This window comes from Pristiophorus japonicus, chromosome 2 (genome assembly GCF_044704955.1).
Source record: "Pristiophorus japonicus isolate sPriJap1 chromosome 2, sPriJap1.hap1, whole genome shotgun sequence".
NCBI classification, from domain to species: domain Eukaryota; kingdom Metazoa; phylum Chordata; class Chondrichthyes; family Pristiophoridae; genus Pristiophorus; species Pristiophorus japonicus.
The window spans coordinates 360,831,199-360,903,287 of record NC_091978.1 but is presented as its reverse complement, the minus strand read 5'-3'; the positions used below and the strand labels follow the sequence as shown (position 1 = coordinate 360,903,287).

Sequence of the window (72,089 nt, the reverse complement as noted above, 5' to 3'; positions counted from 1 at the left end):
ATTAAGAACTAGTTGGTTTATTAGCAAAAGGTTTAACAATCACACTACACATTACCAGTTCATCCACCAGGCTCACAACTACCTGCCTCATCGTGGATTCCACAAACCCAACTGGCTGGGGTTTTATTGAGTCTTGTGCACATCACGTGACTGGTTAAGCCACTCCCAACTCAACAGCTCTACAACTATTTTAAATTGAAACATTAACACAATTGCACCCTTATTAAAGGGGCACTAAAACCAACACATTAAACAAATTAAACTTTGGATGTTAAACAAATCAAATTAAAATTTGGTTGCCGGGGGTTATGATGCAGTCAGTCCCTCCGGTGCCCACCTCTCATGGAAGGCCGCGAGCATACTGGTGGACACCACGTGCTCCATCTCCAGGGACTCCCTGGCTCGGAAGAGAGGCAGGCAGTCGGGCTGAACGACCCCCTCGACCGCCCGCTACCTGGACCGGCTGATGGCACTCTTGGCCGTGCCCAGGAGCAGTCCTACGAGGAGGCCCTCGAACCTGCCCGCTCCCCTCCGCACAAGGTGCCCAAAGATCAGGACTGAAGTGCAACCAGAACTTGAGGAGCAGCCCCTTTAAATAATGGAAGAGGGGCTGCAACCCCGCGCATTCAATAAAAACGTGGAACACGGACTCGTCCAGACCGCAGAAATTGCAGACGCTCTGGGAGTCCGTGAATCGACTTAAAAACCGATTGCATGGAATTGCTCCGTGCAACACCCTCCAGGCCAAGTCCCCAACAGATAAAGGGACGATTCCCACTCAACAGCTCTACAAACTATTTTTGTATCAACAGCTCTACAACTATTTTGAGTTAACAGCTCTACAACTCTGTTGTTGTAACAAAATTAACCAGTTAAATCAAGTGTCCCCTGATCTGGGGGCACTCCAAACACTTTCCAAGTGCCCTTTTTTTTGGGGGGGCACTAAAAAACACAAATTTTACAAGTGCCCCCCTGGTTAAAAGGGAGGGGACACTAAAACCCGGCAATAAAACAAATTAAACTTTAAAACATGTAAAATCAAATTAAAATTTGGTTGCCGGGGGTGATGATGCACTCCAGTCCCTTCGGTGCCCACCTCTCGCGGAAGGCCGCGAGCGTACCGGTGAACACCGCGTGCTCCATCTCCAGGGACACCCTGGCTCGGATGTAAGCGCGGAAGAGAGGCAGGCAGTTGGGCTGAATGACCCCCTCGACCGCCCGCTGCCTGGACCGGCTGATGGCACCCTTGGCCGTGCCCTGGAGCAGCCCGACGAGGAGGCCTTCGGACCTGCCCGCTCCCCTCCGCACAGGGTGCCCAAAGATCAGGAGTGTGGGATTGAAGTGCAACCAGAATTTGAGGAGCAGCCCCTTTAAATAATGGAACAGGGGCTGCAACCTCGCACATTCAATAAAAACATGGAACACGGACTCTTCCAGACCGCAGAAATTGCATGCGGCCTGGGAGCCCGTGAACTGACTTAAAAACCGATTGCTTGGAACTGCTCTGTGCAACACCCTCCAGGCCAAGTCCCCAACAGATAAAGGGAGAATTCCCACTCAACAGCTCTACAACTATTTTTGTATCAACAGCTCTACAACTATTTTTGTATCAACAGCTCTACAACTATTTTGAGTCAACAGCTCTACAACACTTTTTGTTGGAAAACAGTTAAATCAAGTGCCCCCTGATCTGGGGGTCACTTCAAACCTGTGAGCATACTCACAGGTGCATACATTACAATTACTAACTAGCCGAAGGACTTAGTGTTGGTCTTGGTTCAATGGATGGGTAGGATGGTGCAGTGGTTATGCTACTGAACTAGTAACTCAGAGGCCTGGATGAATAATCCAACAGAACATGAGTCGAATCCCACCATGGCAGTTTGAGAATTAGAATTCCGTTTGGAAATAAAAAGCTGGTATCAGTAAAAGTAACCATGAAGCTGTCGAATTAACATTAAAAAAAACCATCTGGTTTTTAATGCGTTTCAGGTAAGGAAACCTGCTGTCCTTACCCAGTCTGGGCCTATATGTGACTCCAGTCCCACACCAGCGTGGTTGAATCTTAACTGCCCTCTGAAGTGACCGAGCCAGCCACTCAGTTGTAACAAACTGCTAGAAGGCCCACCACCCTCTTCCCAGGGCTGCTACAGATGGGCAATAAGTGCCAGCTTTGCCAGCGAAGTCCACATCATGAGAGTGCATGGAAAACAGAACCTCCGGCCTCTGAGTCAGAAGGTCAAAGATTCAAGCCACGCACACTCCCGAGACTTCAGTGCAATACCGAGGGAGCGCTGCACTGTTGGAGGGACCATGCAACAGATGAGCTATCTGGAACCACTACTGTCACCTGAAAGCTCACCGCCGTTGAACCAGTGAGGCCGGCGATCCGATTTCCCGCGGTCCTGCCACCGGTCCCATTGGGCGCGTGCTATGTGCGCAATACCGCGACCGTGCTCCAGTTCGGGCACGATGCAATCTCTGGGCCCCGTGGTCCAGTTTTCACACCTAAGGCCCATTTCCAACTCGCTGTGCCTCATGTGATAATATTATTAAGGCTCGCCTGGTTTTCAATGAATTTCCATCAGCGTCAAAACCAACAGCAGAATTAAAAACATATTCAGTCCCCTCTGCCCCGCCCATGTTCTGTCATAGAATCACTGAGCTCAACTTTCCACAGTGATTTGTGCCGTTTTTTTTGGCGCGCGCCACTATTTAAAAAAAATACAAGTTTCCCCAATCAATGTGCACCAGCATAATTCAGTCAGTTACGATTTTTTTAGGTTTGTTTTTTTTTGAGTCAAAGGGGGCGTGACCTGCCATCCGCACCAATTCTGGTCAGTTAGGCAATTTTGCACACAAGAATTAGTGTGCAAAATTAAAGCACATGGTATTGGGGTTAATGCATTGACGTGGATAGAGAACTGGTAGGCAGACAGGAAGCAGAGAGTCGGACTAAACGGGTCCTTTTCAGAATGGCAGGCAGTGACCAGTGGGGTGCCGCAGGGTTCAGTGCTGGGACCCCAGCTATTTACAATATACATCAATGATTTTAGATGAAGGAATTGAATGTAATATCTCCAAGTTTGCAGATGACACTAAGCTGGGTGGCGGTGTGAGCTGTGAGGAGGACGCTAAGAGACTGCAGGGTGACCTGGACAGGTTAGGTGAGTGGGCAAATGCATGGCAGATGCAGTATAATGTGGATAAATGTGAGGTTATCCACTTTGGTGGAAAAAACAGGAAGACAGAATATAATCTGAATGGCAGCAGATTAGGAAAAGGGGAGGTGCAACGAGACCTGGGTGTCATGGTACATCAGTCATTGAAGTTTGGCATGCAGGTACAGCGGGCGGTGAAGAAGGCAAATGGTATGTTGGCCTTCATAGTGATTTGAGTATAGGGGCAGGGAGATCTTACTGCAGTTGTACAGAGCCTTGGTGAGACCATACCTGGAATATTGTGTTCAGTTTTTGTCCCCTAATCTGAGGAAGGACGTTCTTGCTATTGAGGGAGTACAGGGAAGGTTCACCAGATTGATTCCCGGGATGGCAGGACTGACATATGAGGAGAGAATGGATCAATTGGGCTTGTATCCACTAGAGTTTAGAAGAATGAGAGGGGATCTCATCGAAACATATAAAATTCTGATGGGGTTGGACAGGTTAGAGACAGGAAGAATGTTCCCGTTGCTGGGGAGTTCCAGAACCAGGGGTCACAGTCTAAGAATAAGGGGTAAGACATTTAGGACCGAGATGAGGAGAAACTTCTTCACTCAGAGAGTGGTTAACCTGTGGAATTCTCTACCGCAGAAAGTTGTTGATGCCAGTTCGTTAGATATATTCAAAAGAGAGTTAGATATGGCCCTTACGGCCAAAGAGATCAAGGGGTATGGAGAGAAACCAGGAAAGGGGTACTGAGGTTGAATGATCAGCCATGATCTTATTGAATGGTGGTGCAGGCTCGAAGGGCCGAGTGGCCCACTCCTGCACCTAATTTCAATGTTTCTATGTTTGGCCAGCTGAGAGTTACTCCAGTTCTTCTTAGGCCAGCATTTGTGGTTCTGTAGAAAAACCTTCTGGTGAGTTAAGAAAATGGGTGCAGGTAAGTAAATCAGCACAGCAGATGCAGTTCCAGGGCCCAGGCAACAGCAGCAGGAGAGATGGGAGAGAGTGGGAGAGAGGGAGGTGGAGGGAAGCCTTTCGGGTATAGTTAGGAGCGGGGACCGGGAGGGAGGAGGCCGTTCGGCCAGAGATAGGAGCAGGGATTTTAATAATTTAGTGGAGGTAAGTTGCTGTAATGTGCTTGTGCAGGTTGCTGTGAGCTGGATGTATGTTTCACTTTCCAGCCTCAGCCCGCATTGTGTCCTTGGTTACCGTGGCAACCCGATTTTTTTGACGCAGATCAAGGCTCCACCCCCAAAACTAAAGGACAGAAAACAACGGGGAAACTCGCAGATTTTTTTTCCCCTGCGTGCTCACGATATGTAACAAAATATCAACTATTTATAGAGAATGCACAATTAAAGAAAGACTTGCATTTATAAAGTGCCTTTCATGACCACAGGACGTCTCAAAGCTCTTTGCAGCCATGAAGTATTTTTTGAAGCGTAGCCACAGTTGTAATGTAGGAATTCTCTGGATTCTGGGGAGGTCCCAGCAGATTGGAAAACTGCAAATGTAAGGCCCCTATTTAAAAAAGGAGGCAGACAAAAAGCAGGAAACTACAGACCAGTTGGGAAAATGTTTAAATTATGAAAGAAGCAGTAGCAAGACATTTGGAAAAGCAAAATTCGGTCAGGCAGAGTCAGCATGGATTTGTGAAGGGGAAGTCATGTTTGACAAATTTGCTGGAGTTCTTCAAGGATGTAACGAACAGGGTGGATAAAGGGGAACCAGTGGATGTGGTGTATTTGGACTTCCAGAAGGCATTTGACAAGGTGCCACATAAAAGGTTACTGCACAAGATAAAAGTTCACGGGTGTTGTGTATGGAGAAAGAGTCAGACTGAACACTGTGAGCTCAAAATAAAGTGTGACCTTAGTCTTTTATTGCAGGTCTCCAGAGTGCCGCTCCAACCTGTGAAGCCTCCTTAAATACCTGTGCTCCTAAGGGATTATGGGATCCCTTGAGACTCCAGGGGATGAGCCCTCTGGTGGCTGTACAGAGTAAATACAAGTATACATATATAACAACGGGGTTGGGGATGATATATTAGCATGGACAGAGGATTGGCTAACTAACAGAAAACAGGGAGTCGGGATAAATGGTTCATTCTCAGGTTGGCAATCAGTAACTAGTGGGGTGCCGCAAGGATCAGTGCTGGGACCCCAATTATTTACAATCTATATTAACGACGTGGAAGAAGGGACTGAGTGTAACGAAGCCAAGTTTGCTGATGATACAAAGATGGGAGGAAAAGCAATTTGTGAGGAGGACACACAGAATCTGCAAAAGGACATCGACAGGCTAAGTGAGTGGGCAAAAATTTGGCAAATGGAGTATAATGTTGGAAAATGTGAGGTCATGCACTTTGGCAGAAAAAAATCAAAGAGCAAGTTATTATTTAAATGGAGAAAGATTGCAAAGTGCTGCAGTACAGCGGGACCTGGGTATACTTGTGTATGAAACGCAAAAGGATAGTATGAAGGTACAGCAAGTGATCAGGAAGGTCAATGGAATCTTGGCCTTTATTGCAAAGGGGATGGAGTATAAAAGCAGGGAAGTCTTGCTATAGCTATATAAGGTATTGATGAGGCCACACCTGGGATACTGCGTGCAGTTTTGGTTTCCATATTTTACGAAAGGATATATTTGATTTAGAGGCAGTTCAGAGAAGATTCACTAGGTTGATTCTGGGGCTGAGGGGGTTGACTTATGAGGAAAGGTTGAATAGGTTGGGCCTCAACTCATTGGAATTCAGAAGAATGAGAGGTGAAATTATTGAAACCTATAAGATTATGAGGGGGTTTGAGAGGTGCAGAGAGGATGTTTCCACAGATATGGGAGACTAGAACTAGAGGGCATGATCTTAGAATAAGGGGCCGCCAATTTAAAACTGAGATGAGGAGAAATTTCTTCTCTCAGAAGGTTGTAAATCTGTGGAATTCGCTGCCTCATAGATCTGTGGAAGCTGGGACATTGAATAAATTTAAGACAGAAATAAACAGTTTCTTAAACGATAAGGGGATAAGGTTTTATGGGGAGAGGGCGGGGAAGTGGAGCTGAGTCCATGATCAGATCAGCCATGATCTTATTGAATGGCGGAGCAGACTCGAAGGGCCTTATGGCCTACTCCTGTTCCTATTTCTTATGTTCTTATGCACACCAGGCAGCCAAGTTGCACACAGCAAGCTCCCACAAACAGCAATGAGATAATGACCAGATAATCTGTTTTTTTAGTGATATTGATTGAGGGATAAATATTGGCCAGGACACTGGGGAGAACACCCCTGCTTTTCTTCGAAATAATGCCATGGGATCTTTGACATCCACCTGAGAGAGCTTCGGTTTAATGTCTCATCCGAAAGACAGCACCTCCGACAGTGCAGCACTCCCTTAGAACTGCACTGGAGTGTCAGCCGAGATGTTTGTGCTCACGTCCCTGGAGTGGGACTTGAAGGAATGTTCAGCTTATTTAGAATGTGTAATTAGGCAACCATTTGATTTCAATCAGGGAAGGAGGGGAGAGAAATAAAGCAGTGGCTTGAAAAATTGGTGGTTGTTTTGGATGAGAGATAACGAAAACTTGGTCCGTGTCACATTCTGGACCGGTTTCAATTGCCTGAGGGAGGGAGTCGCAGAGGAATTTTCCAGAGTTTTCTTTTTCCCTTGTTGTCCTTAGGTTATTTTCCTGGATAACTCTCCTGCTTTTCTTCGAAATAGTGCCATGGGATCTTTTATGTCCACCTAAGAGGGCAGACGTGGCCTCGGTTTTAATGTCTCATCCGAAAGACAGTACCTCCGACAGTGCAACACTCCCTCAGCACTGCACTGGAGTGTCAACCATGACGAGACCTTGGACAATGTGGACCACTTTCCATACCTCGGGAGCCTACTGTCAGCAAGGAGAGACATCGATGACGAAGTCCAACACCGCCTTCAGTGTGCCAGTGCAGCCTTCGGTCGTCTGTGGAAAAGAGTGTTTGAAGACCAGGATCTCAAACCCGGCACTAAGATCATGGTCTACAGAGCAGTAGCGATACCTGTCCTCCTATACCTTCAGAGACATGGGACATGTCCAGCACCTCAATGCACTGGATAAGTACAGGTAGAGCATCTGAAAACCGGAAACCTCGGGACCAAGGCCGTTCCGGATTTCGGGTATTTCGGATTTCGTCTTTCCGATGTCCTGAATTCGGAAACGTCTGGGCCGAGGTAAGGGCGGGGAGCGAAAGGAGGGTTGAGGGGACCCAGTGGTGGAGCAGGGATGGGGGGGGCGCAGTTCCGGGTCAGGGGTTGGCGGTTCCAGGTCAGGGGTCGGCGGTTCTGAATCAGGGATCGGCAGTTTCAGGTCAGGGGTCAGCGGTTCCAGGTCAGGGGGCAGTGGCCGGGAATAACCTGCGTTGAAGACCTGCAAAATTATTTTTCAGCGATTTAATAGGTAACGGTTTGGTGAATGTTTTGTGAATTTTTATTTTTTGTTTTTTGGAATTTGTTTTGGTTGGTCTTTTTCCCCCTCCCTCGGCCCAACTCGCAGCGACAATCGGTTTAAAAAAATGTCCGGATTCCGGACAATCCCACCATGAATCGTCAGATTCCGGAAAATTCCGAATTTCGGTACTCCGGTTTTCGGATGCTCAATCGATACCACCGCCTCCGCAAAATCCTGCAAATCCATTGGCAGGATAGACCCACCAGTGTCGGTGTTCTCGCTCAGGCCAACATCCCCAGCATCAAAGCATTGACCACGCTCGATCAGCTCCGATGGGCGGGCCACATTGTCCACATGCCCGATACTAGACTCCCGAAACAAGCACTCTTCTCCGAGTTACGTCACGGCAAGCGGGCCCCATGAGGGCAGAGAAAACGCTTCAAGGACACCCTCAAAGCGTCCTTGAAAAATTGCAACATCGCCACTGACTCTTGGGAATCCTGACCCAAGACCGCTCAAAGTGGAGGAGAAGCCGAACACCTCGAGTCTTTTCGTCGGGAGCACACGGAAGCCAAGCGCAAACAGCGGACGCAAACCCAAGCACCCCACCCACCCATCTCTTCAACCACCATCTGCCCCACCTATGACAGAGACTGTAGGTCCCGCATTGGATTCATTGGTCATCTTTGAACTCATATTAGTGTGGAAGCAAGTCATCCTGGACTGCCGAAGAAGAAGAAGATGTGCTCAAGTGGGACTTGAACCCACAATCGTCTGACTCAGAGACGAGAGTGTTACCCACTGAGCTATAGCTGGACAGGCTGCAAGCACAGCTAAGTGCAGCATACAGGGAACATTGATTGTGGCTGTGGGGTTCGCTCGCTGGATCAGCTGGACTTGTCCTGCCCATCATTTTAATACATTCATATGTAACAAGGTTCGGATAAATGGCTGCAGAGCCATTTGTACACACAGAAAGTGAGTACAAAAGCTGCCATCAGTATATCTGTGCATCTTTATGTAGATGCACTCGGTCACTCACTATTTTAATTCCATCACGTGTGTGCTCCCAACGAAAAGACTCGAGGTGTTCGGTGTCTTCTTGGATGCTTCTCCTCCACTTTGAGCAGTCTTGGGTCAGGATGGCCAAGAGTCAGTGGCGATGTTACAATTTTTCAAGGACGCTTTGAGGGTGTCCTTGAAGCGTTTTCTCTGCCTTCGTGGGGCTCGCTTGCCGTGATGGAGCTCGGAGTAGAGGGCTTGTTTCGGGAGTCTAGTATCGGCTTAATATGTCTCCACTTATCTGTAGAATAACTCCACGAGGCCTAGTGCTGTGCTTGAAATGTTGTGACCTTAGTCTCTTTATTGTAACTGCAGAGTGAGTCAGCAATGTGGTGACCAGCTTTTTATACAGCTCCTGCCTGGGCCTCCCACAGTTGCATCCTCCAGTGATACCAGCATAGTATATACAGAGTATACATATATGACAACATTCCCCCCCAAAGTCTTTGATGCGAGTTAGTTACAGGTTGAGGCGATCCGGAACTCTGCGTTCCCTGGTTGATCGTCTGAGTGTCACTTCTGGCATGGGTGAGTCGGTCGGGCCACTGCTGCCTTGCAGCGCTGTTGGTCTGACTGGACTGTTGGAGATGGTGGGATCATCCTCGTGGTTGGCAGCTAGGTCTGTTGCTGATTGGGTGTGTGTAGGTGGATCGCTGAAGATAAGGTCCTCCCCCAGTAGTTCCTAGTTACCTGTAAATCGCAATTTGGTCTGGTCCAAATGTTTTCTGCACGTTTGTCCGTTAAGCAGTTTGACAACAAACACTCTATTCCCCTCCTTGGCTAAAACAGTGCCAGCGAACCATTTGGGGCCATGACCGTGATTCAGCACAAACACCAGATTGTTTACAGTGATGTCGCGTGATACAGCCGCGCAATTATGGTATATGTTTTGCCGATAACGCCTGGTTTCCACCTGATCGTTGAGGTCAGGGTGGACTAAGGAGAGCCTGGTTTTGAGTGCACGTTTCATTAGTAACTCCGCAGGGGGGACCCCGGTAAGCGAATGGGGTCGTGTCCTGTAATTGATCAGCACCCGGGATAGGCGGGTTTGTAAGGAGCCTTCCGTGACGCGTTTCAAGCTCTGCTTTATGGTTTGGACTGCCCGCTCCGCTTGGCCGTTGGATGCGGGCTTGAACGGGGCAGACCTGACATGCTTGATGCCATTGCGGGTCATGAATTCATTGAATTCTGAGCCGGTGAAACACGGACCATTGTTGCTGACCAGAATGTCGGGCAAGCCATGGGTGGTGAACGTGGGAGGCTTTCAATGGTGGCGGTGGATGTGTTGGATGCCATTATTACACATTCAATCCACTTAGAGAAGGCATCCACTACAACGAAGAACATCTTTCCTAGAAAGGGGCCCGCATAATCTACGTGGATCCTGGACCATGGTTTTGAGGTCCAGGACTACAGACTAACTGGAGCCTCCCTGGGGGCATTGCTCAATTGTGAGCAAGTGTTACACTGGCGCATGCACGACTCCAAGTCCGAGTCAATGCCGGGCCACCCAACATGGGCGATAGTCTGCATCATGACTATGCCTCGGTGGGCACTGTATAGGTCCCGTATGGAGGTTGCCCTGCTTTTTTTTGGCATGACGACGAGGCTGCCCCATAAGAGGCAATCCGATTGGATGGACATTTTGTCTTTACGACGGTGAAATGGCTTTATCTCGTCTTGCATTTCTCTTGGGATTGCTGACCAGCCCCTATTGAGGACACAACTTTTTACAAGAGATAACACGGGGTCCTGGTTGGTCCAGGTTCTGATCTGGCGGGCCGTTATGGGTAACCCTTCGCTTTCAAAGACATCCATGACCAGGCACAGGTCTGCGGGCTGCGCCATTTCCACCCCGGTGGTGGGCAACGATAGCCGGCTGAGGGCATCGGCACAGTTCTCAGTGCCTGGCCTGTGGCAGATCGCATAATCGTAGGCCAACAGTGTTGGTGCCCATCTTTGGATTCGCGATGAAGCATTGATGTTTATGCTTTCCGAAAACAGTGAGATTAGGGGCTTGTGGTCGGTTTCTAACTAGAACCTGAGTCCGAACAAACACTGGTGCATTTTTTTTACCCCATAGAAACAGGCCAAATCTTCCTTCTTGACCATACTGTAGGCTCTTTCGGCATTGAATAGACTTCATATGCAACCGGTTGGAGTTTTCCAATCAGCATGTGCACTCCCAGGGCACTTTTTGGCTGATCTTTCGAATTGAGCATTTCCCACCAAGTGTCTCACAGTTGGTTATCCTTTGCGGGAAATGCTGGTTGAGAAAGTCTCAACCATTGAACCATACAGGTTTTCAGCATGGGAGCAGGTCGTTCGGCTCATCATGCCTGTTCCAGCTCTTTGCTAGAACAACCCAAAACTGATTCCACTACCCCACTCTCTCTCTGTATTTTTCTCTACCTCACATACGAATCCAATTTTCCCTCAAATGGCCTCCGCCTCAACCACTCCCAACAAACCTCTGCATAAAAGATTCTCCGAAACTCTTTCCCTACACTTTTAGGGATTGTTCTAAATTGCTGGCCTCTTGTCCCTCCCCAACAGACTTTCCCTATTCATTCTATCCAAACCCTTGGTCATCTTAAAAACTTCTATTAAATCTCCTCCATTGGAAACAGTCCTGCGGGTGGACCTTCCGGTCCTTTGCGCTCCATTTTTCGCCCCGGTGCGGCAATGGCGACGGTGAGGTGTTCTGGGCGGGCGGACAGCCTCCAGCGCCCTGCGGAGGGTTTCGGGGCCGGTTTTGCGGTGGCGTGGAGCAGTTACCGCCTGGAAGAGCTGCGTCGGTGTGCAACACCGGTTGCGATACCGGCGCGGTTTTTGACTCACGCCCGACTAGTATGCCCTGCACAGCCCGCCCTGCACTGATCGCCTGGGAAATCAGGCGGGGAACCTATACCGAGATAAGTAATACAGTCCTAAGGTAAGTGTGATTGTCTTTTCTTTTAATTGTTTTCTGCGATTTATGTTGTGGTGGCGTGGGCTATGTATTGGGAATGTTTTTGTGAGGTGTTTTTCAGGTTCCGCCCTCCAGGCGTGTCTCGGAGCGCCCCGGCCTGGCTCTTTAGCTCGGGAGTTTCCCATGCTAGCACCCTAAGAGCGTGTACAACACCTCCCTTGGCGCTGCACCCCACACTCAGGGCCCAGCTGGTAATGACTGAGGCGCAAACTATTCCCGGGCGCAAACTTTACCGCCCTGACGCCATTACCACCCCGAAATCATCAAAGCCGAAAATCCAGCCCTAGTATCTCAAGTTTTTCCCATCCCTGGTGTCATCCCAGTGAATCTGTGCCTATGGATTAATGTCCTTTCTATAATGGAGCACCCAGAACTGCATCCAGCACTCTAACCATAGCCGAACCAATGTTTTGTACGAATTTCTCATTATATGTGGCAGTTGTGCCATTCCATTGGTTTCAATGGAAATACAGATGGTGAAGGATGTAAAGCGGGCTGCCAATTCACCATCACCTGTTTTATACTGTCGGACAAAGTCAAGATCTACCCCACAAAGCAAGCAGTGGTGATAGCTTAAATCGTTTTCTGGAAAAAGAAGTGATTGCATCATAAAAAAAGGTGGGAGTAAATCGTTCTGGTTAATAATTAATAAGTATGGGGCTTGCCCAATCTCCTATGCAGGGTCTGAGAGAAGCTCTTCTAAATTGGCTGCAAATATCTGGATTTTTGCCTATGGATGGAGGTGGCGAGATGGAAGGTGTAACGTATGCACCTGTGAGGATGCTCAGAGGTTTGTAGAGCTGTTGCAGCGGGCAGGTCGGAAGGCCTCCTCGTAGGACTGCTCCTGGGCATGGCCAAGGTGGCCATCAACCGGTCCAGGCAGCGGGCGGTCGAGGGGGTCGTTCAGCCCGACTGCCTGCCTCTTTTCCGCCGTTACAGCCGAGCCAGGGTGTCCCTGAGATGGAGCACGCCATGTCCACCGGTACGCTCGTGGCTTTCCGTGAGAGGTGGGCACCGGAGGAACTGGAGTGCATCATCACTCCCGGCAACCAAATTTTAATTTAAACCACCTAACGACTAAAGTTTAATTGGTTTATTTGTCAGTTTAGTGCCCCTTTAATAAGGGGGCACTTGTATTAATGTTCTACTAAAAATAGTTGTAGAGCTGTTGCATTGTGAGTGGCTTAGCCAGTCATGTGATGTTCACAACGCTCAATAAAACCCCAGCTAGTTGGATCTAGGTCATCCACAATGAGGAATGCAGTTGTGAGCCTAGTGGATGAACTGGTAATGTGTAGTGGGGAAAATGCTTGAAACTATCATTAAGGAAGAAATAGCGGGACATCTAGATAGGAATAGTGCAATCAAGCAGACGCAACATGGATTCATGAAGGGGAAATCATGTTTAACTAATTTACTGGAATTCTTTGAGGATATAACGAGCATGGTGGATAGAGGTGTACCGATGGATGTGGTGTATTTAGATTTCCAAAAGGCATTCGATAAGGTGCCACACAAAAGGTTACTGCAGAAGATAAAGGTACGCGGAGTCAGAGGAAATGTATTAGCATGGATCAAGAATTGGCTGGCTAACAGAAAGCAGAGAGTCGGGATAAATGGGTCCTTTTCGGGTTGGAAATCGGTGGTTAGTGGTGTGCCACAGGGATCGGTGCTGGGACCACAACTGTTTACAATATACATAGATGACCTGGAAGAGGGGACAGAATGTAGTGTTACAAAATTTGCAGATGACACAAAGATTAGTGGGAAAGCGGGTTGTGTAGAGGACACAGAGAGGCTGCAAAGAGATTTAGATGGATTAAGCGAATGAGCTAAGGTTTGGCAGATGGAATACAATGTCGGAAAGTGTGAGGTCATCCACCTTGAAAAAAAAACAGTAAAAGGGAATATTATTTGAATGGGGAGAAATTACAACATGCTGCGGTGCAGAGGGACCTGGGGGCCCTTGTGCATGAATCCCAAAAAGTTAGTTTGCATGTGCAGCAGGTGATCAGGAAGGCGAATGGAATGTTGGCCTTTATTGTGAGAGGGATGAGTACAAAAGCAGGGAGGTCCTGCTGCAACTGTATAGGGTATTGGTGAGGCCGCACCTGGAGTACTGCGTGCAGTTTTGGTCACCTTACTTAAGGAAGGATATACTAGCTTTGGAGGGGGTACAGAGACGATTCACTAGGCTGATTCCGGAGATGAGGGGGTTACCTTATGATGATAGATTGAGTAGACTGGGTCTTTACTCGTTGGAGTTCAGAAGGATGAGGGGTGATCTTATCGAAACATTTAAAATAATGAAAGGGATAGACAAGATAGAGGCAGAGAGGTTGTTTCCACTGGTCCGGGAGACTAGATCTAGGGGGCACAGCCTCAAAATACGGGGGAGCCAATTTAAAACCGAGTTGAGAAGGAATTTCTTCTCCCAGAGGGTTGTTAATCTGTGGAATTCTCTGCCCAAGGAAGCAGTTGAGGCTAGCTCATTGAATGCATTCAAATCACAGATAGATAGATTTTTAACCAATAAGGGAATTAAGGGTTATGGGGAGAGGGCGGGTAAGTGGAGCTGAGTCCACGGCCAGATCAGCCATGATCTTGTTGAATGGCGGAGCAGGCTCGAGGGGCTAGATGGCCTACTCCTGTTCCTAATTCTTATGTTCTTATGTTCTTATGTGATTGTTAAAGCTTTGTTAATAAACCAACTAGTTCTTAATAGCAATGTGTTGCTATGAATTCTTAAGCATTGAACCCATGAAGCAAATACATTACAGAAGAGTTGGACCATGGAGCTGAATTCAGCCAAGGATAGGAGTTATTTACACATAAGTAAAGGCAAAGCTTACTCAGTACACCAGGTGGCAATGTTGTCGGACTATGCCTCAGCTAACTATGAGCTGCTTCATCACAGCAGTTTCCGTTGCTGTAGTATTGACTGCAAGAATCTCCATTTGGTTAGAAGTGCAGGATAAATCAAAGGCATGAACATAAGAACATAAGAAATAGGAGCAAGAGTCGGCCATTTGGCCCCTCGAGCCTGCTCCGTCATTCAATAAGATCATGGCTGATCTGATCATGGACTCAGGTCCACATCCCTGCCCGCTCCCCTTAACTCTATATTCCTTTATCGCTCAAAAATCTGTCTATTTCTGCCTTAAATATGTTCAATAACATAAGAACATAAGAACATAAGAAATAGGAGCAGGAGTAGGCCATACGACCCCTCGAGCCTGCTCCACCATTTAATACGATCACGGTTGATCCGATCATGGACTCAGGTCCACTTCCCTGCCCGCTCCCCATAACCCCTTATTCCCTTATCGGTTAAGAGACCCAGCCTCCATAGCTCTCTGGGGCAGAGAATTCCACAGATTTACAACCCTCTGAGAGAAGAAATTCCTCCTCATCTCAGTTTTAAATGGGCAGTCCCTTATTCTGAGACTATGGGCTCGATTTTGCCCAAAGCTTTTTTTTTGGTGTTCTTGAAGAGTGACGCCTGTTTTTTGGGGGCGCAAGTACGCCCAATGTTCGAAGTTTCATTTTGGCGCCGGCTAGCCTGTCCGTTAGTTTTGGGGGTGGAGCCTTGATATGCGCCAAAAAGATCGGGTAACCAGGGACACAATGCGGGCTGAGGCTGCAAAGTGAACCATGCAGCCAGCTTCCAACACATTAAAATACATTGCAGCAACTTAAAAACACATTAAAATACATTGCAGCAACTTACCTCCAATTGTTAAAGTGTTCCCCCCACCTCCCCCGCCCCCCCCAATGCCGGTGCCGATTCCTGCACCGAACCCAGGTTGAAGGGCTTGTCGGTCCCGCTCCCCCGCCCACCCCTAGCCCCGAGTGGCTTGCCGGTTCCGCTCCCCCGCCCGGCCCTGGTCCTGAGTGGCCTCCTGGTCCACTCCCTCACCCCTATCCCAGGCCGAACTATACCCGAAAGGCTCCCCCACCGCCTCTCTCTCTCCTCCCCTCTCTGACCTCTCCTGCTGCTGCTGTCCAAGCATCTGCTGCACTTACCTGCGCCAATTTCCTTACCTACACCGATTTCCTTAACTCACCAGAAGGTTTTTCTGCAGAGGCCACATACGCTGGCCTGAGAAGAACTGGAGTAACTCTCAGCTGGCCAAACTTGCCTAACTGGCCAGAATTGGTGCGGGTGGCAGGTTACGCCCCGGTTGGCTGAAAAAAAAACGTACTTAAAAAAATCGTAACAAACTGAGTTACGCTGGTGCAAATTGATGGGGGAAACTGTTTTTTTTTACATTTAGGCCAAAAACAGCAGTCTGCTCCAAAAAAAGGCGCAAATCACTGGAGAAAATTGAGCCCTATGTCCCCTAGTTTTAGTTTCCCATCAGTGAAAATATCCTCTCTGCATCCACCTTGTCGAGCCCCCTCATTATCTTATGTTTCGATAAGATTACCTCTCATTCTTCTGAACTCCAATGAGTATAGGCCAAAACTACTCAACCTATCTTCATAAGTCAACCCCCTCATCTCCGGAATCAACCTAGTGAACCTTCGCTGAACAGCCTCTAATGCAAATATATCCTTCCTTAAATATGGAGACCAAAACTGTCCTGTACAGCTGTAGCAGGACTTCTCTGCTTTTATACTCTATCCCCCTTGCAATAAAGGCCAACAATTCATTTGCCTTCCTGATTACTTGCTGTACCTGCATACTAACGTTTTGTTTCTCATGCACAAGGACCCCCAGGTCCCTCTGTGCAGCACTTTGCAATTTTTCTCCATTTAAATTATAATTTGCTTTTTTATTTTTTCTGCCAAAGTGGATAACCTCATTTTCTCCCACATTATGCTCCATCTGCCAAATTTTTGCCCACTCACTTAACCTTTGTAGATTTTTTTGTGTCCTCCTCACAATTTGCTTTCCTACCTATCTTTGTATCATCAGCAAACTTGGCTACGTTACACTCAGTCCCTTCATCCAAGTCATTAATATAGATTGTAAATAGTTGAGGACCCAGCACTGATCCCTGCGGCACCCCACTAGTTACTGTTTGCCAACCGGAAAATGACCCATTTATCCCGACTCTCTGTTTTCTGTTAGTTAGCCAATCCTCTATCCATGCTAATATATTACCCCTAACCCCGTGAACTTTTATCTTCTGCAGTAACATTTTATGTGGCACCTTATCGAATGCTTTCTGGAAATCCCAATACACCACATCCACTGGTTCCCCTTTATCCACCCTATTCGTTACATCCTCAAAGAACTCAAATTTGTCAAACATGATTTCCCTTTCATAAAACCATGCTGGCTATGCTTGATTGAATTATGCTTTTCCAAATATCCTGCTACTGCTTCCTTAATAATGGACTCTAGCATTTTCCCCACGACAGATGTTAGGCTAACTGGTCTATAGTTTCCTGCTTTCTGTCTGCCTCCTTTTTTAAATAGGGACATTACATTTATGGTTTTCCAATCCTCTGGGACCTCCCCAGAATCCATAGAATTTTGGTGGATTACAACCAATGCATCCACTATCTCTATAGCCACTTAACATAAGAAATCGGAGCAGGAGTAGGCCATTTGGCCCCTCGAGCCTATTCCGCCATTTAATAAGATCATGGCTGATCTGATCATGGACTCGGCTCCACTTCCCTGCCCGCTCCCCATTACCCTTTACTTCCTTATCGATCAAAAATCTGCCTATCTCCACCTTAAATATATTCAATGACCCAGCCTCCACATCTCTCTGAGGCAGCGAATTCCACAGATTTACAACCCTCTGAGAGAAGAAATTTCTCCTCATCTCAGTTTTAAATGGGCGGCCCCTTATTCTAAGATTATGTCCCCTAGTTTTAGTTTCCTCTATGAGTGGAAATATCCTCTCTGCATCCACCTTGTCGAACCCCTTCATTATTTTATAAGTTTCAGACATTCTTTTACGACATAAGGATGCAAGCCATCAGATCCAGGGGACTTGTCCGCCTTTAATCCCATTATTTTACCGAGTACTACTTCTTGAGTGATAGTGATTGCATTAAGTTCCTCCCTCCCTATAGCCCCTTGCTTATCCATTATTGGAATGTTTTTAGTGTCTTCTATCGTGAAGTCTGATACAAAATATTGAATGTACAGTTGGGTGTGAAAGGGGAGGTGTATTCTGCCGAATTGTGCAATAACCTTCAATGCTATACAAGGGAGGGGTTGACGTTATTGATACAACTTCAATTTGACCTCTGCTGCAATGGCTGAAATTTCCCAATCGCAATAAAGCAGAAATTACACCATCTTGCCGATGGGAAACCCTCGGCCCAAATTTCCTGTCGTGCTCATTTGCCTACGTCAGGATGTAAAAAAATGGCGTAGCATAAGGGCAAACTCAGTGGAATTATCTCGTATTCCAATCTCTAGAATCGAAATGACGGAACACAGGCTGAAATTATTAGTTGGTTTCGTCCGGTCCTAATAAAGCTGATCAAAATTCTACACCTGTGAGATAATTGGATGGGGAGTTGAGCCATTGGTTGCCCCCATTCCCGATTGTCATGGCTCAGTGGGTAGCACTCTCCCCTCTGAGTCACAAGGTCATGTGTTCAAGTCCCACTCCAGAGACTTGAGCACAAAAATCTAGTCTGATACTCCAGTGCAGTACTGAAGGAGTGCGGCACTATCAGCAGTGCCGTCTTTCTGATGAGATGTTAAACTGAGGTCCCGTTTACGCTCTGGGACATGAAAGATCCTCCCAAGGCACTATTTCAACAAAGAGCAGAAGCATTATCCCTGGTGTCCTGCCTAACATTTAACCTTCTACTAACAACAACTTGTATTTATATAGCGCCTTTAACATAGTAAAACATCCCAAGGCGCTTCACAGGAGTATTATGAGATTTTTTACATTTTGACACCGAGCCGCATAAGTAGAAATTAGCACAGGTGATCAAAGAGGTAGGTTTTAAGGAGCGCCTTGAAGAAGGAAAGAGAGATAGAGAGGCAGAGAGGTTTAGGGAGGGAGTTCCGGAGCTTGGGGCCGAGGCAACAGAAGGCACAGCCACCGATGATTGTGCGATTATAATCAGGATGCTCAGGAGGGCAGAATTAGAGGAGCACAGACAGCTCGGGGAGTTGTGGGGCTGGAGGAGATTATAGAGATCGGGAGGGAGGGGTGAGGCCATGGAGGAATCTGAAAACACAAATGAGAATTTTGAAATTGAAGCGTTGCTGAACCAGGAGCCAATGTAGGTCAGCGTGCACAGGGGTGATGGGTGAGCGGGACTTGATGCGAGATAGGACACGGGCAGCCGAGTTTTGGATGACCTCAAGTTTCCGTAGGATAGAATGTAGGAGGTCAGCCAGGAGAGCGTTGGAATAGTTAAGTCTCGAAGTAACAAAGGCATGGATGAGGGCTTCAGCAGTGGACGAGCTGAGGCAAGGGCGGAGACGATGTTATGGAGGTGGAAATAGGTGGTCTAACATCACTAAAACAGATTATCTGGTAATTTTCTCATTGCTGTTTGAGAAAAAAAGACTTACATTTATACAACGCCTTTCACGACCATCGGACGTCTCAAAGCGCTTTACAGACAATGAAGTACTTTTGGAGTGTAGTCACTGTTGTAAACTGGGAAATGCAGCAGTCAATTTGCATACAGCAAGCTCCCACAAACAACAATGTGATAATGACCAAATAATCTGTTTTTGTTATGTTGATTGAGGGATAAATATTAGCCAAGACACCGGGGATAACACCACTGCTCTTCTTCGAAATAGTGCCATGGGACTTTTTATGTCCACCCGAGAAAGCAGACAGGGCCTCGGTTTAACATCTCATCCAAAAGACAGCACCTCTGACATTGCAGCATTCCCCTGCAGCATCGGCCTAGATTTATGTGCTTCAAGTCCCTGGAGTGGGACTTGAACCCACAATCTTCTGACTCAAAGACAAGAGTGCTACGTACTGAGCCACAGCTGACACTGAAAACTTGCTGCGTACAAGTTGGCTGCTGGGCTACCCACATTACAGCAGTGACTACACTTCAAAAGTAGGTCATTGGCTGTAAAGCTCTTTGGGATCTCCTGAGATCGTGAAAGGCGCTATATAAAAGCAATTTCTCTCTTGCTTCCTCTATCGGCCTTAACAAATACGTCACTTCTGCTGGAACACCGGTGACTGTTTAGAGAAAGACTCTGTGACAACAATATGCAGAACTATCTCAGATTATTGATGCAGTTGAAGTTGAAACTCTATTTTTTGTCGCACATTGTTTGCCTGGTGCTTTAATAGCAGACAGTGCCTGTGATATTTATTGTGATAGTGTTCACAATGCGCATTCCCTGAGTAATTCTCGCTGTGCCACCATTTCATCTTCCTGCTGTCAGTCACGGTGCCACCAGTTCCATTCTTCAAGGCTCTATCTTTCATTCATTTCAGTGGGGGATTGATTCATCGGGTTTCAAATGCAAACCCTGGAGGCTTCAGCATGCTTTCACTTTGCTTCTTGTTCAGAGATCGTGCAGCGACATCGACCCTTGCAAAAGTATATCCAAGTATAATTTTAGAAGGTTTCTCCTTTCTATTCAAAAATAAATAAATAAGAAGGCCTGGTCGAAAGGATGTTCACAATTCACCCTCAGCCAGTCGCTGCGGGACTGGTCTGAATTACTCTTGCTGTGATTCTAGTGTTATGTTTCTTCTCCAATAAGCATTTACTCTTCTAAGTCCCGCTTACCCATCATCCCTGTGCTCGCTTCCGGTTAAGCAACGTCTCGATTTCAAATTCTCATCCTTATTTTCAAATCCCTCCATGGCCTCGCCCCTCCCTCATCATCATAGGCAGTCCCTCTAAATCGAGAAAGACTTGCTTCCGCTCTAAAAGTGAGTTCTCAGGTGGCTGTACAGTCCAATACGGGAATTACAATCTCTGTCACAGGTGGGGCAGACAGTGGTTGAAGGAAAGGGTGGGTGGGGAGTCTGGTTTGCCACATGTTCCTTCCGCTGCCTGCGATTGTTTTCTGCATGCTCTCGGCGACGAGACTTGAGATGCTCAGCGCCCTCCCGGATGCTCTTCCTCCACTTTGGGCGGTCTTGGACTCCCAGGTGTCGGTGGGGATGTTGCACTTTATCAAGGAGGCTTTGAGGGTGTCCTTGAAGCATTTCCTCTGCCCACCTGGGGCTCGCTTGCCGTGTAAGAGTTCCAAATAGAGCACTTGCTTAGGGAGTCTTGTGTCGGGCATGCGGACAATGTGGCCCGCCTAGCGGAGCTGGTCGAGTGTGGTCAGTGCTTCGATGCTGGGTATGTTGACCAGAGCAAGAACACCTGATGTTGTTGCGTCTATCATCCCAGTGGACAAGTCAGAGCCCACTGGAAGGAACACTTCGCTCCTTCCTATCTCTATAATCGCCTCCAGTTCTGCTATTCCCCGAGATATCTGCGCTCCTCTAATTCTGCCCTCTTGAGCATCCCTGATTATAATCGCTCACCATTGGTGGCTGTGCCTTCTGTTGCCTAGGCCCCAAGCTCTGGAACTCTCTGCCTAAACCTCTCCGCCTCTCTACCTCTCTTTCTTCCTTCAAGACGCTCCTTAAAACCTGCCTCTTTGACCAAGCTTTTGGTCACCTGAACTAATTTCTACTTTTGTGGCTCGGTGTCAAAATATTTTTATCTCACAATACTCCTGTAGAGCGCCTTGGGATGTTTCAGTGCATGAAAGACACTATATAAATATACGTTGTTGTTGTTGTAAGCTGTTCAGTGTCTCTTGGTGCATGCTTGTAGAGGTTTCATTGCCTTCATACCAGCTAGTACTGAGGTATTGTTTGCTTGGGAGATCTGAGGGGATCTACCTGTTAGCCTAAGTGAATTTTCTTTGTTCTTATGGCCAAGTATGGTGATCTTCAATAAGATATGGGTCTAGGAATATGGCCACTCATCACCTCTTTATTGGGCACTAAATTGCCTCAAATATGGTGGGCAAGTACCACACGTTTGTTACAAACCGGATGTGCGCCGCCCGCCATATTGGTAAAGGCCAAAATAGCGCACATTGCGCCTCTACCTGAAACATATGCAAAATAAGGCGCCTAATGCCTGTTAAAGGCTCCCTCTGGCCCGAGGCAGCTGACACCGGAAAACCAGGTCAATGTATGGCCCAGCAGGCAGTCCTTAAAGGCCACCACCAACAAGTAAGTTTTTAAATATAACTTAGCTGAATGTGGAGTCGAGAGGGACAGGAGTTATCCTCCTCAGCCCTCTGCCACCTCCCCACCACACAAAGCACTGATCCCACCCCCGATCACCTAACTCTCAACAGATAATCATCATCATCGGTGGTCCCTCGAACGACTTGCTTCAACAAGAGTTCACAGATGTTTCGATGAAGGACCCGATGTTCCAGTCCTGAACTCCAGTTGATGGGGTGGAAGATGCCTGTGCGTGGATTTTTTTAACGTGTGGTGACTGTTGCACATCAGCCACCACACGGGCTTGACAGAACTAGGCCTTTATCCGGTGGCAAGGGTTAACCAGGATGACTGGAGACCTGCTCTGCAGCACGGACCTAGTGCGCACACATATCGCAGTGTGGGCTGGGCCCGTGGTGCCCCTGGGCCCTCGGCTCTCCTGGGTCCTGTACCCTCATTCGCCGCACCTCCGCCACGATCTCACGCTGCTCCTCCGCCACAAACATTCGCCGCACCTCCGCCACGATCTCTCGCCGCTCCTCCGCCACAAAACACTCACCAGATAAACGCCCCGATTGACATCACACCTCCCCTGCCCCTGCCCAACACCGATATCACACTAACCCCAACCGATCGAACCCCCTCCCCAATGGCCACCCCATGATTGATGCCCCCAAATCGGCACCCCTCCAATCGAGCAACTTCCCCTCCCACCAACCCCCTCCCCGAACCGTTGCCAATAGCCACCAAACCAACCCACCGGCCAGGAAAACTGAACCTGCAGCTCCCGAAGGACTAGTGATTCCAATGGAAAGACGAGTTCAGGTACTCAGTACATTATGTAACAGCGTGATCAAAAGGGTATTTAAAGAGAAAAGAGGATAACAAATCGTTGCATGCAGGCAGACAATAAATTATTTGTTTTAACAAGGAACCAAAGCCCAGAGAAAGAAATGTGAGCATGATGTCATTGAAGAGAAAATATGACCAAGTGCTTTGGGGCAGAGAGGGAATATCCATGGTTTAAAGCGTTGACTTATTGGAAAGGCTTAGGTTACCACAAGAAAACGACAGTGAAAGCTATTGTTCAACTGGGGAGTTACTCAAAAGAACACGCTGCGTTAGGCGAGGTTCATGAACAGAAAGTTAATTTGATTATACAGGCACGGTAGAATGTAATTACACCTGTCACTCATGGAATGAAAGTTACTGCGCTGAACGATCGACCTCATTGAGTGGCTGACACCGACTAAAACAATCAAGACTAGTTACTTTTAGCAGACTGGTATAATTTAAAAGAAAGTGATTATCATACTGATGGCCCGAAGGAGATTATACACCAGGGGGTTGTAAACTAAAATAGATTGTGCTTTCTGTCTCAGCCAATGATCTTTCCAGCTGAGTAACCAAGAGAAAATCCCAGCCTTAAACAACAACTTGCACTGATACAGGGCCTTTGATGTGGAAACATGTCTCAAGACGCCTTACAGAGGCGCAAGGCAAAAAAATGAATGCCGAGCCAACAACAACAACAACTTGTATTTATATAGCGACTTTAACGTGGTGAAACGTCCCAAGGCGCTTCACAGGAGTGATAGAAGACAAAAACAATTTTGACACCGAGCCAGATAAGTAGAAATTAGCGCAGGTGACCAAAAGCTTGGTCAAAGAGGTAGGTTTTAAGGCGTGTCTTAAAGGAAGAAAGAGAGAAAGAGAGGCGGAGAGGTTTAGGCAGGGAGTTCCAGAGCTTGGGGCCCAGGCAACAGAAGGCACGGCCGTCAATGGTTGAGCGATTATTATCGGGAATGCTCAAGAGGGCAGAATTTGAGGAGCGCAGACATCTCGGGGGGTTGTGGGGCTGGAGGAGATTACAGAGATAGGGAGGGGTGAGGCCATGGAGGGATTTTCAAACAAGGATGAGAATTTTGAAATCGAGGCGTTGCTTAACCGGGAGCCATTGTAGGTTGGCGAGCAAAGCGGGTGATGGGTGAGCGAGACTCGGTGCGAGTTAGGACACGGAGACAATACAACAGGTTGACCAAGGTTAGTCAGAGAGGTGAGTTTAAAGGGTGGTCTTAAAGGAGGAGAGGGAGGTAAGAGAGGCAGGGACGTTTAAGGAGGGCATTCCACAATGTGAGGACTAGGCAGCAGAAGACACGGCCACCAGTGGTGGTGGGGTGAGGGGAGGGTTGATGCACAAGAGACCAGAGAAAGATGAACAGAGAGTTCGGTAGGGGTTGTAGGGCTGGAAATTGTCCACACACAAGAAACAAGTCCATGGAGCGATTTAAGAACAAGGGTGAGAATTGTTATTTGGAGAGGCCTGGGGGTTCAGGAACCAGTGTAGGTCAGCGGGCAGACAATGTGGGCAGGCCACATTGTCCGCATGCCCGGCACAAGACTCCCAAAGCAAGCGCTCTACTCGGAACTCCTACACGGCAAGCGAGCCTCAGGTGGGCAGAGGAAACATTTCAGGGACACCCTCAAAGCTTCCTTGATAAAGTGCAACATCCCCACCAGCATCTGGGAGTCCCTGGCCAAAGACCGCCCAGAGTGGAGGAAGAGCATCCGGGAGGGCGCTGAGCACCTCGAGTCTCGTCGCCGTGAGCATGCGGAAAACAAGCGCAGGCAGCGGAAGGAGCGTGCGGCAAACCAGACTCCCCACCCACCCTTTCCTTCAACCACTGTCTGTCCCACCTGCGACAGAGACTGTATTTCCTGTATTGGACTGTTCGGTCACCTGAGAACTCACTTTTAGAGCGGAAGCAAGTCTTCCTCATTTTCAAGGGACTGCCTACGATGATGTGGTCAGCAAGGACACAGGGAATGGACCAACGGGACTTGTGTGAGGTTTGGGGCACAAGCAGCAGATGTTTTGGATAGGTTTATAGAGGGTTGAGGATGAGAGGCCGGCGAGGGGAGCTTTGGAACAGCCGATTCTGGGCGTGATCCAGCCAGATTGTGGGCGGAGTCCAGCAGCAGCCAACTACAGAGCCTCTGAGCTGCCAGCAAAGGCTAAACACTGTTTCAATTACCTCCTACCCATGGTGTGTGCCCTCGATTGCTTTGTGATCCATTGGCCAGGTTTTCATCTGGTGTCCCTGGTGCGCAGTGTCGCTATGGCTTCAACGACAGGATGTAAGTATCATTGATATTTTTTAACCCCTTACAATATGCCGACGCAAATATGGATGGTCAAGCCCGGCCTGAAATAGGCACCATTTCCTACCCCCAGTTCTCAATGGAGGCAGGGCAGGGGGAGGAATTGGGCTCCTGTGCACCTGCCGTTAATGCCTCCGGGGGGCGCTAACAGGGAGCAAATGAGTACAGCGTCCCCAGCGAAATTGGGCAGGGGTTTTGCGGAGGCACTAAGAGGTCGCGCCCCGCTCCTGCCCGTAGTATCCCGCTCGACTGCGCCCCGTTTCCGCCCCGGATGAAAAATTCAGCCGCGCCCACTGACTGACTGCCTGGTGGTGACAGCGGCAGCTTCAGCTGTTGAGCTGCAGTCGGGAGTCGGCTGGAGGAGAGCTACTTAAAGGTGCCGTCTTTTACAAACAATTCTTTGTTGGCCATTGCTCTTTTCAGCTTACTAACACATAAGAACATAAGAAATAGGAGCAGGAGTAGGCCATACGGCCCCTCGAGCCTGCTCCGCCATTTAATAAGATCACGGCTGATCTGATCATGGATTCAGCTCCACTTCCCCGCCCGCTCCCCATAACCCCTTGTCCCCTTATCGGTTAAGAAACTGTTTATTTCTGTCTTAAATTTATTCAATGTCCCAGCTTCCACAGCTCTCTGGGGCAGTGAATTCCACAGATTTACAACCCTCTGAGAGAAAACATTTCTCCTCATCTCCATAGGCAGAGTGGCAGTTTTGACAGATTTGAGCAACTTTCACTTCAAGGACTGTTGTGCCTCTTACCCATTCCGTTGCTTCATTGCAGGCACATTTGAAACGACAACATTTATATCGTTTCATGAGGGCTGTTTTGGCACTCGACCTCCTGCTCCGACATTACCGTCAGAAGCTACTTCGACGGAGACAAATACAAAGAGAAAGGCAGAGAGAAATATAGGGAGAAAGGCAACAAAGTGTGGTCAGAGGGAGAAGGCACAACAGGGCTGGGAACAGGCGACCTTACCCTCCCAGGGTATTCCGGCGGCAGTTCTCCTGCATCAATTTCACTGAATAGCAGTATGTTCGAAGGCTGCGCTTCAGCCAGGATGTGGTTGCAGAGCTCTGCCACCTCTTGCAACCAGACCTTGAGCCTTGGACCAGGGTGAGGACATCTCTCTCAGTAGCGGTCAAGGTCACCATCACACTCAATTTCTACATCAATGGATCCTTCCAATGCGCAACAGGAGGCCGCTCCAACATCTCCCAGTTTGCCATCCATTGCTGTAACCGCGGGGTCACAGGTGCTCTCAACAGAAGGAGAAGGGACGACATTTCCTTCTCCATGACCAGAGAGAAGCAGCATGAGCACATGTGGCATTGTCAGGATAGCGGGCTTCCCCACGGTGTAGGGCACCGTTGACTGCACCCACATCGTTTTGCGGGCAGTGCGTAACAATCCTGAGGTCTTCCGTAAGCGCAAAGGCTTCCACTCACTGAATGTGCGGTTGGTGTGCGACCACACATGCCGCACCCTCAACGTCAATGGCCCGCTGTCCTAGCAGCAGCCACGATGCCTTCATCCTGTACCAGACTCTCTTCCAGCCGCCGCATCCAGCTCACGGCTGGCTGCTGGGAGGCAAGGGTTATCCGCTCTCCACCTGGCTCATGACTCCCTTCCGCAACCCCACCCCTCTTGCCCAATGAGAGCCGCGCCGCATTGAGCAGACCATCGGAGTGCTCAAGCAATGGTTCCGCCGCCTTGACCGCTCGGGAGGAGTCCTCCAGCACTCGCCTGAGCGGATGTCCCTATTCGTCGTCGCCTGTTGCATGCTGCGCAACCTGGCCATCATGAGGGCACAGCCATTGCCACAAGGCATAGCCGCACGAACTGAGGAGGAGGAGGGTGAGGAGGAGCAGAAGGAGGAGCAGGAGGAGCAGGAGGAGGACGAGGAGGACGAGGAGGAGGAGGAGGAGCAGCAACACCAACGATGGAGGAGACATCCACTCAATCGTGATTCTGCAAGGGAGGTCCATGACTATCTCATCAGACTTCAGTTGCAGTGAATTCCATCCCAGTTCCTTTGGATGGCCCCATCACCACATCAATTTACCAAAGCCCCAAAACTGAAATGAGAGATAACAGCAAATATGAAACATTCCAATAAAAATGTATAATGTATTTAAGAATCACCCTTGTGCATTTCCTTATATCCCCTCTTTGCTATAATTACTCTAGTGTGTCCCCTGTGGGTGCAGCATGGCTGGTGGAAGTCTGTCAAGGCCAGAGACTACAGAGGGACTTGCAGGATGCCCTCGACCAGCTCTGGGCCTGGAAGGCCCGACTGTAGATTGCACCACCTCAGGCTGGGCGGGGCCAGTCTGGGCTGGCTGGGTGACGGCCAGCGACAAGTGCAATGGCAGAGTGGCAGTGCTTGGATCAGGAATGTTGTCATCGTGAGAGAGGACAGCAGGTTCCTGCTCCACTGACCCACTGCCACGCCCCTGGGGCAGCACCTCAGCATCCCCAGCAATCCTGCTGCAGGACATCCCCGGTGGGCAGTGGTGGGCCCAGCGGCAATGGCAGCAGTCAGAGCACACGTGGCATCCAGCTGAGACTGCGGGAGAGCAGTCTGAGACTGGATGCCAGCAGCCATTGACTGCATGACAGCAGTCAGACCATGCGTGGCATCAAGCTGAGGCTGCATGAGAGCAGTCTGAGCTTCCATGCCGCCAACCATTGTCTGCATTACAGCACCAAACATTGCGTTGCTTCCGCCTGTGCTGTAATGGAAGCTGCCACATCACCCATGACACGCGTCATGAGGTCTGCATCCGCATGGTCTCTCCGGGAGTCCACCATCATCTGCAGACTGGCAATGATGGGACCCATGCTGTGCGCAGAGCTCTGTGCAATGCTGGAGGCTGACTCTTCCACGCTCCTTACCACTGCCAAGAGGCTCTCGGGCACCTTGCCATTGCACCCATCATGTCGGAGTGCATGGCCATCATCTTTTGTGTGAATGTCTCCCCATCGAGGTCCTCATCTGTGTCCTGTGCAGCAGAACTCGTGCGCGAATTCGCCCTCCGGGGAGATGGCTCCCGAGGATACCTTTCCCCTTGGCTTTGCTGCAGCTCTCTGGGCCCCAGTGCATCACCCAGTGCAGACCCCTCTACTAACCTACTGCCAGTATCTGAGCTGATGCCTGTGGGTGAGAAATACAGTGACGCGGTGCTTGGCTCCTCCTCCTGTTCCTCCTGACTGTGCTGGGGTGGGGGGGCGCGGGGTGCGGGGGGGCTCAGGTACAGGCTGCACATCTGCTGGCTGGTTATCTGAAAGCATCAATGGCACAAGACTCGCGTTATTGTGAGGGCCGGGGGGAGGGGAGGAATGGAACAAGGAAGGCAGGCAGTATCATGAGCTGGAAAGTAAAGCCTTCTGGTTTGACGGGGAAGTGGGATGAGAAAAGGAGAGGGGATAAAGATTCAGCCGTTGCCCCCAGCGTGGCCGATGTCTCTGCCAGCCATGGCGCCCACCACCCGTGGGCCAATGAGCAGCACTCACTCAAAGTCAATGAGCTCACGCAGATGAGGTTCGTCCCAATCCAGTCCATTGCTGCTCCCTCCTGTTATGTGCCACCTTGGCCTGAAAATGAAAGGAACTTGCGTAAGAGTCCAACTATGTATATGAGAGATATACCTTCCACTGTTGAATAGCTGTGAATATGGGCAAGGCGTGAGATAAAGACGTGAGTGTGAGCAGCTGCAGATGCTTGGTGGTTGAATGGTGGGGAAGTGGTTGTTTGCACAGACAGAGGTTCAGAGGCTGGTATGTCGGAGGTGTGGAAGCATTTACTCACCTTCACAGCCCGACTGAGGTCATTGAATCTCTTACGGCACTGTGTCAGGGTTCTGTCTACCACAGTGCTGGCCAACACCTCCCCAGCCACTTCTCGCCACATGGCCCTAAATCATCCATCATCATAGGCAGCCCCTTGAATCGAGGATGACTTGCTTCCACGTCAAAGAAGTTCACAGGTGTTTCAATGACGGACCTAAAATTCCAGGTCCGAACTATATCTTGAAGGGTGGAAGATGCCTGCGTGTGGATTTTTTTTTTAACACGGGGTGGCTGTTGCACACCAGCCATCACACGGGCTTGACAGAGCTAGGTCTTGGTCCAGTAGCAAGGATTAACCAAGACGACTGGAGACCAGCTCTGCTGCATGGACCTAATGCACACACATATCGCAGTGTGGGCTGGGCCCGTGCTGTCCCTGGGTCCTCGCCTCTTCTGGGCCCCGAATACTGTGGCAATAACCTCTTTCCAGATGGAGAGAACAGCAATTCCCTCCTTCTCTCCAGAGCCCCCACCAATATCTCCAGCGCCACATTATTAAAGCATGTGGCCCTCTCCCTTGAAGCAGGATTCACCACCAGCCATTGCCATTAGCACCCCCTTCAGTCTTCGGGCGAAAACGCCCAATTTTCCACAGTTTTGCAAGCCATTTCGCCGGGCGCTAACTTTTCAAAAAGTTCAAAGTTAGCACCCCAAATTCGCCCCAGGGTCTTGGCACAATAACAACAATCTTAATTCTGAGTCAAAAGGTCATGGTTACAAGCCCCACTCCAGAGAATGAGTGCTGCACTCTCAGAGGTGCCGTCTTTCACGAGACACTAAACCGCTCGGTTGGTTGTAAAATCTCTCGCGGCACGTTTCAAAGAGAAGCGGAGTTCTCCCCAGTGTCCCGGACAACATTTAACCCTCAACAATACCTGACAGAGATAACCTGATCATTTATCTCAATCCCGTTTGTGGGAGCTTGATGTGCACAAATTGGCTACTGTGTCTCCTACATTACAACAGTGACTACACTTCAAAAAGTACTTCACTGGCTGTAGAGGGCTTTGGGAGGTCCTGAGGTTGTGAAAGGTGCTGTATGTCTTTCCGTCTCAGTGTCTCGGGTCACCTCATTAAAAAAATGGCCTCACACCTCAAGGAATCAAAGGATGGCTGGTCCTTATTGTTATGTCTTTAATACTCTTATGATTGACTCCACCGGGTCTAGTATTGTACTTGAGCTGTTGTGACCTTGGTCCCATTTATTGTAACTCCAGAGTGAGGCACAAGCATGGTGGGCAGCCTTTTATACTGGGCCCTGCACACCTATCAGGTGACCCTCAGGTCTCCCACCGCAGTGCCCTCTGGTGGCACACCTTATGTGACTATACAGTTAGTATACATGGTCCACATACATGACGCACATCACAGCATAATTTAAGGCCTTTGGGGAGAAAAATGAAAACAAGAAATTCTTCCCGTATATCTTCCCGTGTTTATTACATTTTTAACAGAAAAAGATTGAAATGTAAAAAATACAATGTGTAATTATTATTAACAATGGAATAATTCTTTTGAAATAATGGAAAGAAACAAGTTTGCCGTGGTGCGTGTGCACTGAGAATATCCTCAACTTAAATATCTGCGGTGCCAATAAACCACGATTCAGACATCAGGACATCGGTAAATGTCGAGCAGAACAGGTAAAACCCAAGAGAATGGCAAGTATGGCGCTCAAGGCCATTTTGTGTATGATACAATGAGAACGTTCAAGGGATTTGGCCCTGATTTTAACTGCCCCTGCCTGGCAGAAGCCGGGCAGTGGGTGGAGGGGAACGGGGGGTGGGGGAGGGAGGGGCAGTTAAAATTAGGCCAGTCACTTACCCCACTCTGATCTCGCTGCCTTCGTGATCTCAACCGTCCCTTTTGGGCAAGTGTGCAGGACCCTCGCTGGAAGGAAGTGGGGTCCGTCTTTAAATCTGCAGATTCAGTCTGATGGTGGCATCAGGAGCCGATCTGTAATTTTAGTCGATTGCCCGAGTAGGGGTGGGGGATGTGGTGGATGGAGGCAGTGAGGGCTTCCCTGTCAGGCCAAGCCAACTGGGAGGTGTCCCCTGGGCCAGAAGAGGCCCAGCAGGTAAGTGTGAAAAATTTACCCTTCCTCCAACCCTCACAAGGAGGCCTTGAGCCTCCTTTGCCCTTCACCATGTTACGGTCCCCTGCCATCAAACTCTCGCTCCCGCCAGTCTGGTGCTGGCTCTAGCTGGGACTCCGGGAATATTGATATAAATTCGGCCTGGCCTTTAAGATCCATGTTACCAGACTCCCCGGGTGAGCAGCTCGTTTCAGGGCTCATGTTCAACATACCCACGCACCCACCTCCCATTAAATAATTGGGGCCCTTTAGTAAACCACAGCCGTTCCATCTTTGAACCATGGACTCAAGTTCACTTCTTCTTCAATTTTCCAATTGCACAGAAACGTTTTCTGAGGCAGAAGAGAGACCAAGTCTGTCGAGACTTTACTTTTGAGTCTTTCCAAGGGATGAGAATTAACTATTCCAATGCTCTCCCGGCCGGCCTCCCATCTTCCACCCTCCTTAAACTTCAGCTCATCCAAAATTCTGCTGCTCGTGTCCTAACTCGCACCAAGTCCCGTTCGCTCATCACACTTGTGCTCACTGACCTACGTTGGCCCCAGTCAGGCAACGCCTCGATTTTAAAATTCTCATCCTTGTTTTCAAATCCCTCAATGGCCTCAGCCCCTCCCTATCTCTGAAACCTCCCCCAATCCCGCAACCCCCAACCCCGCCATCTCACCCACCCCAAGATTTCTGCACTCCTCCAATTCTGGCCTCTTGTGATTGCGAATGAATAAAGTAAACTATTTTGTCCCAGCAAATGGGCACTTCGCTACCAGACCACTTGGAGCGATCCACTTCCAATCTACGGCTTCAAAAAGTGGGAACAATGTTAATTTTATTGGTGTGCTGTAATTGATAGGGATTCTGATGCTTTTCCATACATCAGAGGTTATAAGCTACTGGTGAAAGCAGCTGATATCGGAAGTACTAAAGACATGGAGCGAAAAGCCTATGCCTTATTGTTCGGTGACCAACTGCCCCAGAATGTTACGGCAGCTAAAGATCTATTTGAAGCCCTAGCAGAAAATGGCTCTCATAAAGCCCAAACTGTGAGCTGCTTGAAAATGGACTTAACATGGGAGTAATGTGATAAAACCTAGTTGGGCATTTGTTTCAGCCTGCTATCAAACTGAATTATTTTTTGTAGGAGATACCATTATCCTTATTATCTTGGTAAAGGCTTTGTCAAATATTACTTATCAAAATGATTTTGAGTTGAATAACAGATGTTGCTGCATACAGTATAGCTCCATAAAATTACAATGTGGATAACCTTTGTCAATTTTTAAAAAAAGATTACAAATATACTTGAAAATTTAAGGTTGGGATTTAATTTGATCGTGCCTATATACTGACGTGGAAATATATCACCATTCCTTCATTTTCACTGGGTCAAAATCCTGGAATTCCCTGCACCTTCACATAGAAACATAGAAAATAGGAGCAGGCCATTCAGCCCTTCTAGCCTGCACCGCCATTCAATGAGTTCATGGCTGAACATGAAACTTTAGTACCCCCTTCCTGCTTTCTCGCCATACCCCTTGATCCCCCGAGTAGTAAGGACTTCATCTAACTCCCTTTTGAATATATTTAGTGAATTGGCCTCAACTACTTTCTGTGGTAGAGAATTCTACAGATTCACCACTCTCTGGGTGAAGAAGTTTCTCCTCATCTCGGTCCTAAATGGCTTACCCCTTATCCTTAGACTGTGACCCCTGGTTCTGGACTTCCCCAACATTGGGAACATTCTTCCTGCATCCAACCTGTCCAAACCCGTCAGAATTTTAAACGTTTCTATGAGGTCCCCTCTCACTCTTCTGAACTCCAGTGAATACAAGCCCAGTTGATCCAGTCTTTCTTGATAGGTCAGTCCCACCATCCCGGGAATCAGTCTGGTGAATCTTCGCTGCACTCCCTCAATAGCAAGAATGTCCTTCCTCAAGTTAGGAGACCAAAACTGTACACAATACTCCAGGTGTGGCCTCACCAAGGCCCTGTACAACTGTAGCAACACCTCCCTGCCCCGTACTCAAATCCCCTCGCTATGAAGGCCAACATGCCATTTGCTTTCTTAACCGCCTGCTGTACCTGCATGCCAACCTTCAATGACTGATGTACCATGACACCCAGGTCTCGTTGCACCTTCCCTTTTCCTAATCTGTCACCATTCAGATAATAGTCTGTCCCTCTGTTTTTACCACCAAAGTGGATAACCTCACATTTATCCACATTATACTTCATCTGCCATGCATTTTCCCACTCACCTAACCTATCCAAGTCACTCTGCAGCCTCATAGCATCCTCCTCGCAGTTCACACTGCCACCCAACTTAGTGTCATCCGCAAATTTGGAGATACTACATTTAATCCCTTCGTCTAAATCATTAATGTACAGTGTAAACAGCTGGGGCCCCAGCACAGAACCTTGCGGTACCCCACTAGTCACTGCCTGCCATTCTGAAAAGTACCCATTTACTCCTACTCTTTGCTTCCTGTCTGACAACCAGTTCTCAATCCACGTCAGCACACTACCCCCAATCCCATGTGCTTTAACTTTGCACATTAATCTCTTGTGTGGGACCTTGTCGAAAGCCTTTTGAAAGTCCAAATACACCACATCAACTGGTTCTCCTTTGTCCACTTTACTGGAAACATCCTCAAAAAATTCCAGAAGATTTGTCAAGCATGATTTCCCTTTCACAAATCCATGCTGACTTGGACCTATCATGTCACCATTTTCCAAATGCACTGCTATAACATCCTTAATAATTGATTCCATCATTTTACCCACTACTGAGGTCAGGCTGACCGGTCTATCATTCCCTGCTTTCTCTCTCCCTCCTTTTTTAAAAAGTGGGGTTACATTGGCTACCCTCCACTCGATAGGAACTGATCCAGAGTCAATGGAATGTTGGAAAATGAATGTCAATGCATCCGCTATTTCCAAGGCCACCTCCTTAAGTACTCTGGGATGCAGTCCATCAGGCCCTGGGGATTTATCGGCCTTCAATCCCATCAATTTCCCCAACACAATTTCCCGACTAATAAAGATTTCCCTCAGTTCCTCCTCCTTACTAGACCCTCTGACCCCTTTTATATCCGGAAGTTGTTTGTGTCCTCCTTAGTGAATACTGAACCAAAGTACTTGTTCAATTGGTCTGTCATTTCTTTGTTCCCCATTATGACTTCCCCTGATTCTGACTGCAGGGGACCTACGTTTGTCTTTACTAACCTTTTTCTCTTTACATACCTATAGAAACTTTTGCAATCCGCCTTAATGTTCCCTGCAAGCTTCTTCTCGTACTCCATTTTCCCTGCCCTAATCAAACCCTTTGTCCTCCTCTGCTGAGTTCTAAATTTCTCCCAGTCCCCAGGTTCGCTGCTATTTCTGGCCAATTTGTATGCCACTTCCTTGGCTTTAATACTATCCCTGATTTCCCTAGATAGCCACGGTTGAGCCACCTTCCCTTTTTTATTTTTACGCCAGACAGGAATGTACAATTGTTGTAATTCATCCATGCGGTCTCTCAATGTCTGCCATTGCCCATCCACAGTCAACCCCTTAAGTATCATTCGCCAATCTATCCTAGCCAATTCACGCCTCATACCTTCAAAGTTACCCTTCTTTAAGTTCTGGACCATGGTCTCTGAATTAACTGTTTCATTCTCCATCCTAATGCAGAATTCCACCATATTATGGTCACTCTTTCCCAAGGGGCCTCGCTCAATGAGATTGCTAATTAATCCTCTCTCATTACACAACACCCAGTCTAAGATGGCCTCCCCCCTAGTTGGTTCCTCGACATATTGGTCTAGAAAACCATCCCTTATGCACTCCAGGAAATCCTCCTCCACCGTATTGCTTCCAGTTTGTCTAGCCCAATCTATGTGCATATTAAAGTCACCCATTATAACTGCTGTACCTTTATTGCATGCACCCCTAATTTCCTGTTTGATGCCCTCCCCAACATCACTACTATTGTTTGGAGGTCTGTACATAACTCCCACTAACGTTTTTTGCCCTTTGGTGTTCTGCAGCTCTACCCATATAGATTCCACATCATCCAAGCTAATGTCTTTCCTAACTATTGCATTAATCTCCTCTTTAACCAGAAATGCTACCCCACCTCCTTTTCCTTTTATTCTATCCTTCCTGAATGTTGAATAACCCTGGATGTTGAGTTCCCAGCCCTGATCATCCTGGAGCCACGTCTCGGTAATCCCAATCACATCATATTTGTTAACATCTATTTGCACAGTTAATTCATCCACCTTATTGCTGATACTCCTTGCATTAAGACACAAAGCCTTCAGGCTTGTTTTTTTAACACCCTTTGTCCTTTTAGAATTTTGCTGTACAGTGGCCCTTTTTGTTCTTTGCCTTGGGTTTCTCTGCCCTCCACTTTTCCTCATCTCCTTTCTGTCTTTTGCTTTTGCCTCCTTTTTGTCTCCCTCTGTCTCCCTGCATTGGTTCCCATCCCCCTGCCATATTAGTTTAACTCCTCCCCAACAGCACTAGCAAACACTCCCCCTAGGACATTGGTTCTGGTCCTGCCCAGTTACAGACCGTCCGGTTTGTACTGGTCCCACCTCCCCCAGAACCGGTTCCAATGCCCCAGGAATTTGAATCCCTCCCTGCTGCACCACTGCTCAAGCCACGTATTAATCTGCGCTATCCTGCGATTCCTACTCTGACTAGCACGTGGCACTGGTAGCAATCCCGAGATTACTACTTTTGAGGTCCTACTTTTTAATTTAGCTCCTAGCTCCTTAAATTCGTTTCGTAGGACCTCATCCCTTTTTTTACCTATATCGTTGGTACCAATGTGCACCACGACAACTGGCTGTTCTCCCTCCCATTTCAGAATGTCCTGCACCCGCTCCGAGACATCCTTGACCCTTGCACCAGGGAGGCAACATACCATCCTGGAGTTTCGGTTGCGGCCGCAGAAACGCCTATCTATTCCCCTCACCATTGAATCCCCTATCACTATCGCGCTCCCACTCTTTTTCCTGCCCTCCTGTGCAGCAGAGCCAGCCACGGTGCCATGAACTTGGCTGCTGCTGCCCTCCCCTGATGAGTCATCCCCCCCAATAGTACTCAAAGCGGTGTATCTGTTTTGCAGGGGGATGACCACAGGGGACCCCTGCACTACCTTTCTTGCACTGCTCTTCCTGCTGGTCTTCCATTCCCTATCTGGCTGTGGACCCTTCTCCTGCGGTAAGACCAACTCACTACACGTGATACTCACGTCATTCTCAGCATTGTGGATGCTCCAGAGTGAATCCACCCTCAGCTCCAATTCCGCAACGCGGACTATCAGGAGCTCGAGGCGGATACACTTCCCACACACGTAGTCCCCAGGGACACCAGAAGTGTCCCCGAGTTCCCACATGGTACAGAAGGAGCATATCACGTGACCGACCTCTCCTGCCATGCCTTAACCCTTAGATACCCTTAAATTGGTAATAACAATGTTACTGTTCACTTACTGATATAAAAAAGAAAAAGAAAAGCTACTCACCAATCACCAGCCAATCACTTACCCCATTGGCTGTGACGTCACTTTTTGATTCCTTTCTACTTCTATTTTGCTTTCTCTACCGCTGTAGCTGCACAAGCCCCGCCTTTTAAAGGCCGCTCCGACACTGCTCCCACCTCTCACCAACTGCCGCTGACTCTCGAGCTCCCGCTGGGCCTTTTATAGGCCGCTCCGACACTGCTCCCACCTCTCGCCAACTGCCGCTGATTCTCGAGCTCCCACTGGGCCTTTTAAAGGCCGCTCCGACACTGCTCCCACCTCTCGCCAACTGCCACTGACTCTCGAGCTCCCGCTGGGCCTTTTATAGGCCGCTCCGACACTGCTCCCACCTCTCGCCAACTGCCGCTGACTCTCGAGCTCCCGCTGGGCCTTTTTTGGGTCTGCAGTGGTTCAAGAAAGTGGCTCACCACCACCTTCTCGAGGGCAATTAGGGATGGGCAATAAATGCTGGCCTTGACAGCAACGCCCATGTCCCATGAATGAATTTAAAAAATATATAACTTTTTCAATATTTAATGTGGTGCATCAAAGGATTTGTAATATATTCCTTCCTTATTTGAAAGCATCAGTATGCATTCCCAGTGATAACTTGTCCCAGTTATAATCTGACAGTGGTACTCTGCAACCAACTGCAAGGTGGTATGCAAAAATAAGCGCATATTGAATTCCCTTTCAATGTTATTTTTTTCCTTCTCCCTATGGGGAAATGATTTACCTTCATTCAACACCAACTTCAAATACCCTGGCTGAGAATAGACACTCACTGTGTGGAAAGTCATAAACTCTAGCCCATATCCTGCAATAGCACATGACAATGCCATTGGTAACCCAACTGGATTGTTCAAAAATAGTACCATTTTTGTCATGGAAAAATTATGATACAGATAAAGTTTTGAAAAAATATTTCAATGTGCTAATTTTTTCATCAAACTTTGAGATTTAAGTTACTTTTTGTTATTAAATTAACCTTGTTCCAACCTATTTTCACAAGTTACACAGGTGAAAAATATTTTAAATATGGATAATATATCATATGGATAAATGGATAAGTTAACAACACATTAGTAATGAACCTCTTGGCAACACGGAGACATGGCTCCAGGATGACCAAGGCTGGGAACTCAACATCCAGGGGTATTCAACATTTAGGAAGGATAGACAGAAAGGAAAAGGAGGTGGAGTGGCGTTGCTGGTTAAAGAGGAAATCAATGCAATAGTGAGGAGGGACATTAGCCTGGATGATATGGAATCAGTATGGGTGGAGCTGCGGAATATCAAAGGGCAGAAAACACCAGTGGGAGTTGTGTACAGACCACCAAACAGTAGTAGTGAGGTTGGGGACAGCATCAAACAAGAAATAAGGGATTTGTGCAATAAAGGTACAGCAGTTATCATGGGTGACTTTAATCTACATATCGATTGGGCTAACCAAACTGGTAGCAATGCGGTGGAAGAGGATTTCTTAGAGTGTATTAGGGATGGTTTTCTCGACCAATATGTCGAGGAACCAACAAGAGAGCTGGCCATCCTAGACTGGGTGATGTGTAACAAGAAGGGACTAATTAGCAATCTTGTTTTGCGAGGCCCCTTGGGGAAGAGTGACCATAATGTGGTTGAATTCTTTATTAAGATGGAGAGAAAAAAAAAAAAACATAGAAAATAGGTGCAGGAGTAGGCCATTCGGCCCTTCTAGCCTGCACCGCCATTCAATGAGTTCATGGCTGAACATTCAACTTCAGTACCCCATTCCTGCTTTCTCGCCATACCCCTTGATCCCCCTAGCAGTAAGGATAGAAACAGTGACACAGTTAATTCAGAAACTAGGTTCCTGAACTTAAGGAAAGGTAACTTCGACGGTATGGGGCGTGAATTGGCGAGAATAGACTGGCAAAGGACACTTAAAGGGTTGATGGTGGATAAACAATGGCAAACATTTAAAGATCACATGGATGAACTTCAGCAATTGTACATCCCTGTCTGGAGTAAAAATAAAACGGGGAAGGTGGCTCAACCGTGGCTAACAAGGGAAATTAAGAATAGTGTTAAAACCAAGGAAGAGGCATATAAATTGGCTAAAAAAAGCAACAAACCTGAGGACTGGGAGAAATTTAGAATTCAACAGAGGACAAAGGGTTTAATTAAGAGGGGGGGAAATAGAGTATGAGAGGAAGCTTGCAGAGAACATAAAAACTGACTGCAAAAGCTTCTATAATTATGTGAAGAGAAAAAGATTAGTAAAGGCAAATGTAGGTCCCTTGCAGTCGGATTCAGGTGAATTTATAATGGGGAACAAAGAAATGGCAGACCAATTGAACAAATACTTTGGTTCTGTCTTCACGAAGGAAGACACAAATAACCTTCCAAATGTACTAGGGGTCAATGGGTCTAGTGAGAAGGAGGAACTGAAGGATATCCTTATTAGGCGGGAAATTGTGTTAGGGAAATTGATGGGATTGAAGGCCGATAAATCCTCGGGGCCTGATAGTCTGCATCACAGAGTACTTAAGGAAGTGGCTCTCGAAATAGTGGATGCATTGGTGGTCATTTTCTAACAGTCTATCGACTCTGGATCTGTTCCTATGGACTGGAGGGTAGCTAATGTAACACCACTTTTTAAAAAAGGAGGGAGAGAGAAAACGGGTAATTATAGACCGGTTAGCCTGACATCAGTCGTGGGGAACATGTTGGAATCAATCATTAAGGATGAAATAGCAACGCATTTGGAAAGCAGTGACAGGATCGGACCAAGTCAGCATGGATTTATGACAGGGAAATAATGCTTGACGAATCTTCTGGAATTTTTTGAGGATGTAACTAGTAGAGTGGACAAGGGAGAACCAGTGGATGTGGTGCATTTGGACTTTCAAAAGGCTTTTGACAAGGTCCCGCACAAGAGATTGGTGTGCAAAATCAAAGTATTGGGGGTAATGTACTGACGTGGATAGAGAACTGGTTGGCAGACAGGAAGCAGAGAGTCGGGATAAACGGGTCCTTTTCAGAATGGCAGACAGTGACTAGTGGAGTGTCGCAGGGCTCAGTGCTGGGACCCCAGCTCTTTACAATATACATTAACAATTTAGATGAAAGAATTGAGTGTAATATCTCCAAGTTTGCAGATGACACTAAACTGGGTGGTGGTGTGAGCTGTGAGGAGGACGCCAAGAGGTTGCAGGGTGACTTGGACAGGTTAGGTGAGTGGGCAGATGCAGTATAATGTGGATAAATGTGAGATTATCCATTTTGGGGGCAAAAACACGAAAGCAGAATATTATCTGAATGGCGGCAGATTAGGAAAAGGGGAGGTGCAACGAAACCTGGGTGTCATGGTCCATCAGTCATTGAAAGTTGGCATGCAGGTACAGCAGGTGGTGAAGAAGGCAAATGGTATGTTGGCCTTCATAGCTAGGGGATTTGAGTATAGGAGCAGGGAGGTCTTACCGCAGTTGTATAGGGCCGTAGTGAGGCCTCACTTGGAATATTGTGTTCAGTTTTGGTCTCCTAATCTGAGGAAGGACGTTCTTGCTATTGAGTGAGTGCAGCCAAGGTTCATCAGACTGATTCCAGGGATGGCTAGACTGTCATATGAGGAGAAACTGGATCAACTGGGCCTTTATTCACTGGAGTTTAGAAGGATGAGAGGGGATCTCATAGAAACGTATAAGATTCTGACGGGACTGGACAGGTTAGATGCGGGAAGAATGTTCCCGATGTTGGGGAAGTCCAGAACCAGGGGACATAGTCTTAGGATAAGGGGTAGGCCATTTAGGACTGAGATGAGGAGAAACTTCTTCACTCAGAGAGTTGTTAACCTGTGGAATTCCCTGCCGCAGAGAGTTGTTGATGCCAGTTCCTTGGATATATTCAAAAGGGAGTTAGATATGGCCCTTACGGCTAAAGGGATCAACGGGTATGGAGAGAAAGCAGGAACGGGGTACTGAGGGAATGATCAGCCATGATCTTATTGAATGGTGGTGCAGGATTGAGGGGCCGAATGGCCTACTCCTGCACCTATTTTCGATGTTTCTATGTTTCTATCAGCTGTTTCCATCTGAAAGACTGTTGAGGCCCTGTGACCAAATCTGCATTGGACTTTGAACAGCGAGCGATTTTGTGTTATACAGCTCAGAACCTTTCTGTTGAGTATTTGTATTCATCAAGGTGAAGGATAAGAGTGCTGAGAATGGACCAGTTCCAACTTCTGTCACTCGTGTCAGCATTAATCATGTTCAGATCAATGACTATGAAGCCCTCTTTTCTGTTCCAGCCTCACACTGCACCCATGTGAATTGTTTTTTTTCCCATCTCCTACACTGTCCATCTTTGTGCCTCTCTGAGCTATATTGCCAGTTCGTGTTGAGTTTTTCGAAAGGCTTGTGTCATTGGTTCTTCACAAAGAGCTGGATTCACACAATACGTTACATCAAACAGAAAGAGATCTTCAACCTAGCAATTTGACCAGAATTCAAGCCCAGGCCTTATTAAAAGGGACAATGTGCACCGAGGGAGTGCTGTGCTGTCGGAGGTACCGTCTTTCGGATGAAACATTAAACCGAGACCCCGTCGGCCCTCTCAGGTGGATGTAAAAGATCGCACAGCACTATTTCAAAGAATGACAGGGGAGTTATCCCCCCCGATGTCCTGGCCAATATTTATCCCTGAGCCAACATCAATAAAGCAGATTATCTGATCATTATCACCTTGCTGTTTGTGGGAGCTTGCTGCGCGCAAATTGGCTGCCGCGGTTCTGACATTACAACAGCGACTACGCTTCAAAAAGTACTTCACTGGCCGCGAAGCGCTTTGGGTCATCAACAGGTTGTGAAAGGTGCTATATAAATGCAAGCCTGTTCACTCTGAAGGAGGCAGGGTGGGGAAAAAAAGTGATTTGGGATACTGTGGAGTCGGGGGAGCATTCCTGCTCCGAGCTACACAGCAAGGATTTTTCTTTTAAATTGTAAAACCTTAGTGGCATCGCTATCCAATTTGACCAGGGGACCTAAACAGGTGTTCAACCCCCTCATTTCCACATGTAAGGGGCCCAAACATCTGTTTTAGACAGCTAGCGGGAACCAGTCACTCATTACTTCTAGTCACTCGCTGTATTTGGGGGAATGGATTTAAGCGGATTTTAATGGGAAACAGTGTCCTAGTTCAGTAAAAGACAAACAGTTCACAGTTGACATCAATAGCACAATACAAAAAATGGCAGGAAACCTGACAGCTCTTGGTGCTGTCATCCGAAATACAGCACATCGTTAGATATTTCACCAAGGAGGGTAAGCTAAAATGTGTAATATTTCTCATCATATATTGATACAATAAAAAGTTTACTAAATACAATATATTAATCCACATCTTTCATTTTACATGAAACTTATGCATCTGGGACAAGTATTGTTGTTCCACCCCTTAATGAATTCAGAAAGTCGTTTAATACCCTGTACTTCTATGACTATACACTAGATGACTGCAGTGTTGGCTCTACTTCAAAATGTTGCAATACTTGGTTGATTTTCAGAGGATGCTGTACAGGAAACACAAAACTGTAAATGTCCTGGGCTCCTTTCTCCCGCAAAGCATTAACAAACATTCAAATATAGCATGCATTGTAGGCCATCTTGGATAGTCGTGGACTTCATGACAACGGATACAGATATTCTTAAGTCCAAGAGTTTCAGAATAAAATCTTCACAGTTACCTCTATAGTATTATGAAATAAAATCTAACCACTCATTTTGTCTACAAGTGGCACTTATTATTGTCTAACAGTCAATCTGCATTTGCCTCTCGCAGACAGATATACCATAGAATGGCCATGTAGAATAACAACACCCACTGTATGTATTTTAGGAAAAAAGTCCATAATATAGGTTCCATCTGTCCATAAACGACAAGTCCAGAAAAAAGTCTTCTGAAGTAGTCCATCGCAAACAATGTGGAGGATTTACTGAAATGGTGCTACAATTCACATCAATCAATCACGGAGGAAGGCCGCGGGCGTACGCAACACTGTGGGGGCCTCATATTCTGTAGAACTGTCCTGAATATATTTTGCTGCCTCCTTTTGTTGGCTTTATTACTGCCAGGCGTTGCATCTACAGACGTTGATCTTTTGCTCTTATTATTCACTTTAATTTGCTTCTCGTACTCAACAATCTGTCTCTGTAAGTGACACTGAATGGCAAATCCCAGTGATTCAGGATCAACGGAAGCTCCATAAACTTCCCAGGTCATGCCTTGCTCATCCCACACCACATCCCGGATGTTCTTTGACTGCGCCCTCTCCTTCCCTGAATCACCGGCCATCTCCTTTTGTTCAATTTTCACGTCAATGGTATGTTTTGGTTTCCCAATCTTAAAAAAGTGGGAGTGCTTACTGGTATGGTGAGCAGTTTTCGATTGGCCAGATTTCTCATTAGTGGCATGACCAGCTTTTGATTGGGCCAATTCCTTACTGTTGCCACGCGATGTTATTAATGGACCAGACTTTTTGCTGATGTTCGGATCAGTTTTTGATTGGCCAGATTCTTTGCTGATGTCACAAAGAGCTTGTGGTTTGGCCGATTTCTTATCGATGTGTATGCCTTTTGATTGGCCAGATACGATGCTGGTGGTGCCCTGGTCAGTTTCTGACTGAACAGATTCCTTCGCGATATTGTAAGGATCTTGCAGTTGGGTAGATCCTCTATTGATGTCACAAACAGCTTGTGGTCGGACAGATATCTTATTGTCCTGCACATCTATAGATTGGCTAGTTTCCTTTTTGGTGCCATGCTTTGACTGAACTGGTTCCTTTTTGACAGTGTACACATCTTGTGGTTGGCCAGACGTTTTAATCACATCACCAGCAGCTTGAGATTGGCCAGATCCCTTATTGGCGTTATGTGCAATTTTCGACCTATCAGATACTTTTTGGATGTCCTCAGCAGTTTTTGAGCCCAAGGATGGCTTGCTAATGTCAGGTCCCTTTTTTGATTGGTCAGATTTATTACTGATGTCCTGTGGTTGGCCAGATTGCTTACTCATTTCAGGTCCTTTTTTTGATTGGTCAGATTCATTACTATTACTCTGTGGTTGGTCATCTTTTTTATTGATGTCAGCAGCAATGATCGACTGGCCAGATTTAACAGCGTTGCCTTGTGATTGGTCAGATTTGCTAGCAGCAATGCCCGATTGCTTATTGATGTCGTGAGCTAACTGGCCAGATTCCTCAGCAGCACAAGGTGAAACGGTGGGGTGGGCAGATTCTTGGCTGATGTTATCATTAATATTTGGTTGGTCTGATCTCTCACCATTATCACGAGGAGTGTTTGACTGTGCGGATCCCTTGTGTAACTTGGGAGCAGCCTTCGAGTGGTCAGGCTCTGTTGTGAGTTTTAGGTGGTCAGTTTTACCAGGTTCTGATTCATTAGCAACAGGAACAGATGCTGCCTGCCCAGGTTTTGAATCTGCTCTGGTATTTGTTGGCTCACTCCTGTTGTTGCAGTTGGTTTTTAGATGATAATCAGGCTCTTTGGTGGGTTCCTTCTCGTTTTCCTTTTTAACCCTACAAGTAACCGCTGACGAGAAAGGTTCTGCCTCGGCTCCCCCTGCTGACTCCTCGCCAAGATCACAGATGATACTCGATTGTTCAGACCCGTCCATGAAGGTACACATTATCTTCAGTTGCTCTGAACCCCGGTCGCTATCACTGCCACACACCAACTGACCATTGGCCAGAGTGAATTTGGAGTGACTGCTTTCCGAATGGACTTCCCGAGCAGCCTGACATGGGCTCGAGAGGTTCTCCGCCAAGCTCGGCGCTGGGCTCTTGGGGCTAGTTGCTGTCGATTTACATTCAAAACTTTGCAGGACAGCCTGGACCTCAACGTCCCGACAAGACCGACTCCAACTGGAAAGGTAGGAGCTGCCCGGAGACTGGCTAGTCATTGTCTCTGCGTCTTTAAACTTGGACTCTTGTTGTTCAACTTTCCCCCTTTGGTCTGGCCCTGTATCTAATGATTGCATGGTTGACTGGTGCTCTCTGGGACTATCACAGGTGGACACTGGAATCCCCTTCGGCACAATCTGTTGCCCCCGAGTTTCCAAAGGTGCGGCACGGATGTCCGTGTCAGTTTTCGGAGAGGCTTCTCGGTACTTTGTAAATCCCAATTGCTGCCCTTGGTTTTCCGGTTTCGTTTTGGAGGCTGCTTTTCCTTTCGTAGTTGCTGGTTGGAATCCGTCCATTATTGCAGGGTCTGGCTGCCCCCGGTTATTCTCACTCCCAATCTTCCCTTCCCCTCTCCTCTCAGCGCCATCCCGTTGGGTTTGCTGGTTCCGGGCAGCTTTCAGGAGGGATGAGTCCACTAGTAACGGTGCGTTTCTCCCTCCCACCTCTTGACCAGGGGTCTCCGGACCCTTCGCATTTACTAATAGGTCCTGGCTGTTGGTCTGCTGACTGCTGGTCTCAGAAGGTCCAGGATCACCACCCTTGGTCTGCTGACTGTCAGTCCCAGAAGGTTCAGGGTCTGCACCCTTGGTCTGCTGACTGTCAGTCCCAGAAGGTTCAGGATCACCACCCTTGGTCTGCCAATGGTCAGTCCCAGGTTTAGGGTCAGCACCCTTGGTCTGCTGACTGTCAGTCCCAGAAAGTTTAGGGTCAACTCCTTTGGTCTGCTGACTGTCAGTCCCAGAAAGTTTAGGGTCAACTCCTTTGGTCTGCTGACTGTCAGTCCCAGAAAGTTTAGGGTCAGCACCCTTGGTCTGCTGACTGTCAGTCCCAGAAAGTTTAGGGTCAACTCCTTTGGTCTGCTGACTGTCAGTCCCAGAAAGTTTAGGGTCAACTCCTTTGGTCTGCTGACTGTCAGTCCCAGAAAGTTTAGGGTCAACTCCTTTGGTCTGCTGACTGTCAGTCCCAGAAAGTTTACGGTCAACTCCTTTGGTCTGCTGACTCTCAGTCCCAGAAAGTTTAGGGTCAACTCCTTTGGTCTGCTGACTGTCAGTCCCAGAAAGTTTAGGGTCAGCACCCTTGGTCTGCTGACTGTCAGTCCCAGAAAGTTTAGGGTCAACTCCTTTGGTCTGCTGACTGTCAGTCCCAGAAAGTTTAGGGTCAACTCCTTTGGTCTGCTGACTGTCAGTCCCAGAAAGTTTAGGGTCAACTCCTTTGGTCTGCTGACTGTCAGTCCCAGAAAGTTTAGGGTCAACTCCTTTGGTCTGCTGACTGTCAGTCCCAGAAAGTTTAGGGTCAACTCCTTTGGTCTGCTGACTGTCAGTCCCAGAAAGTTTAGGGTCAGCACCCTTGGTCTGCTGTTTAGGGTCAGCACCCTTGGTCTGGTGTTTAGGGTCAGCACCCTTGGTCTGCTGTTTAGGGTCAGCACCCTTGGTCTGCTGACTGTCGGTACCAGAAAGTTTAGGGTCAGCACCCTTGGTCTGCTGATGGGCCATCCCAGATAGCCCATGGTCACCACGCTTGTTCAGCTGACTTTGAGTCCCAGTTGGTCCAGGCTCAGCACCCTTGGTCTGCTGTGCTTTTAACACACTTTCTGCCTGCATACTTGGGACTACTTCTGATGGGTTTGGAGCCACAGTATCTCCCTCCGCACCATCCCGACTGTGGCTACCTGTGCCTGGATCCCTCTGCTGCCCCAGTTCTTCTCCACCGTCGCACTTGACCCGACCTCCACTGGGAGATTTGCCAGGCATGTGGCCTTCAGCTTGGCAGACTTCAGATGTAGAAGGGGCCGAGCCGCTGGGGCTCTCCTTGTGCCTGGGGGAGGAGCTCATTGGCTTCTGTTGGTCTGCAACGGTTGGTTTCTGTTGGCTGTGGTTACAAGTGCTTTCTCCAAGGCCCAGTGCAGCTGTTATACTCTGCACCACCTCAGTGTTCTGGGCACCTGGCACAGTCCCCATCCGGCCCTGCAATCTCCACAGCTCCTGCTCTCGCTCGGGGTCCCGTAAACCGTAGCGTTAGCCTTTTATTATTCTTTTCTCCTGTGATTTTCCTTCGGAGCCCGTGCACTTCCCTGAAAAGACACAGAATCATGAGAGAGAAATCCGGATGTGATTTTTACCATTAGGGGGAGGGGAATTCAAGTACCCCCCACCCCTCCCCCATCAGTCAAAAATAATGAACTTTACTAAAAACATTATGCAATATCTGGCACTCCTGATTAGAGATTTTCAAGGAATCATTGGCATATTTTGTCAATAGTTGTAAAGGACATTCAATCGAGCCTCAAATATCATTTTAACCATTGAGATGTTGCACTATTCTTAATTAATAGCATTTTAAATCCAGTTTTAAATGTGTGAAATGCAGTCCGCTAGTTGTCACTGAGCTGTCACATTCTATGTCACGATTGTTTATTTCAGAGATTACATGCTTGAAAAGTACATTCTGTCTAAAGAGCTCTTAGTCATACAAAATAATAAATGTACTATCTAAATGTCCTTTCCCCGTTCTGTATAAATTACCTGGTAGAACAGGCCTATTTCACAGCGAATGATGTGACTTCCATGAATCAATGTGTACTGAATGTTAATCATTCTATGTTTGGTCTCTCTCACGCACAGACACAGACACACACAGACAGACACACACGCAGACACACACGCAGACACACAAACACACAGACACACACAGACACACACGCACACAGACACGTGCACACACACACACATGCACACACATACACGCACACACAGACACACAGAGACACAAACACAGACAGAAAAAACGCAGACACACACAGACACAAGCACATACACAAAGACACACAGACAAAGAAACACGCATACACACACACACATACACAAATAGTCACTCACAGACACAAACACACACACCTACACAGAGACACACACAGACACACACAAATAGACACACACATACACAGAGACACACACAGACACACAAATACACAGAGAGAGACACACACATACACAGAGACACACACAGACACACAAATACACAGAGAGACACACACACACACACATACACAGAGACACACACAGACACACAGAGACACACACACACACATACACAGACAGACACACATAGACTCCCTGCCGCGGCTCCTCATTTGTATTTGAAATAATGTTCACCATTTTCTTTATCAGCCGACTATCCACTGCATAATCAATATAATAGTTTAGTGAAAATCGAGGGAAAGCTCGGGGCGGTTTCACTTCTATATTTATTTCCCAGACACAGCATCGACCTATTTATAAAGCCAGTATTTTCAACTGAGAACCGAAGTGCTGGAGAGCTCCCAGCCGCGAGTAGGAGAGAACACAGCGCTGGGAGCGAACATGCGTGACATTGGAAACACAAATCGAGCCAGCTATTTATATCCAGCCAGCCACATCTGAGACCAAGGTTAAAGTAAAGGTTTTTGCAATAACTCACACACACACCTTGCATTGAGGAAATGGGAGAGATTGTGCAATATCACACACACACACATCTTGCATTGAGGAAATGGGAGAGTGTTTGAGGAAGGGGAGAGATTTTTTGCATCCCTCTCCCTCACACACACACACATTGAGGAAGGGGAGAGATTTTTGCATTGTGAGTTCAGACAGAGTTGCTGCAGCCGGGTCTGGTGCACGGTCCGGTGCCCCCCACCCCGGGCTGTGGTCCAGCCAGCCACTGCGGGAGAGCCTTGTCCCTCTCCCTGTCCCTGTCCCCTCGTTGCCTGTGCAAATGCTGGAAGAGCGGCCACTGCAGAAACACACACTGCGGCTGCGAACGAGCAATCTCAAGGTCCCTCACAATGCACTCACCCTCCTGAGCTCCCCCGGGCTCCCACTCGCTCTCCTGCTGCCTTCCTCCCAAGGAGACCAGAAGCTGACCTTGCAGTTTAAAAAAATATATATCTAACCATCTTTAAACAGCACTCCAACTCCATAAGGTGCTCACGCGAAGAGACGGTCCGAAAGGCAATGTTTGCAGTTCTTTCCAAAATTGGTCTTTGCAATGTAAAGGACTCCAAGCGGCTCAAAGGAATCTCTCGGCGCAACAAATAAAAAGCGCTAGCAACTGGAGTCTGCGTAACCACGTCAGACAAATCCCACCCACTGATTCTCACTCACTTCATTCATTTCCAATTTGTTTCTACGCGGAGCGCTGCTTGGGGCTGCCACTGCTCGCAGCATCTCCCCCCTCGTGTTATTCCTGCCACTACATTTCATCTCCGGCAATGCGAGCCAGTGGCTCAGTGGGTGGCACTCTGGTCTCTGAAAGTCCTGAAGGTTGTGGGGTTCATGGTCCCAGGGACCTCAGCACATAAATCTAGTCTGACACTCCCAGTGCGGTGCCGAGGGAGTGCCGCACTGTCGGAGGTGCCGTCTTTCGGATGAGATGTTCAACCAATGTCAGCCCTCTCAAGCGGCCCTAAAAGATCCCACAGGCAGCGTTTCGAAGAAGAGCGGGAGTGTTATCTCCGTTGTCCTGGCCAATATTTATCCCTCAGTCAACAGCACGAAACCAGATGATCTGGTCATTATTGTTATGTCTTTAGATGCTCTGATAATGACTCTACGAGGCAATGTGTTGTACTTGAACTGCAGTGACCTTAGTCCATTTAATGTAACTCCAGAGTGAGGATCACGCATGGTGGCCTGCCTTTTATACTAGGCCTGGCACACCTGTACAGGTAACCTGCAAGTCTCCCACTGCAGTGCCCTCTGGTGGCACACCTTAGTGACCATACAGCTGGTGTGCAAGTTTTCCATAGTAGTGCCCTCTAGTGGCACATCATATGTAATAGTACAATCAGTAAACATGTCTAGATACATGACATCACTCTCCCCCAAGTCCTTAGTGCAAATTGCCTTCATGCATTGACTGTGCTCTGGGCTTAGCTCTATCTGGTTGATCCTTGGAGGGCGGTTTCCATCTTGGGCGAGTAGGTGGTGTTTCGTTGGCAGTAAAGGTCTGGTGGTTTCTGTTTGTGCGTCCATGCCCACTCCATTCTCTCCCCCCACATATAGATTATTACATTCATATACATTCAAGTCCAGAAAAAAAAAATTACATTTACATCATTACTTTTGTGATGGGCAAGTACATTTGACTGGTGAGGTACATACTTGACACATAATTGGAATCAGTACTGCTGTCAGCACTGGTGCATGAGGATAAACGAGTACCAGAACTGCTGGATGGTGTCCAGGTGATCTGGTGGCGACACGGTGCCCAGTGCTGGCAGTGGGAACCCGGTTGCTCAAGTTGCCTGCTCTCAGGGCCTTTGCTGTTGCTCCTAGCGTCGGGCAGGTTCACAGATCCTTTCCTTGCGCCCCGGGTCGCTCCTGCTCCCTGAAGAGCAGTCGTCTGACAGTGCGCAGGGAACTGCTGACTCGCCTGCTTCGGCGTTATTTGGTTTGGTATCCTGGCTGGTCCCAGTCCCATTTGGGAAAACCGTTGTGGGTGACCCTTCATTCCCGGGTGGTGATAGGGTCTGTGGGCTGCGCCTTAGCGCAGTTTGCTCTTTCAGACTCGTTGCAGTTAGTGCCATCGGGTGCCTGAGAGGTGGAGCTGATGTGCCATTGCCCTCCTGAGATCGCTTGCTCTGCAGCTTGTCTATATTAGCTGCTTGTGGCCACACTCAGTGGTGCATCAGTCTAGTCCCAGGGACGCAGGCTACAGCATTGGGTAGCTCGCTGGACCTGTGTGCTCCTGATGGGTGTTTGCCCACTGCATTAACTGAATGCAGTTGAAATCCTACATCGCACAACGTTTCATTACTCATTGTAGCTAACATGTAGCTCCGATCGCAATCGCACGACTTTTCTTTGCTTTTATTTTTACATGTACACAACTCTGATCATCAATTACAAGCTTTACATTTAACTCACAGTTGCTATTACATTGATTGGGAATGTGGACCTGTCTTTTTAAGTGTGGTGAGTTGCTGGCCTCCTTTAAGAGAGCCTTGCTATCTTTACCCCAATCCTTTTCTTCACTTGGTACCACGTGTTGCTCCATCAGCGCTGCACCTCGTGGTCTGACCACCGCCATCTTTTTCTTCAGCGCCTCACCTCGTGGTTTGGGCACCAGCTTTCTTCCATCCACGATGTCGACTACTGTGATCCTCTTCTCCCCAGGTTCTGCCACCGAGGCTGGGAAGTCACCTTTGGATCTGATTTTCTTCCTCCGGAGTCCTGCCACTGGAGCCTGGAAGGTCCGTTCAGGTCATCGCAGCTAGATCATCTCCACGCAGTCGTGCTGAGCGGTCTGTGCCTCAGGTGCTGTGCTGGTCTGCTCTCTGGTGCCGGATCCAACCTCAGGTGAGGGCTTGTTTTGTCTCTGAGCATGGAGGACGTGGATCGCTTGAGGGATGAAGTCTTCCCAGCTCTAATGGATCTTCTCCATCCATCTTCTTCCGAGTAGCGTTGGTCCATCATCTGCAACAATCCACAGTAGTAACTTGTGCATCGCGCCATCATGGAGTAACTTTACATCTACACCACCAACAACTGGGATAAGTTCATTGGTGTAGGTGCGCAGCTTTGCCTGAACCGTGATCAACTTGGGTCGTTCAGCTTGATTGTCCCATAGCCTCTCAAAGGCTTCTTGATTCATTACTGACTGGCTCGCCCCCGTGTCCACTTCCATGAAGACTGGAACGCTGTTTATCTCGACTTCCATCTCAACGGAGAACATTTGGTGGTGCAGGTAAACATGCCATACACCTCATCGTGGGGCTGAGCTGCCTCTCTGACTATCGCTTCATAATCTGCGCTGGATTCATGGCCATCTGTAGACTCTTCATCAACACAGTGAGTCATATTTCTTTTACACAGTCGCTGGAGGTGGCCCTTTGTGCTGCAGCCTTTACACACATAGTCCTTAAAATGGCACTGGTGAGCCCTGTGATACCCTCCGCAACGCCAGCATGGTGCTACTCGATTAGCCCCCCTCAGCAGATTCTGAGTTAAGGGAGATTCACGTTCTACAGTCCAGCATCTAAAAGGCACCATCTGTGTACAGTACTTGCCGGGTTTGAGTCCTGAGGATGAGTCATCCGCCTAGAGCCGCCGGTCGAGGTCATGAATGCCTGGCTCATGGTGATGGCCTTCTGCAGTGTGACTGTGGTATCCACAGATAGTAGCTTATGAAGAAGGCCCTCGTGGCCGATTCCGATGACAAAGATATCCTGCAGCGCTTCGGTGAGGTGGTCGCCGAAATCACACGGTGCCGCCAGCCTCCTGAGGTCTGCAGCATAGTTTGCGATTTCCTGGCCTTTGGGCCGTCGGTGGGTATAAAACTGGTGTCTGGCTGTGAGGACGCTCTCTTTGGGCTTGAGTTGTTTTTAGATCAGCGTTACAAGCTCCCCGTACGTCTTGGTCGTTGTCTTCGCTGGTGCCAGCATGTCCCTGACGAGGCCATAGACGGTGGGCCCACAGCTGGTTAGCAGGATAGTTCTGCACTTATCAGCCAGTGTGGCCGGATTGTCGCCTGCCACGTCGTTTGCTGTGAAGAAATGGTCAAGCCTCTCCACAAAGGTGTCCCAATCATCACCATCAGTGAACTGCTGCAACGTATCAAGGTAAGCCATTTTCGCATGAAAGTCCGTAATCTCGTCGCCAATTGTTATGTCTTTAGATGCTCTGATAATGACTCCATGAGGCAATGTGTTGTACTTGAACTGTAGTGACCTTAGTCCATTTAATGTAACTCCAGAGTGAGTATCACACATGGTGGCCTGCCTTTTATACTAGGCCTGGCACACCAGTACATGTAAACTACAAGTCTCCCACTGCAGTGCCTTCTGGTGGCACACCTTAGTGACCATACAGCGGCTGTACAAGTTTCCCATAGTAGTGCCCTCTGGTGGCACATCATATGTAATAGTACAAGCAGTAAACATGTAAGATACACGACATCTATCACATTGTTGTTTGTGGGAGCTTGCTATGCACAAATTGGTTGCCGTGTTTCCCACATTACAACAGTGACAACGCCTCAAAAGTACTTCATTGGCTGTAAATCACTTTGGGACATCCGCTGGTTGTTAAAGGTGCTATATAAATGCAAGCCCATCTTTAATTAACAAGATCTACCCTCCAAGCTTAGCACTGAACAAGATTAAACTAGAAATAGAAACAGAAAATGGTGGAAATACTCAGCAGGTCAGGCATCTGTAGAGAGAGAAACAAAGTTAACATTTCAGGTCGATGAGCTTTCATCGGAACTAGTATACTTACTAGCTGTATGTGCATAGCTCAAATTTTTCAATTGCTTTGATTGTTCTGGTTAGTTGTTGTCCCTGGCGATATTTAGCTTACTTATTAACATATTTTTCCATGGTTACTAACATTTATCTTCGCTGATCAGCCATGGCCTAGTGGTAGTATCTGCGCCTCTGAGTCAGAAGGTCATAGGTCATAGCCCCATTCCAGAGACTTGAGCACATAGATCTAGGCTGACACTCCAGTGCAGTGTTGAAGGAGTGCTGCAATGTCGGAGGTGCCGTCTTTCGGATGAGGCGTTAAACCGAGGCCCCGTCTGCCCTCTCAGGTGGAAGTCAAAGATCCCATGGTGCTATTTAAAAGAAGAGCAGGGAAGTCATCCCCGCTGTCCTGGTCAATATTTATCCCTCAATCAACATCACTAAAACAAATGATCTGGGTCATTATCATGTCGATGTGTGTGGGAGCTTGCTGTGTGCAAATTGGCTGCCGTGTCTCCTACATTACAACAGTGCCAACACTTCAAAAATATTTCATTGGCTGTAAAGTGCTTTGGAATGTCGTGAAAGGAGCTGTATAAATGCAAGTCTTTCTTTTTAAAAGTGACTACACTTCAAAAGTACTTCAGTTGTTGTAAAGCATCCTGAGGCTGTGAAAGGCGCTATATAAATTCAGGTTCTTTCCTTTATCTTTTATTCTGAAATTTGAGATAGGTTGTAAGTAAGTCTTTCAAAGCTGAGGGAAACATTACAAAGACAGTGAGAAGAAGGCTTTGGCTGCCCTTGTCCTATCTGCTTGCTCCAATTTGACAGCAGTGAGCTAATAAAAAGGGACAACTGCAGAAATAATGAGATTAAGATTTGAGCACTGGATTTCAGGGGAAGGAAAATAAGCATGTCTGAAATGTTGACGATTGAAGCATCTGAGTGGAGGCAGCAGGCAGCAAATTGGCTTTTAATTGTGGAGGTCACCTCAATCTAGACCGGTCCCATTCAGAATGCCCATTACAATTTCAAATCTGTTCTCATGGCAGCAAGCAACATAGGACTCATATTTTATATAAGAACTTAAGAATTAGGAGCAGGAGTAGGCCATTCGGACCCTCGAGCCTGCTCCGTCATTCAATAAGACCATGGCTGATCAACCTCAACTCCACTTTCCTGCACTATCCCCATATCCCTTAATTCCCTTGATATCCAAAAATCTATCGATTTCTGTCTTGAATATACTCAAAGACTGAGCCTCCACAGCCCTCTAGGGTAGAGAATTCCAAAGATCTGAGTGAAGAAGTTTCTCCTCATCTCAATCCTAAATGGCCAAATCCTTATTCTGAGACTGTGACCCCCTGGTTCTAGACACCTCAGCCAGGGGGAAACATCCTCCCTGCATCTACTCTGTCCATGCCCTGTAAGAATTTTTTATGTTTCATTGAGATCACTTATGAGGCAGTTTGGGCCTATGCTCATTGGAGTTTAGAAGAATGAGAGGTGATCTTATTGAAACATTTAAGATACCGAGGGGGCTCGACAATCTAGATGCAGAGAGGATGTTTCCACTAGTGGAGGGATCTAGAACTAGGGGGCATTGTTTAAGAATAAGGGGCCGCCTATTTAGAACTGAGATGAGGAGGAATTTCTTCTCTCAGAGGGTTGTAAATCTGTGGAATTCTCTGCCCCAGAGAGCTGTGGAGGCTGGGTCATTGAATAATTTTAAGGTGGAGATAGACAGATTTTTGAACGATAAGGGAGTAAAGGGATATGGGGAATGGGCAGGGAAGTGGAGCTGAGCCCAAGATCAGATCAGCCAAGATCTTATTAAATGGCGGAGCAGGCTGAAGGGGCCAAATGGCCGACTTGTGCTTCTATTTCTTATGTTCTTGTGATCTCTCATTCTTCTGAACCTTGCTCAATCTCTCCTCATAGGACAACCCCCCACTCCAGGAATCAGTCTGGTGAACCTTTGTTGCACTCCTTCTATGGCAAGTATATTCTTATACTATATGGAGAACTTACTTATGTTTTAGACATGTTGGTTTCCTTCCCTCCCAAGTTCAGCACTCAAATATTAATCTTGTTTATGGAATCTTGTGCTTCTCATTGCAAGCTCTATTTATAAATCAATTATGTGAAATTTTGGAATGAAAGGTAAAATGCTCGTTGGCGCTGGAGAGAAAAAGTGAGATGGTGACACTATATTTCAACAGCTCCCCAAATAGCGGATATCATTAAGAGCCAAGATAGGGATTGAGATTCACCAGATCAATCTCAATGTAATTTTACATCTGTCTCTGGTAGAAAATATATTTCTTAAATAATGGAAGGTTACCATGACTATTATATACACACATTTTATTGGAATCTCAAATGAACCCATTTTGCAAAGAGATGATTTTTTTTGTATTTTAAGAAGCAAAATTACAGAGCGAACTGCACCGAGGAAGGTGATTCTGGATCTTGTGAACACACACTGAAAAATCATACTAAGGTATCAACGAGTAACTTGTACATTTGCCACTCCACTCATTTCACACCTCAAATCGCTGGAGAAATACCACCAACGATGTCTCCGCAAGATCCTGCAAATCCCCATGGAGGACAGACGCACCAACGTTAGTATCCTCAATCAGGCCAACATCCCCAGCATTGAAGCACTGACCACACTCGATCAGCTTCGCTGGGCAGGCCACATTGTTCGCATGCCTGGCACAAGACTCCCAAAGCAAACACGCAACTCGGAACTCCTAGACAGCAAGCGGGCCCAAGGTGGGCAGAGGAAACATTTCAAGGACACCCTCAAAGCCTCCTTGATAAAATGCAACATCCCCACCGACACCTGGGAGTCCCTGGCCAAAGACCGCCCTAAGTGGAGGTGGTGCATCCAGGAGGGCACTGGGCACCTCGAGTCTCATCGCCGAGAGCATGCAGAAAACAAGCGCAGGCAGCGGAAGGAGCATGCGGCAAACCAGACTCCTCACCCACCCTTTCCTTCAACCACTGTCTGTCTCACCTGTGATAGAGACTGTAATTCCCATATTGGACTGTACAGTCACCTGAGAACTCACTTTTAGAGTGGAAGCAAGTCTTCCTCGATTTCGAGGGACTGCCTATGGTAATTGTTATATATGCAGCCTATAAATATACTCTCTGTGTAGTCACTGTATAGTTGCATAAGATGGAGACTTGTTACCTGATGTACTATCAATAAGATTTACACTGTGTATATACTATGCTGGCACCACTAGAGGGTGCAACTGGTGGAGACTGGGGTTTCCTGCCCCTGTGGCAGAGGCTGTCCACAGAGGGCACCTGAGGGTCACCTGCATAGGTGTGCAGGGCCCAGTATAAAAGGCTGCCCACCATGCTGGTGCCTCACTCTGGACTTACAAATAAAGGACCAAGGTCACTACAGTTTGAGTACAACACATTGCCTCATGGAGTCATTCATAAGTGCATCACAGACATAACAATAATGATGATGATGATGACACTGTATTTTTGAATGCAAGGCACAGAGTTCTAGATTTATTCACACCGTTATAACATCATCCTAAAGTACATCCACTTCATTTGGCCCATGTCCCTTTCGATGGTACCATTTTATTTATGCACCTTGGCACGACCAACAAAGCCTGCTGTTTCACCAGAAATAGCCTTCTCCATTTTGCTTGCGAACAGTGCAAACAGCATTCAGAACGGACATCTGCCAAACTCTCCCGATGACGGCACTCCCCCTGGCCCTTGCCACTGATACTGTCTTCCTCTTGCATTGTACGGACTGTGAACTGCAACCTAAATTCCCTGAACACTCTTCTCTCAAGCTTGTTAACTGAAAGTGTGTGCTGTGCATGTGAGCGATGCCCGATATGGTAACTAGATACTTACTTACACATGAGTACAACCTCTCAGGGTAGATTTGGATCAGGAAGGCAATTTGATTCATCTTGGCTCATCCATCTGGGAGTAGTCTCGAGTTACCCCACGCTCCCCCACCTCCGCCACCAAATCACAGCATCCACTTCTTTCTTAAAGTGGTCCCGAAGCTTTTGGCTTCGGTAAAGTAAAAAAGGACTTGTATTTATACAGTGCCTTTCATGACCTCAGGAAATCAACCCAAAGCACTTTACAGCCAATGAGGTACTTTTGAAATGTAGTCACTGTTGTAACGTAGAAAATGCGGCAGCCAATTTTTGCACAGCAAGCTCCCACAAACAGCTATGTGATAATGACCAGATAATCTGTTTGAGCCGTGTTGATTGAAGGATACATATTGGCCAGGACGCCAGGGATAACTCTCCTGTTGTTCTTTGAAACAGTGCCATGGGATCTTTTACATCCACCTGCGACGGCAGACGGGGCCTCAGTTTAACGTCTCATCTGAAAGCTGACACCTCTGACATTGCAGCACTCCACTGGGAGTGTCAGCCAAGATTTATGTGCTCAAGTCCCTGGAGTGGGACCCACAACCTACTGACTCAGAGGTGAGGGTGTTGCCCATTAAGTCATGGCTGGCACCTATATGGGCAATTATACCTATACAGTGGTCTGTTCCATTTTATTGTGTGAAGAGGAACTTCGTGACATCAATCCTGAATTTGCTTTTATCCAGTAGGAACCTGTGACCATTTGTCCTACACTCATGGTTCAGTTTAAAGTCGTATTCTGGAATTAACTTTCTATATTGTTTACTATTATGTTCAGAAAAACTCCACAAGACTGTGTGCTGTAAGCTCAAACTGTTGTGACCTTGGTCTCTTTAATGTAACTCCAGAGTGAGGAAGCAGTATGGTAGACTGCCTTTTATACCTGCTTGCTCCAGGGTGACCCTTGGGTCTCCCACAGGTGCGCCCCCTGGTGGCAAGTCTTACATATTAGTGAAGTTTACATACATAACATTTACCATTTTATACACCTCAATCAGAACAAGAACAAAAACAATTGCGTTTATCACCGTGCCTTTAACATAGAAAAATGGCCCAAGGGATTTCACAGAAGCGTTTAAGATCCACTCAATCGCCTCTTTACATGGCTGAAAAGCGAAAGTTTCAATTGGCTTTCCTCATAAGCTATCCCCATGATGTTAGGGATCAAACTTGAGGGGGCAAAATTCGGTATGGCCCTGTTTGGGGAGGGTAACTGAGGCGAGACGTGAATTCCTGCTCTCGGCGCGGAACTCCCGTCTGGCCGCGAAATTGGGGTTAGCGCCCCCAAGAGGAAGCGGAGCGCAATTTCGGGCGCACCACTTGCTCTCGGGGACGGGACCGGGCGGTAAGTGCACGAGTGTTGCAGCTCTACATGGCCTCTCTGTGTAGCGCTGGCACAAACACATGATCCTCCCCTTGCGAGCTCTGCAGTGGGGCGAGGGGACACCACCGGGGATGCTGGGATGCCGCGGCACTAAAGCGGAGTGCCGGGCTGCACCCTCGCGGCGCGGACCCCACGAAATCCACCACGAAAAGCCGGACCGGTAAGTCCGCCGTGCAAAAGAAATGGCAGCACGCACCTTCCCTTTATTTTTCGTCCCGCGAGCGGAGTGTGGTCCAGTCCGCGACCCACAAGGCTGCGCTGGCCTCGCCCTACACCGTCTCATGGGGCACGGCCCAATTTCTGCTGCACGGCAAAAATGTGTCGCTGCGCACGGTGATGACCTCATCATCGCCGGTGCAGTATCCCGAGGCGCTTCCGGGCGGGAGAGGGGCGCTGCCGGTTTGCGACACCGCGAATTCCGCGCAATTCCACGGGAGGCGGTAGCACCCTCCCCCTCCCCGCAACGAGCGAGAAATCGTTTGCACTTGTTAGCGCCCCCCGAGAGGCGCACACAGTGCTTCTTTTAATTGCCTCCATCATTAAATCCACCAAGGCAAAAGATCATTATTTCTTAAAGGCACGTTGTTGTGATTAGCATTGCATTTTCCCAAACCTCAGCATGGTTTTCTTTCACAATGACCCGGAATATGCGGTCAGAAGTGAAGCGACGGCAGTTGGCCACTGACCACGGAGAAAGCTGCCCACTTTGTGGTGAAAATTTAAGCCCCCTCGACGTTAAATTGATTGTAGCGCTGTCAAAAGATTGTCCCCAGCGCGATACAGCAGTGAATGTCTAAACGCAATTCAGGATTTCCGCGTTTATAAGTGAACGCGCTAAATCCTGAAGTAACGGTCAGTTTCAACGGTAATGACGGTGCACGTGGACAAGTCGCCATTATTACCACTCCAAAATGGCTGGATATTTGGCTTTGCTCATTTCGGGACGGTAATAGCGGAGGGGCAGTAAAGTTTACGCCTGGGAACAGTTTGCGCCTCAGTAGCAAGCTTCGGCAGCTGGGCCCTGAGTGTGGGGCGGAGCGTTGCACACCTCTCTTAGGGCGCTAGGTCGGCTGAGCATGCGAAAGTCCCTGACCTCAGGGGAAGCAGCCGGCCTCAGAATGCTGATTTACAACCCTCTGAGAGAAGAAATTTCGCCTCATCTCAGTTTTAAATGGGCGGCCCCTTATTCTAAGATCGTGCCCTCTAGTTCTAGTCTCCCCCACCAGTGGAAACATCCTCTCTGCATCCACCTTGTCAAGCACCCTCATAATCTTATACATTTCAATAAGATCACCTCTCATTCTTCTGAATTCCAATGAGCAGAGGCCCAACCTACTCAACCATTCCCCATAGGTCAACCCCCTTATCTCTGGAATCAATCTAGTGAACCTTCTTTGAACTGCCTCCAAAGCAAGTATATCCTTCCATAAATATGGAAACCAAAACTGCACGCAGTATTCCAGGTGTAGCCTCACCAATATCCTGTATAACTGTAGCAACTGTCCCTGCTTTTATATTCCATCCCCTTTGCAATGAAGGCCAAGATTCCATTGGCTTTCCTGATCACTTGCTGTACCTGCATACTATCCTTTTGTGTTTCATGCACAAGTACCCCCAAGTCCCGCTGTACTGCAGCACTTTGCAATCTTTCTCTATTTAAATAATAACTTGCTCTTTGATTTTTTTTTTCTGCCAAAGTGCATGACCTCACACTTTCCAACACTATACTCCATCTGCCAAATTTTTTGCCCACTCACTTAGCTTGTCTATGTCCTTTTGCAGATTATTTTGTGTCCTCCTTACACATTGCTTTTTTCCTCCCATCTTTGTATCGTCAACAAACTTGGCTGCATTACACTCAGTCCCTTCTTCCAAGTCGTTAATATAGATTGTAAATAGTTGGGGTCCCAGCACTGATCCCTGCGGCACCCCACTAGTTACTGGTTGCCAACCCGAGAATGAACCATTTATACCGACTCTGTTTTCTGTTAGTTAGCCAATCCTCTATCCATCATATTACCCCGCAACCTCGTGAACTTTTATCTTGTGCAGTAATCTTTTATGTGGCACCTTGTCAAATGCCTACTGGAAGTCCAAATACACCACATCCACTAGTTCCCCTTTATCCATCCTGTTCATTACATCCTCAAAGAATTCCAGCAAATTTGTCAAACATGACTTCCCCTTCATAAATCCATGCTGACTCTGCCTGACTGAATTTTGCTTTTCCAAATGTCCTGCTACTGCTTCTTTAATAATGGACTCTAACATTTTCCCAACCACAGATGTTAGGCTAACTGGTCTATAGTTTCCTGCTTTTTGTCTGCCTCCTTTTTTAAATAGGGGCGTTACATTTGCAGTTTTCCAATCTGCTGGGACCTCCCCAGAATTCAGGGAATTTAGGTAAATTACAACCAATGCATATACAATTACTGCCGCTACTTCTCTTAAGACCATAGGATGCAAGCTATCAGGACTATCTGCCTTTAGTCCCATGATCTTATTGAGTATGTATTTATATAATTTTATTTGTAACAATCATGAGTGACTATCAGCAGATGTGAGGTCTTGCACTTTTACCAGGAATGTTTTACTCAAAGCCTGCAGTCACGGTGTACGTCTTTAGGTAAAGAATGATAATAATCATATTAATCATGATTACATCTGTCGGTTTTGTGTTGTATCAGTGTCTGTGACAGTACCTAGCAATGATATCACGCAATGATCTCATGCCATGTCATCCTGTCACCTTTTACAGAAGTTATCGACGACAAGGTCCGTGCAGAGGCGAACGGGTGGGGGCCACCAGTCCCCAGCGACATCACTGAGATGGAGGAGCGGGTGCTCACACTCGTGGGGAAGCACCCCCGGACAGCCACGGACGCATCTGCAGACCCTGAAGTGATGCCACGTGAGTAAAGCTTACACCATTGCGTGATGTAAAGTCAGTAGATGCCACACCAACTCATATTCGAGCAATTATATATGATAGATGGTTTCTAAAAGTGTCATAGAAATAGTGCTGGCCTAATGAAAATCAGTGCAATGCACAACGTGTTGATGGTCATGAAATGTGATGTCTGCAATGATTTTGAGAGCGGTGGTGCTTTTGTTATGCATATGCTGTGTGTAGCGCTGGACTCACCTTGTCACCCTCGCACTCCCTTCTCCTCTAATAGCCTCATTTGTGTCTTGCAGCTCAGCCAGCAGCGCGGCCGCAGGCAAGGCCACAGAGGCCAGAAGGTGGGGGCGCGGGGCAGGAGTCGGCGGACGATCCTACTACATCTGGTGCTGAGCAGCTCCGATTGTCGCCCGTCAATCCGCTGGGTCTGTTCTCAACGGATGAGAGCGCGGACTTCGAAGAACCTGCATCGCCACATTCTAGAAGGCATTCCACCCCAAGGCCATCTAGTGCTCCTCCGGTCATTCCTGCCCCCACTCTGGAGGTGCCGGCCCCAAGTACCTCTCCACAGGGCACCTCATTTGTCCCCAGGATGGCGCCGACCTCGCGGAGGCCTTGTGAACGCGGCAGGTCTGTTCCACGAGCGCGACATGACAGTGGAGAGATGGTACAGTTGTCCAGGGGGACTGTAGACATTGGTGACCAGCTCATTGAAGCATTGGGGAGCATATCCCAACACCTGGCCACCATGACCGAGTTCATTCCACTCATGGCGGAGTCCCTGGATGCGGTAGCCAGGAACACTGCTGCCACAGGCCTCGCAGTGGTCCCCGAGCATGGCAATCCACCCCTAGGTTCCTCACCACCACTGCGAACGACAGATGAGAGCAAGGACCAAGATCCTGCTTCTGCATCAGAGAATGTTGCCCCCTCGGCACCCCCTGCTCCCGTACCCGTGTAACCACCGCATCTGCCTTCATCCCCACCCAATGAGGCACAGCCTGAGGAGCTCCTCAGCCAGGCGCCATGGAGCGAGGAGGGGAAGGGGTGGAGGTGGGGAGAAGAAGGAGAGGGGGGAAGGAAAGTGAGGTGCATGTGCGCAGGTGATAGCTATGTTATATCTCCATCTGGGTGTATGCAATTTGTTGCAATGTATGGGGGCTGGGGATCACGCTCCTGCTTTGCCTTTGTATTCTGTGTTGCTGGACATGTTGAACATATCAATGGTGGAAAAAGTGGGCGGGGGTTCGGTGTTATTGGCTGTGATACTTATGATTTCAGACCAATGTTGGTATTAAACTTTTGTTATTGAACATAACCTTGTTGCACATTGTCTTAGATAGCTGGACTGTTACACACTGGTGATTCCTTACCATGAAAGGGTTAAATACAACTTACCATCAATCAACGTAAACTTTAACTGGCACCAAGGTGATGGGCACCATTGATGTCTGAGTTGCACCCACAGAGCAGTGTGTTAGTGTTGTCACTCACATCAGCGCTCTTTCAGGCAAATTTTTCCGATATCAGCTCCTCATGTAAGAGTGGGATTTAACTGTTGGTGTTCATCCCGGTTAGCTCCACTTTTTGTGGGCGTTTTTTGAGAGAGCGACATTGTGGGCAATATGTGTGCGAGGCGGTGAAATTGACACTGGGCCGCTAGTTTGGGTAAATATGCTCTTTGCGACAAAAAACAGTGGGCGGGCGTTAATATTGAATCTCGCTGTTAATTCCTTGCAGAAAGTAACTCTGGCCGATATTATGGGCATTGAATTCACCCATTCTGCTGATTCCGCCCAAGAAAAGTGGGCAAGCGGTCATATTTTTTCTCAGCGTTAAACCCATTGGGAAAATAATGCTCGGCACTAAGTCTCCTAAAAAAGTCCGTCAGTTTCCATTTTGTGCCAAAATGGGTGATATCTGAGCGTTATACGTCATTTCAGTGGTAAAATTGGCGTTAAGTGGGCGTTAAGCAGGCAAAAAAAGTGGAGGTTCTAGCTCTTTGTCATTAATGAGACTTTTTCAGCATCAAAGTAGCTCATCACCTGTTTTCATTTTACTCAGTAGTAAGGAATTTGTAGCATCTAAGTATTGTTAGATGTAAGAATAAGTAATTAGGACCAACACCATCTCTTTGATGAGTGTCAACTCCATCTACCTATTCTCTCACCATAAAAAGAAAGAAAGACTTAGATTTAAATAGCACCTTTCACGATCACCGGATGTCTCAAAGTGCTTTACAGCCAATTAAGTACTTTGGAATGTAGTCACTGTTGTAATGTCCCTCAATCCCATATCCCTCAATCCTTTCCCTTTCAAGAAAGACAGCGAATTGGCTCTTGAGCCCATGTGTACTGACGATTCCAATGGCTTTCCTTGGTAATATATTCAATAAGCACATTACCATTTGTCTTCCATCCATTATTCCCTTCTTAACTTCCTACTATTGAACTATTGTCTTCAGGTATTGAACAAGTCACACTCAAAAGATTGCCTTGATTAACTTCATCAATCCCCTTCACAATCTTTGACATAAATACAGTTTATTTCAGCTCAGTGACAGCACTCTCACCTCTGAGTCAGAAGGTTGTGAGTTCAAGTCCCATTCCAGAGACGTGAGCACAAAAATCTAGGCTGATTCCTTAGTGCAGTCCTGAGGGAGCGTGGCACTGTTGGGTGAGACGCTAACTCAAGGCCTTGTCTGCTCTCTCAGGTGGATGTAAAAGATCCCACGGCACCATTTGAAAAAGAGCAGGGGAGTTATCCCGAGTGTTCTGGCTAATATTTATCCCTCAATCAACATCACTAAAACCGATTACCTGGTCATTATCACACTGCTGTGGGACTGTGGGACCTTGCTGTTTGCAGATTGGCTGCCAAGTTTCTGACATAGGAACAGTGTCTTCTGCAGTACTTAATTGGCTGTAAAGTGCTTTGGGACATCCTGAAGTCATGAAAGGCGCTTTCTTTATTGAGTATTGTTGGAAGAAATAGCTTTAAGAGAGTGTTTGTTCCATCAAATGACATGATGCAAGTGGACATCCTGGGCACCACTCTGAAATCAGAATCCAAAATGATGCTGACCTACTTTCTGGAGCCTGTGCAAACTCCTTATATCATCGCACTGACAATAGCTTTGATCTTCTGGAGAAAAGAAAAAGCAAGTGAGCTTTAAGTTTATCTATAAATGTGCATGGAAGACTGTCCTTCAAGAGAATTTCTGAAATCAGTATAGTATACAAAAAAAACAGACATAGGAGGAAAAAAAAGCCAAATTGGCATTAAGTAAATGGAGAGGTTTGAGAGAAATTAAGTTGATGGAAATGGATAGGGACTGTGAGTGAAAGGAAATTATAATATTTATGCGTATCCATATCAAGGGCTTATTTTAGGCCGACTACCCATTGTCATAGATGCTAAACAAGACTTGCGTTTATATAGTGCCATTCACGATCATCGTTCATCTCAAAATCCTTTGCAGCCAATGAAGTACTTTTGGAGTGTGGTCACTGTTGTAATGTGGGAAACACAGCAGCCAATTTGCGCACAGCAAGCTCCCACAAACAGCAATGTGATAAATGACTAGATAATCTGTTTTGTTATGTTGATTGAGGGATAAATATTGGCCAAGGCACTGAGGAGAACTCCCCTGCTCTTCTTCGAAATAGTGCCATGGGATCTTTTACGTCCACCTGAGAGAGCAGACAGGGACTCGGTTTAACTCTCATTTGAAAGATGGCACCTCCGACAGTGCAGCGCACTGCGTTGGAGTGTCAGCCTAGATTTACATGCTCATGTTCCTGGAGTGGGACTGGAACCCGCAACCTTCTGACTCAGTGGCAAGAATGCTACCCACCGAGAGAGCAAACGGGGCCTCAGTTTAACATCACAACTGAAAGGCGGCATCTCCGACAGTGCGGCGCTCCCTCAGCACTGCACTGGAGTGTCAGCCTAGATTTATGTGCTCAAGTCCCTGGAGTGGGACTTTGACCCACAACCTTCTGACTCAGAGGCGAGGGTGCTGCCCACTGAGCCACAGCTGACACTAGATGGAAAACATCGAGGACTGAGGCAGCAGCAATTGTGATTGCCGACGGGGAGTTAGGTTCCTTCAGTCAGCTCCAAGTTGGAGTCAAATTCTTTAGTGGGTTATCTTTTGTAAAGGGCTTTGGCACGTCTTGTGAAATGTAAGTCATTCTTTCTTCCTGATGCTGCCTTTCAGATTAGAGGACAGGTGTGGTCCTTCACTGGAGCTGTCAGGCAGTTCCCAGATATCAAAAAAAACATTCCGACGGAATAGACAATGACCCCATCTTCTGAGTGCTTGGGTCAGCCTAGCCATCCTAGTCTGAAAAGGTCAACGCATCGCTTCCTTTAGTGCCCACGGATACACTTAGGCCTAGAAATTCGTTTGGGGGCGGTAACACGAGCGAGGTGCGAGAGTTTGCGCCAGATGCAGAAGTCTCGACCATCATGATAAATTGGGGTTACCGCTTCCTGAAAGGAAGTGGAGCACTAAATCATAAGCACTCCACTTCCTTTCCGGGGCAGTCGCGGGGCAGTCACCTCGGCAGCGGGGGCGCGGCGTTGCGCACTGAGCCGCGTAGCACTGGCGCGCAGGAGGGGCTCTTCCCCGAATTAAAGGGAAGGCCCCATGTTCTTACACTGCAGCAAAAAAAAGGGTCCTACGTGGACCACTGGGAAACGGGGGTGCCACGCCAACAACCCGGCACTCAAGAAGAGTGCCGGGCTGAACGATCGCAGCACAGACCCCGCGTTCAAAGCGCCAACGGGGCAAGGAAAAAAAAAAATCGGGGAATTTTTTTTTCACGGCAGCTCGCCTCCCCTCTAACATTCACCCCGCGAGTGGCCGCCCGCCCGGTACATGTCCCCTGAAGCTGTGTCTGTCATCGCCTGGCACAGCTTCAGGGGGCCATATCCAATTTAAAGTCCCGAGTCGCTAATGAGGCACTGTGCACGGTGATGATGTCAGCATCGCCGGAGCAGTGGAGCGGGGCCCTACGGGTTACCGTCACCACTAAACTCCGGCTGAATTTTGCCGTTAGCGGCTCCGCGCCCGGTCGCAAAGTTGTTTGCGCATCCCCCCGGAGGCCATTACTGGGAGGTGCAATTGACCCGAATTTCTAGGCCTTAGTGTTGTAATGTATGCACCTGTGAGTATGCTCATTGGCTTGTAGAGCCGTTGAGGGGCTGCTCCTCAAATTCTGGTTGCACTTCAGTCCCACACTCCTTATCTTTGGGCACCCTGTGCGGAAGGGAGCGGGCAGGTCGGAAGACCTCCTCGTAGGACTGTTCCTAGGCCTGTCCAAGTGGGCCATCAGCCGGTCCAGGCAGCGGGCGGTCGAGGGGGTCGTTCAGCCCGACTGCCTGCTTGTCTTCTGCGGTTACATCCGAGCCAGGGGTGTCCTTGGAGATGGAGCATGTGGTGTCCACCGGTACGCTCGCGGCCTTCCCCGAGAGGTGGGCGCCGGAGGGACTGGAGTGCATCATCACCCCTGGCAACCAAATTTTAATTTGATTTCAGTTACTGTCCAGAGTTTAATTTGTTTAATGTGTCAGTTTTAGTGCCTCCCCCTTTAATCAGGGGGTACTTGATTTACAGATCAACTTAAAATAGTTGTAGAGCTGTTGAGTTGGGAGTGGCTTAGCCAGTCATGTGATGTTCACAAGACTCAATAAAACCCCGGCCATTTGGGTTCGGGGGATTCACAATGAGGCATGTGGTTGTGAGCCTGGTGGATGAACTGGTAACATGTAGTGTGATTGCTCAACCTTTTGTTAATAAACCAACAAGTTCTTAATAGCAATGTGTTGCTATGAATTCTTAAGCAAAGAACCCATGAAGCAAATACATTACAAGTGTAATTATACATGGTGACTATAGAGGAGTGCAGAAGGTAGTGTTTAATAAGCACCAAATGCTTCAGGTGCAATATCCTGGAAATAATGACGGCACCGCGCCTGTTTTCCAGGCGCATAGCAGGCACCTATGAGTGCAATATGGCGGACGGGACGTGAGTACTCATTGCACGCCGGAAGTGCGCCTCTGCCAAGGCGCCTCCAGGGTCCAGGAAACAGGCGCCAGGCCCTTGCATATCCAAGCAGAGGGTCTAACCCTTGTGTGAGGCCTCCTTTGTAAAGTTGGGCCGTTCTGAACATAGGCGGCCCTTTTTAAAAGAAATAAAATAAAGAAAAAGAAAGAAATTGCATTTCTATAGCACCTTGCACAATCTCTAGATGCCATAAAGCACTTTACAGCCAATCAAGTACTTTTGGTGTAGTCCCTGTTGCAATGTAAGGAAGCATGGCAGCCAATTTGCGCACAGCAAGATCCCACAAACAACAATGAGATAAATGTTCAGGTAATCAGTTTTGGATATTGGTCAGGGATAAATATTAGCCAGAACACTGAGGAGAACTGCCGCCCCCCCCCCCACCCCACCCCTCTGCCTTTCTTTAAAATAGTGCCATGGGATCTTTTATGGCCACCTGAGAGGGTAGGCGTATCCTCGGTCTAACGTGTCATCCGAAAGACGGCACCTCCGACAGTGCAGCGCTCCCTCAGCACTGCACTGGAAGCGCCAGCCTGGATTGTGAGCTCATGTCTCTGTAGTGGGATTTGAACCCACGACATTCATTAGGCAAGAGTGGAACCCCCGGCACCTCGGTGAAAAGCAAAAAAAAAACTTATTTTTGCTCTGTTTGTGTTTGTTACCCAGCCGCCTTATTTAATCAAGCTGCTGATTGTCAATTAGCCGCAAGTTGCCAGAAAACCCTTTGGCATATAATTGATGTAAAAGAGCTTCGAGTCTTATGATTTAATGTAGGACTTTGATTTATGGAATTTGCTACACATGCCTACAGGTCCCCAGTCATTGTGTCCTATTTTTGCATTTCAGTGCCGTTGGCTGGCATGGAAACAGTCTGGTGATTGGCCTCTCTGGGCACTCTTCCTGTGGAGTCTCAATGTGGCTAGATGCTAACCTGGATATGTCACTTGTTCCAATTGATGTGATAAGGAACATTGTCATTCAACACTTAGCATTTTCAGTCTCTCTCTTCCTCTGTTGGTGTAATCTCCTGTGCTCGATTAGTTAGTGGACCATTGCTGCTAGCGAGCATTTTGGACCTGACACTAGGGGAACGGTTTGGAGGTCGGGAGTGGGGGGGGTGCGGGGGGCGTGCCTCTAATATGAAGCATTGATCCTTACTGCTGTTATGTCTTTAGATGCTCTGATAATGACTCCACGAGTCAAAGTATTGCACTTGAATTGTAGAGACCTGAGTCCATTTAATATAACTCCAGAGTGGGGATACCACATGGCGGACTCCCTTTTATACCTGGGTACCTGTGGTGTACAGGTGACCCCTGGGCCTCCACCAGTTGCACCCTCTGGTGGTGCCAGCATAGTGTATACAGTGTGAACCTTGTTGATGGTACCTCCGGTAAACAAGTCTCCATCTTATGCAGCTATACAGTGACTACACAGAGAGTATATCTATGGTATACATATATAACAACCGCCAACCACTATTTTAACAGCTCGCAGCAGTCAGGTGGCTGAGGGACCCGCTGGACGCATGCAGGAGTCTCATGGATTAGCGCACGTTAAGCCAATCATGACCCCCGCCCCCCCCCACCGCCGATTGGATTTTAACCCGCACCTGAGCGGGGAGATTGCCGCGACGTTTCCCCACCAAGTGACGGCGAGGTGGCAAATGTCCAGGTTAAGTGGGAAGCCTTCCTTCTGTGGGGGCCCCAAAAGGAGCAGGAGTACTTCTCCCTACAACAACAACAACTTGCATTTATAGAGCACCTTTAACGTAGTAAAATGTCACACGGCGCTTCACAGGAGTGTTTTAAGACAAAACAAATACATTTGACACCGAGCCACATAAGAAGAAATTACGGCAGGGGCATGAGGTAGGTTTTAAGGAGTGTCTTAAAGGAGGAAAGAGAGGTCGAGAGACGGAGAGGTTTAGGGAGGGAGTTCCAGAGCTTGGGGCCCAGGCAGCTGAAGGCACGGCCACCAATGGTTGAGTGATTATAATCAGGGATACTAAAGAGGGCAGAATTAGAGGAGCGCAGACATCTCGGGGGTGGGGGGGGCGGGGAGAGGGTTGTGAGGCTGGAGGAGATTACAGAGATAGGGAGGGGCGAGGCCATGGAGGGATTTGTAAACAAGGATGAGGATTTTGAAATCGAGGCTTTGCTTAACCGGGAGCCAATGTAGGTCAGCGATGGGTGAGCGGGACTTGGTGCGAGTTAGGACACGGCTGACGAGTTTTGGTTGACCTCTTGTTTACGTAGGGTGGAATGTGGGAGGCCAGCCAGGAGTGCGTTGGAATAGTCAAATCGAGAGGTAACAAGCCTCCATAGGAAAGACTCCACATCCTGTCCTGGCCTTCCAGGAGGACTCTTCTTCTTTCTCTTCGAGCCCCTTCCAAATCCCTTCCCCCATCATCCCTCGCTTGCCGCAAGCCTTCCTTTGGTGCTGGCTGCCCAGGCTTGCTCTGCTGCCTGCTTTCTCGGGCGGGCAGATTGACCGGTGGCATTCGGAGGATGCCCTGGGGTGGAAATTAAAATACATTGTTGTTTGGACAAGTGGGCAACTGGTGAACAAAGTACTGATCTCCGATCCATTGTTCTTCCCCAGTTCAGTGCATCCACTTGATTTTGTCCCCAGCTTTATTCTCATTGGCAGATGCACAAACCTGAATCAGAAAAAAATAGCAATTAGGAGAGTCGAGTCCTAAATCATTCCCCAGCTACAAATTCAGGTATAGGCTTTTTAAAATTGATTCCATGCAGAAGCAGCCATTGAAAATCGGGAATAAAATAGCACAGTTTGAGCTGCTGTGATTGCTGGGACTGGAGGCAGTATCTCGAGAGACAATATAAACACAATCGGCTATCCTTCATGCTGAGAATTTCTCTATTGGCAGCACATTTGGCAAAAGAATCGTAGGCGGATCGAGATGAGAAATGTGGAGACAGAATATATTGGAGTAAAAGCCGCTTTTAAATCAATGTCTCCAGCAAATTATGGCTAAGAGCAGCTATGAGGTGGGAGCACCATCACCTCCAAGTCAGGACATACGGGACGTGGACATATATCGCCGTTCCTTCATGGTCACTGGGGCAATCTTATCTGGCACCAAGCTTATGGTCTACAGGGCTGTAGTGGTACCCGCCCTCCTGTATGGCTCAAAGACGTGGACCGTATACAGTAGACACCTCAAATCGCTGGAGATTTGTCTCCGCAAGATCCTGCAAATCCCCTGGGAGGATAGATGCACCAACATCAGTGTTCTCGACCAGGCCAACATCCCCAGCATCAAAGCACTGACCACACTCATCCAGCTCCGTTGGGCGGGCCACATTGTTCACATGCCCGACACAAGACTCCCAAAGCAAGCACTCAACTCGGAACTCCTACACGGCAAGCGAGCCAAGGGTGAGCAGAGGAAATGCTTCAAGGACACCCTCAAAGCCTCCTTGATAAAGTGCAACATCCCCACTGACACCTGGGAGTCCCTGGCCAAAGACCGCCCTAAGTGCAGGAAGAGCATCCGGGGGGGCGCTAAGCACCTCGAGTCTCGTCGCCGAGAGCACGCAGAAAACAAGCGCAGACAGCGGAAGGAGCATGCGGCAAAACCAGTCCCACCCACCCTTTCCTTCAACCACTGTCTGTCCCACCTGTGACAGAGACTGTAATTACTGTATTGGACTGTTCAGTCACCTGAGAACTCACTTTTAGAGTGGAAGCAAGTCTTCCTCGATTTCAAGGGACTGCCTATAATGATGACTGGGCCAGCATTGGGGAATTCCCTACCCAACCCCATTGTGGGAGCACCACCACCATCAGAGACTGCAATAGCTGAAAAGTGAAGGTCCACCATCACTGGCCACATCCTGAGAACAATTTTTTTTTAATTGCCGTACCATGGGCAACTGCATATTGTAGGTGGGGGAAGCCTGGTCACAAGTTAATGTCTAAATCGGCTGTTCGCAACCTTGGTGTCATATTTGACCCTAAAATGAGCTTTCGACCACATCTCCGCAGCATAACTAAAACCGTCTATTTCCACCTCCGTAACATCACCTGTCTCCACCCCTGCCTCAGCTCATCTGTTGCTGAAGCCCTCATCCATGCTTTCGTTACCTCTAGACATCACTAGTCCAACGCACTCTTGGCTGGCCTCCCATATTCTACCCTATGTAAACTAGAGACGATCCAAAACTCGGCAGCCCGTGTCCTAACTCGCACCACGTCCCGCTCACCCATCACCCCCTGTGTTCGCTGACCTACATTAGCTCCCGGTTAAGCAACGCCTTGATTTCTAAATTCTCATCCTTGTTTTCAAATCCTTCCACGGCCTCACCCCTCCCTACCTCTGTAATCTCCTCCAACCCCAGAATCCCCCCGAGATGTCTGGGCTCCTCTAATTTTGCCCTCCTGAGCATCCCTGATTATAATCGCTCAACCATTGGCGGCCGTGCCTTCTGTTGCCTGGGCCCCAAGCTCTGGAACTCCCTGCCTAAACCTCTCTGCCTCTCTACCTCTCTTTCCTTCTTCAAGGCGCTCCTTAAAACCTACCTTTTTGACCAAGCTTTTGGTCACCTGCCCTAATTTCTCCTTACGCAGCTCAGTGTCAAATTTTCTATCTCATAATACTGCTGTGAAGTGCCTTGGGATGTTTCACTACGTTAAATGCGCTATATAACTACAAGTTGTTGTTGTAATTAAAAACACAGGTTCAAAAATACATGAGAAGTCCTTTGATGACTCAGCAAATTTATAGAATCATACAAATTTAGGGCACAGAAGGAGGCCGTTTGGCACTTCGTGGCTGTGCCATTTATCTGGTGAGCAACTGAGTCAGTCAAATCAGGGAGATGCAAGAAATTCAGGATATTGACCCAGCGAGGATGAAGCAATGGTGATATATATCCAGGTGAGGATGGTGCGCGACGTGGAGATGATGGTGTCCCCGTGACATTATTGCTCTTGTCCATAGACGTTGATTTAAACTTGGATTCCTGGCTGACCTCAGCTGGGGGCTACTATTCGAGACTTTACAATTGACTTTGCTATCCTTAGAACTATAGAAGTATCGACCAGGGTTCCTGCTCCTGATTGCTTACCCAGTGACTCCCTGGGAGAAGGTTCACTAGGTTGATTCCTGAGATTAAGGGATTGCCTTATAAGAACTTAAGTACATAAGAAATAGGAACAGGAGTCGGCCATACGGCCCCTCAAGC

The 72,089-nt window shown here is 47.9% G+C and overlaps 1 protein-coding gene across 1 annotated transcript; it reads right to left on the bottom strand.

Moving 5' to 3' along the window:
- Positions 1 to 41,781: 41,781 nt before the first annotated feature.
- LOC139231839 (G protein-regulated inducer of neurite outgrowth 1-like) lies at positions 41,782 to 46,400 on the bottom strand. The gene has a single exon (XM_070862536.1). It carries the CDS (start codon positions 46,310 to 46,312, stop codon positions 42,395 to 42,397), a length of 3,918 nt encoding a protein of 1,305 aa, XP_070718637.1. The 5' UTR covers positions 46,313 to 46,400; the 3' UTR covers positions 41,782 to 42,394.
- Between the last annotated feature and the right edge of the window lie 25,689 nt (positions 46,401 to 72,089).

Bases quoted from the DNA above. Each gene is read 5' to 3' on its own strand.
- LOC139231839 (XM_070862536.1), bottom strand. From the start codon at position 46,312: ATGGGGACTGTGCCAGGTGCCCAGAACACTGAGGTGGTGCAGAGTATA.